Source organism: Magallana gigas, chromosome 1 (assembly GCF_963853765.1).
Source record: "Magallana gigas chromosome 1, xbMagGiga1.1, whole genome shotgun sequence".
Lineage (NCBI taxonomy): Eukaryota > Metazoa > Mollusca > Bivalvia > Ostreida > Ostreidae > Magallana > Magallana gigas.
The window spans coordinates 42,112,839-42,184,927 of record NC_088853.1 but is presented as its reverse complement, the minus strand read 5'-3'; the positions used below and the strand labels follow the sequence as shown (position 1 = coordinate 42,184,927).

At 32.7% G+C, this 72,089-nt stretch overlaps 2 protein-coding genes and 3 long non-coding RNA genes across 9 annotated transcripts; 3 read left to right on the top strand and 2 right to left on the bottom strand.

The window, feature by feature from the left end:
• The first annotated feature begins 3,647 nt into the window (after positions 1–3,647).
• LOC136273809 (uncharacterized) lies at positions 3,648–4,739 on the top strand. The gene is made up of 4 exons (XR_010712061.1): positions 3,648–3,672; positions 3,857–4,021; positions 4,434–4,490; positions 4,626–4,739. It is a non-coding gene; the product is annotated as an uncharacterized lncRNA (long non-coding RNA).
• A 19,056-nt stretch (positions 4,740–23,795) lies between these two features.
• LOC117690285 (uncharacterized) lies at positions 23,796–27,200 on the top strand. The gene is made up of 3 exons (XR_004602379.2): positions 23,796–23,931; positions 24,471–24,521; positions 26,198–27,200. It is a non-coding gene; the product is annotated as an uncharacterized lncRNA (long non-coding RNA).
• Positions 27,201–27,378: 178 nt separating this feature from the next.
• LOC117690286 (uncharacterized) lies at positions 27,379–32,769 on the bottom strand. Its single transcript, XR_004602381.2, has 4 exons — positions 32,607–32,769; positions 31,997–32,213; positions 31,536–31,615; positions 27,379–29,130 (listed from the first exon to the last, which is right to left on the bottom strand). It is a non-coding gene; the product is annotated as an uncharacterized lncRNA (long non-coding RNA).
• A 9,522-nt stretch (positions 32,770–42,291) lies between these two features.
• LOC105337990 (uncharacterized) lies at positions 42,292–61,318 on the top strand. 3 transcript variants are annotated; one of them, XM_066067529.1, is made up of 6 exons: positions 42,292–42,494; positions 43,649–43,706; positions 53,929–54,075; positions 56,237–58,208; positions 58,395–58,528; positions 60,418–61,318. In XM_066067529.1, exons 3-5 carry the CDS (start codon positions 54,025–54,027, stop codon positions 58,526–58,528), a joined length of 2,157 nt encoding a protein of 718 aa, XP_065923601.1. In that variant the 5' UTR covers positions 42,292–42,494; positions 43,649–43,706; positions 53,929–54,024; the 3' UTR covers positions 60,418–61,318. The 3 variants fall into 3 exon arrangements, with proteins under 3 accessions (XP_065923601.1, XP_034319269.2, XP_065923596.1); XM_034463378.2 differs by lacking the exons at positions 53,929–54,075; positions 60,418–61,318 and having other exon boundaries at positions 58,395–59,051; XM_066067524.1 differs by lacking the exons at positions 42,292–42,494; positions 43,649–43,706; positions 60,418–61,318 and having other exon boundaries at positions 53,767–54,075; positions 58,395–59,051.
• Positions 61,319–63,382: 2,064 nt separating this feature from the next.
• Positions 63,383–71,815, bottom strand: LOC105337989 (uncharacterized). Of its 3 annotated transcripts, none has more exons than XM_066067509.1 (3): positions 71,682–71,815; positions 64,430–66,326; positions 63,383–64,242 (listed from the first exon to the last, which is right to left on the bottom strand). In XM_066067509.1, the coding sequence occupies exons 1-3, from the start codon at positions 71,775–71,777 to the stop codon at positions 64,085–64,087; spliced, it is 2,151 nt and encodes a 716-aa protein (XP_065923581.1). In that variant the 5' UTR covers positions 71,778–71,815; the 3' UTR covers positions 63,383–64,084. The 3 variants fall into 3 exon arrangements, with proteins under 3 accessions (XP_065923581.1, XP_011441255.3, XP_011441253.3); XM_011442953.4 differs by having other exon boundaries at positions 71,585–71,723; XM_011442951.4 differs by lacking the exon at positions 71,682–71,815 and adding an exon at positions 70,012–70,154.
• Positions 71,816–72,089: the final 274 nt, after the last annotated feature.

Sequence of the window (72,089 nt, the reverse complement as noted above, 5' to 3'; positions counted from 1 at the left end):
ATTAAAACAATAAAACTACTTTTTGGGTTTTAAACCCTTTAACCCGTACAGACTATGTGCTCTGTATACAAATACTAAAATATTTTCATATAAGATCAATTTTTTTCCTAAAATGTTAGTGTATACGAAAGTGTATTTTGTGGGTGATTTTGTCTTTAGGCAGAACATCAAACTTAAATCAACTCTTCAATCAAATTTATGAATGCATGATTGAAGTTAATAAAAGAACAATAAATCTAGTTATCTGCGATAATTGTTCAGACAAATTTAATCTCATTTATGAACAATAAGATAACATGATTTTTTTTTTATATAAAACCCCCCACAAAAACTTAATAGTTCAGTCTTCGTCGCTTTTCTAACGCCCTAGTATTGTTGTCGTGTCGTTCCATGTCGTTTTTGGCATTCATGTTGAGTCTTCAACACTTCCGGTTGCATTGAACTTCCGGTCAAGTCTTAGAATAATTAAGTGGTGTCTGTAAAAAAAAAATAGCGATCTGTGATGAAAACTATGAACAAGAGAAAGCTGTTTTATTGTTTAGGACTTCATTTTTAAAGGTTAAAAATATAACAGCAAATATTGTGAAGGGAAACAAACAAACTGTGAACCGCGTTCTGTTTGGACCACTCTGACTGTCCATGAAGGTTCTTGGGCAGACATGCACTGCATTTTTCATAATTGTTTTTATGTTTTTAACAATCAGTTAAAGATAGAGAATCGATCTAATCGAGTCCTTTTGAAAAACGTATCCGAGAAACGTATCGAGCACGATTTTCAACAAAAACGGTCATGTTTGAGTAATTACTTACTTGATTACAATTTTTTGACCGGAACAGTTGAGCATTTTGAACAGCAGTCGATAGATGCAACGAATCAAAAATTGATTTGAATTTTTGTAAATAATAAACAAAATAAATAAAAGCAAGGCGTTAGAAATTTTGGCCAGTATATACAGGTTACAGATGAGGCAATTCTCCGCATGAGTAAACATAGAGTAAAGGTGAAAAACATTAGGCTTATTCCTCTTATCTGGCCATGGATTAAGATCAAATTAACTTGTGCTGTGAGTCGCAATTAAAAAGGTCATTTTGTTGTCAACCCATAACGCTGCACAATGTATAAAGTCAAGCGGATGAATTTTACAATCGTCTCAACAATACTTCGAAAATAAAATCAATAAAATTTACAGATTACATGTATTAAATCATAAACGGAAGGTTAGATGGTTGTTTGCAAAATATTTGACATCCATCTTAACTTTTTTCATTTCCTGATGTATTGATATGTACTACTTGTATTTTAAGATAAAATGTACATTTAAAAATAAGAAAATCTAAAGATATTATAAAGAAACGTTTATTGCTAAAATCCTAAATTTCTTAGGATTTAAAAACAGCAACAACAGATCGGACATAGAAATTAACAGAAAATAAAAAGTATACATGAACTTGTCTTTTAAATTCGCTCCATTTGCTTACCGCACGGAATACGCAAACAAGCAACTAGAGATCATCAAAATGAACGCTCATGGCTTTGAAATTTAGTACGTATAATATCATGCCTATTAATTATATAAACTTATAAGTCGAGGTGCTTTGATTGTGAATGTAAATTCAATAAATTAACAGGTAAATGTAAATAACAAGTAGTCTTAATCTCTAAACAAAAAGCACATTGGCTATTATGGGTTGTGTATTAAAACCTTAATCGATAGCGGACGCAATTTAAAACAGACACTTCTAATGGATAAACATAGCTTGATATATTTATAATTACCTTCACATCGAGCAAAAAGTGGTTGAAGCAGAAACTTGGGACAAAATACACTTACTCGTATGCATTTTGAGATAAACATTAAAAACAAATTGTTACCACTTTTTTAGCTCTAGAATTAATTTCAATGTAAAATTTATTATTTTTTTAAACATCTTTTTCCTTAATAAAATTGTATTATAAATTAATTGTATTATTATAAAAATAATAAATACCGGTCAATTCAGTTTGACAAATGAAATGCATTAGAATTAAACGGAAATTCCGTTAAGCTAATGATTTTTTTTAAAATTGAATATCTCTTTATATAATTTACTTTATTTACATAACAATAGCGAATAACCTTTTTGTTTATTTTCCTTTTATATTTTTCCAAACCCCGATTTGTAACATGTAATTCACTGCTTGTTTTAATTTCTTTAATATGAAACTTATTTCTTTAACTTTATTATTTGTTTTTAATTTTCCATAAAAATACATTCTTAGCAATTCACGCACCTTACAGTTATCAAGAAATAGACTTCATGGGAAATTTTATTTAGCTAATTATTTTCAATTTTTTTTTTTTTTTAGACTTTGCTTCTATTAACACAATAGTAACGAACAAACTTTGGCATCGGTAAACTTAGACTTTAAATTTCTTTGATGATATGCTACAAACATTCTATATTATTGTTTGTTTTTGGCAAAACGGGAGTAAAGGGGTTATATATAACTAGCAAATGTAGTTTAAACAGTATTTATGTAATTACTGATTTTCGTAAGTTTCCATTACATTAACACACAATGCTATCTTTTACAGTTTTCTAGTGCTAACCAATCAGAGACCGAATCGGCAGTAGGTCGACCAATCAGATTCAACAATTCATCAAATGTCGGTAAGAAGTGTAACTTTTCCTGTTTTCAGTTGATTGATAGCTAAAAAAAACTTGCAACTGTCAAAATGAAATTCCTACCTTGCCTTCTTTTTTGACATTTTTATTAAACACATATGAACTATACTTTTTATGGCAAATGGAAAAACAATAGAAGAAAATACGTTAAAACATTAAAATATTTGTGTTTTCTTAAATAGCAGTTGATTTAAATTCTTTTGATAAACAGTTTGTTTCCAGGATAAACTTTTAAATAATTATTGAGAATGGCGTTGTCTTGCACATATCATAAATACTTAAAATATTAATAACATAAATTGATTAATAACACGGATTCAGTTTAATATTAGATTCCCTTTAAACGGAAGTATGGATATAATGTGATTATTATTGATGAATAATTATGGCGCATTAGTATTTGCGTTCTTTGAAGAATCTCCATAAACATATAAAACAATAACAAGAAGGTCCGTTTATGTTAATCAGTAACAAGGATTTAGTTCTAAGCCTCAACAACCGCTATTTTTTTTCATATAAGGAAGTCTGCAATCCACAAACACACGTTAAACCTATTAATTATATATGCTCACTATATAAGAAACTCAAGACATGCAGTTTAAGTTACACATAATCTCCTGTGCACATAAGACATAAACTTCTTCAGACATGCATATGAACGCAGGGATCCGATTGATGTACTTTCTCGTTCTTTTTGTAAGTAATACTTAATATATTCTTGTCAACATAGATCAGGCATTACCATACTGTTTGTTCTGAAATAGATAAAGAAAATGGGGAATTTTATAGATAAAAAGGTAACTTTTACAAAAAAACCAAATCATTATAGCTATGCAGTTTTCAATATAATTGATTTGGGTAAGATTCGGTTCATAACGTGTATAATGCCACGATTTAAAATATTCCATTATTGCTTGTTAATGACTTACAAAATGAGAGTTATCCCTCTTTTTACGTTTGAATGTATTTTCCTGTTTTAGGTTATTACATCTGGTATCACTCCGCGTAAGTTCTAATTTGTTTTTCTCATACTCTATTGTTTCGTCTGAAACAAACACATATATATCTAGTTTCTCTTTAAAAAGCCATTTTATCCTCTTTAATCTATTTGTATTCTAGTATGAAAACAAAGTAAACTATAGTTTTAAAGGTGGACTGAGATAACAATATTGTACTTTTACATTCAAAGCTCGATGTCGGCTACCCACTAACCAAGGACCATGTGACTCTACCCTGACAAGGTGGGGGTTCAACAAAGACACATACAGCTGTGAAACCTTTATTTATGGGGGATGTGGGGGCACTGGCAATAACTTTCTTTCTCGACGTGATTGTCTCATCCATTGCAACGGAGGTAAACTTTCTGAATAGTATTTTCGCTTTTTAACAATTAGTTTTTTCATCGCATTTGATTGACTTAATTTTGCATGTATGTGTAGTAATGTAAATACAATTTTAGTGATCAGACTTATGACGATGATTTCACTTCTTTTGTTCTAAAATTCAACAAAATAAGTACCAAAAAATAAAGGAGAAATATAATACATACATGCACGATGAACGGAAAAATCTAAGTTTACTTTTAGAATAAACCATCTAAATGAGAAAACGAAAACTTTAAGTGACAAACATGTAAAATGAATGGAAAAATAAAGTTAGAAATTTTTTTTTAAATGCAAACACCAATTTGCAAGTAATTATAGGTAATTTATATTAGAAATAACATCTTGAAAAATCATTAAAACTATCTAAACTCCTTCGTACAGGCTGTCCAGATGGGACTGCTGGATCCTATTGCGGACCGCCATTTCTAGGATTAGATTGTACGCATAAATATAATCAACTTTTCACAAATATTTCATCTTAATTTTTTTTTTATATGAAATGGTAAACTAATATCTAATCATTTGAATTTTAATACCGCTTAACACTTACTTATCTTTCCTTTTTTCCCCCAGATTTGAACACAACTACAGAGGAAACACTATCTTCAAAGTAATAAGGATAATCTGCTTAAATTTATTTTTTTCATTTCTGAAATATATTTTACTCATTTTGATTGTATAAAGCTGATTTCATTGTTCGTTTCTTTTCTTGAAAATAGAAATCAAAATATATGTTTTTTGTTGTTTTTTGTGATTATTTAAGAAATAAACAACGCTATTTAGTAAACATGGCGTTATGAATAGCAATTGCTCTGCTGGCATATTTAATGGAAAATATGCCAGCAGAGCTGTTGCTATTCATAATGCCATGTTCACTAAATAATCGTTGTTTATTACTTATATTTGAATTTTACTACTCGCAAATACCCTGCATTCGCCCATAGTTTGACATTTAGCTATTGCATCAAAAATAAACATTCAGACTGTAATGTATCTTTTTAATTAGCATAGATTTGTTAACAGAATCAATGATATGTTATAACAGTAATTCCTACAAAATGTTATTATTAGAAATGTTTTAATATTAAATACATCAATTTCATGGAGTTGGAGAAAAACACATGATGTATCGTATAGTGGTTTAAATTTATAACGTCATGGAAAAGTATATGACGTCTCTCCTTTATGACGTCATAGTATACAGACAGAGCAATTGCGGTTATAGAAAGATAAATGCAGTTCCTTCTTATGGACTTACAGTGGGAAAGAACAATGGATATGCAAAAATTTGCAAATAACTTACTTTGTTTGTGTAAGTTTATGTCTTTGGATTTTTTTAAATTCAAAATTAGATTTTAATAAAAAAATATTAAACCTATTCCTGGCTTATTTGGACATTTTTTCAATATCTAAGTTATATAAATATATATATATATATATATATATATATATATATATATATATATATATATATATATATATATATATATATATATATATATATATATATATATAAATATATATAAATGTCGACTTTTTAAGACCATTTATGGGTAGGCCGGCCGATCAGAGCATTATCTTATGGTATTGCAAATATTAGACTTAAAGGAGTGAAGAAGAAAAGATGTTCTTTGTGACTTTTTACAAGCTATGTTGCACTTACGAACAGCACAGGGATGTGTAAACTGTGGTTCGTTGGGACGTAATGTTGTGTATTCTTGGGTACTTACAAAAGGAAATATGACTTTACAGTCCTAATTTCTTTATACGTGGAGAATGTAATTCGTGGGTTAGCGGTGCCCGTGAATTCCACAAAAATTGAGCCACTACGAAATATAATGATTCTATAGTAATGCTTTAAACCTTCCAAACCAAATTAGTATTGTAAAGCAAAATTAAATGACAATAGAAATTTAAAATTATAAAACTACAATTTTGAACTGGCTAGTTGAAAAGATTGATAATGAGTTGTCAAATATAAATGTCCTGGTGGCCTGTTCATGTATATAAAGTGGCTTATCATTTGCATGTAGTTTACAAGTCTGTGAGCAATATACCCTTCTTTTTTTTACATGTAAACTAAAAAATTAATAATACGTAAGACATGCTTATGATTATAAAAAACTCGGTTATCTGTAATACAGAAGAGAATCAAGCCGAAAATCGTACAAAGAGGACTATTGGCAAAAAGAAGCTCTGTAGATATTTAAGACGAAGTAAAAGGAAACAGAGAATAGCAAATATAAAGCAAAGATAATAAAATTAAATATTTTGAATGTGTTTTAAGTGTGACATACTTTCACCTTTCAGTGCAGCTTATTTTGATAAAAGAACACGATTGCATTTTTTACAATACGCATACTGGAATAAACTATTTATTGAACTTCGGCACATTTTATGCAATAAGATGTAGCTCACTATTTTGTAAAATATAGTAAACTTATGAATCAACAAACTAAATCATTAAATAACGATTTCTTTTATTTCGAGTTTTATTACTAAGAAGTAAACGTTAACGGATATATTCTTGAATATATCAAAACCAATCAGATTGAATAAATGATCATCAGAGAATAACTAAGAAACATATTGTAGCTAATCATAAAACAATTTTTGAAGAAATGTCAATAGGATTTCATCCTTTATCAATAATATTTCTTTTAACGATATGATTATAATTTTATAAAATGTATGGCTCAAAACTAGGATGTTTAGATTTAACAGTTTATAACAATTTGAATGAACTGGATAAACATTGATGGTCTAATATAATTATATAACAATTAATTCATATTTGAAAAAAAACATATTAGAAGAAGTGCTAAATTGTCGTTTTAAAAAAAAGGTGTACTGTCAATTTATAACATTCAACATAGTTAGTTCCCTTCCCCTATTCTTTCTTATGAATCCTTATAGCTAGTATAAATCTTCCAATGGTCAGAAAATTAAATCCAAATTCTGAACTTTTTATCATTTTTAACGTAGTTTGTGATTATATTATAAACACACACAGAAAGATTTACCTGATCCAAGACAAGGTTTTCGTACAATGTGATACTGTAAAAAAAAAAGAGAATTCTTCTTTTTAAATTAAATCATGCATTACAGAAATTTCTGTAAATTGCTGTACATTTGCTTCTTTAACGATAAAAAACAAATCAATGAAAAATTAACAATGCGATTTGTTATACGTTCATGTTAAATACTGAAATCTGATTGGTTAAGACGCAGTTCATAATCCGTTCTATTACCCTCAGGGTTAGCAACGCACTTAGCAAGGGGTAACATTACAAATTGTTACATGCGCGAAAATTATGCGCGTACGGTTCGCTGTAGAATTCACGTTATTCTTATATAAAAGCAGTAAAGTTTTCTTTAAAATTCAGACATTCAGTATAATAAAATAAATGGTGCCTGTTTGGGAGGATAACAGTTGGAATGGACACCCCTCGAAAACCATTGTCAAGCTCCGCCTCGCTTCGGTTTCTCGGGGTGTCAATTTCAACTGTTACCCTCCCAAACAGGCACTATTTATATAATGTCAGTCATTTAGTCCCCTCTTGGCTCGGCCAGTGTTCCAGTAAACAAAGATGAAGAACAGAGCTAGGGACTTGATCGTACAGATGATACGGTACTAATGCATTCAACACTGCAATTATTACCAGAAAAAACATTGAAATCTGAATGTATAGGCAACATGCACATTGAATTAAAAATACTATGTTTTACAAATTTCGTGCAATCGTTTAAGAAGAGTTATGTTTGCAAACGTCTCAATACTATTTTAAATACATGGCTAAAATAAAAGTTCAAAAGACCGAAAGTCCGAAAAAGATAATTGCATCAGAGTTCCTAATACATGTAACATTCACGATTTCCTTGAAACATTCACTTATACACCTTGTGTACTATATGCCTGCACAGATTCCCGAAATCCTTGCAGCGGTTTGAAAGGAATTGCGCTAACAATCTGTTCAATACTAAATTCAATATATAGTCAAAATTCAAAAGGTCCAAACTCTCCTATAAAACGAAATCGATAACAGCACTAAACGACTGAATTACTTATTATAACTGACGGACGCGTTAAAAAGTATACTCTTTGCAAAAAATAGCAGAGGAATCAATTGTTGCAGCTAATGTGTTGCTTGCGGATTCCTCTTTTGTGATGTATATTGAAGTGATCAAAACGGCTTTGATAAGTCAAAAGATGTACATTCTGAGTTTAAGGGCATTAACCTCGCGTTCGGTAAATGAGCACAAAAAACCTATTGTAAGCACATTGTTACCGCTTATGGTTAAAAGAAATGAACGTTTAAAACACCTGATTTTAATGTGATTTACATAAACATTCGAAATTACAAGTTCCTGAAAACAAGTTCTTTTGTTTTCAAATAAGATCTTTTATCGAAAACTTTGAACATTAAACTTACTACCTAAACACTTACTGGTCATATCACTTAGAGTTTTAAATTGCATGCATAGATATGATTAACATTTCAAATAAATAAAATTCTCAAAATTTTTATTACAATTTTCACAAAAATACATCATGTCAGTATACAATACATGGACATCAAACGACGTCAATATTTAAAGGAAGTTAGAAGTACTTTTCACACATTATAAAAAGGACACCCCATCTCTCGTTGTTTTTAAATCACAAAGGATACAGAGTAATATATTTATAATCATAATGAATATTCAATATACACTCAAACAGACAAAAAATTATGAGTAAAGAATGTGTGATATAATCTATCTAATAGATGGGAAAATATTTCTCTTTCTAATTTAATAATGCATAATGCAATCATTTTTTTAATCTGTAAAAACATCAAGTTAACCATTAAATCTTTCAACATATTGACGTGTAACTGTAATATAACTGTAACTATAACTGTGGTGCACACGTAAAACACACACACAAAAAACCACAAATTAATTTTAAAAAATGAACAAATTTGGATATTTCAAAATTTTCAAACATTGATATCGATAAAACGTCAACATAAATAAATATACAAACAAAACCCCAGAAATAATTCATTGTCAATGATCTTTTTCAACAGTTGACATGAAGTTTCTCAAACATTGTTCTTTTTGCATGACCACTCTTGTGAAATCATGATAGTTTCTTCCTTGACCCATCGTCGTTCAATATATTCTTTTGTAGAAATAAAGACACGCCAAAGGTTAAAGAGAGACATGGCATTTTTGGCGTCGTTTGGAACCACTTCATCAAAATAATTTGACACCGGAATGACATGAAGTAGATCTACACCGAAAGCCTCGGACACTTTTTTGCAATACTCGTAAACACGTGGATATCTGTATGCATTTTTCATGTCGCTATTAGGGACTCCTAATTTGTCAATGGATGTGACTACAACAAACTGTCTAACGCCATCTGAAAAAAAAAACCTCGATGTGTAAATTAGTCTGCTTAATGTGTTTCTCTCCTTAATATGGTTGTTTCACGAACTTCTTTGGAAGTAAACATGTAAATAAAACATACTTCAAAAAAGTAAAGGAAAAAGGGGTCAATATTTTTTCTCTCTGAGCTGTGGCGCATTTTGATTTGGCCTTTTTGCACATAAAATGCAATTTTAGCTAGTAAATATATGTTGCAAGTATTTAAGAATAAGTAACAGTATCATCACTTTTTTTTTTATGATCCATAGTGATCAGACTGAATAAAGAAATAAAAAACTAATGTAATTTAAGCTGCACACTTTTTTCGAGATCAATTGGCACTATAACTGATTTTTTTAGTTACTCATTTGTTTGAAAATTCAAGATTTCAAATATTACTCTAAAACGTTGTGGACTTTTAAAGCGAGTCCCCCCCCCAAAAAAAAAAAAAAATCGGTAATTGAAATGGTGATAATGGCGATAAATCGGGCAGGCGGATGGCAAAAGGGAACTCATGTTGTATGGATAACTCCTCCAAAAGTGTTCAAGATAAAAAGTTGTTGTTTTGCAGAGCAATTGTTCTTTACTCAGAAATTTACATTTTAATTTTTTTTTTTAAATCGATAAATAATATCGCCTTGATCTTCATCAATTTGGCAAACATATTACATAAAAATCCCCCATTCTTCTGGATAAAAAATGTTTCTCAATTCAGGAATGACAAATGGATTATGGATACTTTAAACTAAAAACAAAAACGATTTGCTGTCAAATTGACAGCTTTTCTCGTTTTTATATATTTGTATGATAGTTTTGCCACAAGTCTATCAAAGCCTTAAGATTTGATTTGGTAAATGTTAAACAAATTTATGCCAACAAATATGTTCCGAACCTAACATTCATAAAAGGTTTGTGTTTTAAGTATTTTGAGCTCTTCCGCTGACCTATTGCTAAATCGTCGTGCAGCTTCCGCTAATAATTTTAAAAGTATTGATATTAACATAATGGATGGATGAAACGTACATGTATATAAAAGTCGTGTATGTATTTAATAAAAGATTAAACAATTAGCATTGAGATCGAAAAAAGGTGTACATGCAAGTCTAAATATCGAGGTTTGGGCGAGTGGAAATCTTGTTATATATGTGCAAGACATTATAAACAATGTGTTTAAGGGGCATGGTCACGATTTTGGCCAAATTCTATCTGTCCGTTTTTATTATTTACAATACTTTAGGAATGTATTTCCAATAATCAAATGAAATTTGAGAGTCAGTCGTACAGTTATAACCTAGAAACAGGGCTTTAATTCTTTGTCATGTAAACAAGGCTCGTGCCCTGTTTTTGTTTACATAGGGTAAATATACCAGTTAAACATCTTTTCCAAGCTGATTTGTCAATCTTCTTATTCATTTTAAGCATACATAAACAGTTTGTAACGTTTAACACATTTATTTTAGGTATAAAACTGAAACTTATACTTCAACATTCAAAATATAAACAGAATTTTTGCTTTCATAGCAAAGAATTTTAAGCTCTATAACTCGCTAATAACTCAATAAATGACACTCAATTTTTGGTTGCCTAATAAAACTGCCCTACTGAAACATTGTAAGAATTAAGATCGAAAAAAAAAATTTTTTTTGACAAAAATCGTGACCACACCCCTTCAAAACTCAGACTTACTCAATAACCATCAACAACCCCTTAAACCAAAACAAGAGATGTTGTGAAACTTTGGAAACATCCACAAAGGAAATGAACGTAAACCGCACATATCCGGAATATTTCTAAGTCCAAGGGGAATAACTCTGTCGAAAATTGCTCTATCATATTGTCTAGATATTATTTAGATAAACCTGTATACTAAATTTCATTTCAAATATGTTCATCATCTGCGAAGAAAATTAACGGAAACTGTTGGTGGACAGACTGTGACCGACCGACAACAGCAAAGAAATATGCCCTCCCTTCTTCAAAGGGGGCATAATAAAGATTTCGGAATAAAAATCTCATTTTGTTTATCATTTTAAATGGATGACCACATTAATTATACACAATCACACGACAGAACACTAATAAATGTACCCCTGAAACACGACCCGTAAAGAGGTACAGGTAGCAAAGAGTGAGTGAACAACTAAATCTATAAATGAATGTATGTGTGAATGAACGACTGGCTAAATATTACATCATAATGATAAAAAAAAGTAACGTTATAACGATATAATTTTTATTTAGGTAAGGTAAACCTGTAGATTAGAAGAAAAAAGATACATTAGATTCATTTCCCATAATTCGAGCAAGGGAGTAGCACCCGCGCGTTATGATGACAAGCTGAGTTTTGCGTTTAACAACGACAACAACAGGGGGCTGTAAATGGTCTCAGAAGGAGCAGGAGTGTTTCTTCAGTGCAAAGTCTTTGAACATGCAGATGTTATGTTGTCAATGATTTGTCTATATTCATTGGAATAGAAAACCTGTTGATCTGGATTTCACTGGAATGGGAGAGTTTGTATATCCAAGTTTTCAGTGATCTAGGCATTAACAAACTTTTTTGATGGCATATAAGCAATCCGTCCGATGATATAGTTGCAAAAATGAAATATCACTTTTTAAAAAGTTTTGATGTTCGTGGCCATCTTTTGACTGTATTGATCTCCATTAAGAGAAGAGCTCTAGTATATAATTACATTACCGATCAGACCTAATCCAACAGAAATTAACCCCAACCTAACCCTTGGTTTACTTTAACGGCATGCACTAGGTTTAGTCCGTGTTTACTAGAGTGGACCCAAAGTAAACCCAGAGAGGACACAGAGAGTATCTCCCGATCAGAAGTATACCCCTGAAAGCAGAAGCTGCATGTACATGTGTATTCGGAAAATACAATTGGTAGGAATTACAGGCAGTAAGATGGTAACTAAAGATAAAAATACGGGTCTGCTTCACAATTCAGTGCGAACGGTTGACCCAAAAACGCATTCCCGAGTAAACCTCAAGCAACCCACCAGTAATCGCAAAGTAGACCCCGAGTGGACCCAACTTTTTAAAAAAATCAGACCCAGAGTAAACCACAAGTAAACCCTGAGGTAAAGTTGGGGTTCGATCTGGCGTAAAGTTGGGCCTGATCGGTACTGTGTATAAATAAATGTCCATATCAAAAAAAAGTAAAATATATGGATGGTTTCTTTACTAAATATGGCTAAACAAATTATATATTGAAAAATTGAATATATTTTGACCATCCAGCTTCTTTAATACTGTCAATGTTAGTTGCTTTTCGGAAGAAACGTTTACGGCGCACATGGAATATAGGAACAATCTCTCCTTAAAGAACTAACGCACTAGTTAAGTTGCCAGCGTTGCAAATTTTGTTAAAAAAAATGGCATGGACAATATCCGACACTGTTGTGGTGTGACCAACATATAACCAGTTGTTCTGACAGGTTGGTTCGTTTAGAATTATAACGGCTATAGAGACCTTGGGAAAGGATCATTCTTTCAGTTATCATAACAGGCGTCTGAACATGTAAGTAGATTTTAAAAGAAAGACACGAGTGATCTTTGGTAAAACATTCGGTGCTTTTAACATGTTGAGACACAAGTGCTCGAGTACAGTGTCATCCCGATCACTTAAAAAACGATATATATTACTTCATGGGATTGCACAGAAAACTTGTTAAGGCTTGCATGATAGAGGAAATCAGGGTGAATGTAAAAAATTGCCTATCCCGTTAGTATACGCGTCCTTGCTTACGGTTATTACTTTTAAAAATTCAATGAGCTGTATTTTATTTATTAAACCTCTTTTGTCCTTAATTCTGTAAATTCCCCATATTACGCGAGTTCTTTATTCTGCGATCCCGTTGTTAAATCGCAAGAATATAAAATTGCGAACGCAAAACTTATATCCCCATTTTAATACATGTAGTTTTCAACTCTCGAAAAAGAGTGCCGAGATTTTAAAATCAATTCAATGAGCTGTATTTTATTTATTAAATCTCTTTTGTCCTAAATTCTGTTAATTCCCCATATTACGCGAATACTTTATTCTGCGATCCCGTTGTCAAATAGCAAGAATATAAAATCGCGAACGCAAAACTTTTATCCCCATTTTTTATACATGTAGTTTTTAACTCTCGAAAAATAGTGGCGAGATTTAAAAATCCTCGAAAGATGACTCTCGCGATTTTTCGCGGATATTAGTTCCTCGCGTTTAATTAGGAATCTGCAGTATTCACGACGATGATACATGGTTGTATTGCACAAAAGCTTTCATTTATCAACAAATTTTTCATTCCCGGTGCACCGGTGCAGGTCCATACAAATACTGTTACAGTACAAAAACATTCCTTGCATTCTCCAGGTTATATATTCGTTCCTATTTATAAACATCGTTTATTATATACTGATTCTCGCTACTCAACACGTTTTCAAGCTGGATTTATATCGTAGCATGGATATTATCCACTGTTTTATTCAACTAAAATATAAATATGCATGGAGCGCAACTGAAGTTGCTCGCTAGATAGCGCCAACGCATCACCGAAGGTTGTGGAGAACAGAGTGTACCGAATATCCTTGGCTAGAAGAGTGCTTTTGTAAAGGTCTATCCAATTATTTTTTTCTATTACCCTGTCTCTTCACCGGAGAATGATCCCATCGCCTTTACTAAAGGGGGCGTTGTTATATATATATTTCGTAAGACGCTTGTTGTGACATTATTTAACCTTGATATATAAATAAGTTTGTATTATTCTTCATGGTCATATTTCATTATAACTGTTAGCACAAGCATTCATAACATTTCCATTTAAAACAAAAAAGGTAGAACAAACAACAACTGAGTCATTCACAGGTGTAGAAGACAGCGTTAGTCTGGTACTCGCCCCCGCCCACTGCCTTATCATTTCATTTTGGGGTCAGGTAAAAGCCAGTGCCATTTTCATAATAGCGACCTCCATGACTGGGATGAGTTAGGAATTTACCACACCGAAGAAAAAAATCGGGAATATCTTCTTATGACTATGAAAATTAATTCAGTTGTATCGAGAAATGGAATTTTTTTGAGTATGTCATAACCTTTGATTTAATTATTTCAGTTTTTTGCAATGTTTACATACCCCCTTCCTGTATGGAACCAATGATGTAACCAATGATGGGTTGACTTTCTAAATGAGTTGACAAGTTTTCCTAAGCTATAAACTAGTCTAATATAAATTGCCGAAAATTTTACATGACCCTAAAACGATGTAAAAACGAAGTGGTGGGGAGGAGAGGGGGGTGTAACCAGACTCAGACAACGAACGGTACGTTGAGTGTCTGCGTTGCACTGGGTGCAGGTTCTAGACTAGTTAGCGGGTAGGACCAGTCAACGACTTCGGCAGTTATTGGCTATATTTAATTGAAACACATAATTAAAAAAAAAATTGAGATCGAAAAAAGGTGTACATGCAAATCTAAATATCGAGGTTTGGGCGAGGGGAAATCTTGTTATATATGTGCAAGACATTATAAACAATGTGTTTAAGGGGCATGGTCACGATTTTGGCCAAATTCTATTTGTCCGTTTTTATTATTTACAATACTTTAGGAATGTATTTCCAATTATCAAATGAAATTTGAGAGTCAGTCGTACAGTTATAACCTAGAAACAGGGCTTTAATTCTTTGTCATGTAAACAAGGCTCGTGCCCTGTTTTTGTTTACATAGGGTAAATATATCAGTTAAACATCTTTTCCAAGCTGATTTGTCAATCTTCTTATTCATTTTAAGCATACATAAACAGTTTGTAACGTTTAACACATTTATTTTAGGTATAAAACTGAAACTTATACTTCAACATTCAAAATATAAACAGAATTTTTGCTTTCATAGCAAAGAATTTTAAGCTCTATAACTCGCTAATAACTCAACAAATGACACTCAATTTTTGGTTGCCTAATAAAACTGCCCTACTGAAACATTGTAAGAATTAAGATCGAAAAAAAATAATTTTTGACAAAAATCGTGACCACACCCCTTCAAAACTCAGACTTACTCAATAACCATCAACAACCCCTTAAACCAAAACAAGAGATGTTGTGAAACTTTGGAAACATCCACACAGGAAATGAACGTAAACCGCACATATCCGGAATATTTCTAAGTCCAAGGGGAATAACTCTGTCGAAAATTGCTCTATCATATTGTCTAGATATTATTTAGATAAACCTGTATACTAAATTTCATTTCAAATATGTTCATCATCTGCGAAGAAAATTAACGGAAACTGTTGGTGGACAGACTGACCGACCGACAACAGCAAAGAACTATGCCATCCCTTCTTCAAAGGGGGGCATAATAAAGATTTCGGAATAAAAATCTCATTTTGTTTATCATTTTAAATGGATGACCACATTAATTATACACAATCACACGACAGAACACTAATAAATGTACCCCTGAAACACGACCCGTAAAGAGGTACAGGTAGCAAAGAGTGAGTGAACAACTAAATCTATAAATGAATGTATGTGTGAATGAACGACTGGCTAAATATTACATCATAATGACAAAAAAAAGTAACGTTATAACGATATAATTTTTATTTAGGTTAAGTAAACCTGTAGATTAGAAGAAAAAAGATACATTAGATTCATTTCCCATAATTCGAGCAAGGGAGTAGCACCCGCGCGTTATGATGACAAGCTGAGTTTTGCGTTTAACAACGACAACAACAGGGGGCTGTAAATGGTCTCAGAAGGAGCAGGAGTGTTTCTTCAGTGCAAAGTCTTTGAACATGCAGATGTTATGTTGTCAATGATTTGTCTATATTCATTGGAATAGAAAACCTGTTGATCTGGATTTCACTGGAATGGGAGAGTTGTATATCCAAGTTTTCAGTGATCTAGGCATTAACAAACTTTTTTGATGGCATATAAGCAATCCGTCCGATGATATAGTTGCAAAAAGGAAATATCACTTTTTAAAAAGTTTTGATGTTCGTGGCCATCTTTTGACTGTATTGATCTCCATTAAGAGAAGAGCTCTAGTATATAATTACATTACCGATCAGACCTAATCCAACAGAAATCAACCCCAACCTAACCCTTGGTTTACTTTAACGGCATGCACTAGGTTTAGTCAGTGTTTACTAGAGTGGACCCAAAGTAAACCCAGAGAGGACACAGAGAGTATCTCCCGATCAGAAGTATACCCCTGAAAGCAGAAGCTGCATGTACATGTGTATTCGGAAAATACAATTGGTAGGAATTACAGGCAGTAAGATGGTAACTAAAGATAAAAATACGGGTCTGCTTCACAATTCAGTGCGAACAGTTGACCCAAAAACGCATTCCCGAGTAAACCTCAAGCAACCCACCAGTAATCGCAAAGTAGACCCCGAGTGGACCCAACTTTTTAAAAAAAAATCAGACCCAGAGTAAACCACAAGTAAACCCTGAGGTAAAGTTGGGGTTCGATCTGGCGTAAAGTTGGGCCTGATCGGTACTGTGTATAAATAAATGTCCATATCAAAAAAAGTAAAATATATGGATGGTTTCTTTACTAAATGTGGCTAAACAAATCATATATTGAAAAATTGAATATATTTTGACAATCCAGCTTCTTTAATATTGTCAATGTTAGTTGCTTTTCGGAAGAAACGTTTACGGCGCACATGGAATATAGGAACAATCTCTCCTTAAAGAACTAACGCACTAGTTAAGTTGCCAGCGTTGCAAATTTTGTTAAAAAAGATGGCATGGACAATATCCGACACTGTTGTAGTGTGACCAACATATAACCAGTTGTTCTGACAGGTTGGTTCGTTTAGAATTATAACGACTATAATGACCTTGGGAAAGGATCATTCTTTCAGTTATCTTAACAGGCGTCTGAACATGTAAGTAGATTTTAAAAGAAAGACACGTGTGATCTTTGGTAAACTATTCGGTGCTTTTCACATGTCGAGACACAAGTGCTCGAGTACAGTGTCATCCCGATCACTTAAAAAACGATATATATTACTTCATGGGATTGCACAGAAAACTTGTTAAGGCTTGCGTGATAGAGGAAATCAGGGTGAATGTAAAAAATTGCCTATCCCGTTAGTATACGCGTCCTTGCTTACGGTTATTACTTTTAAAAATTCAATGAGCTGTATTTTATTTATTAAACCTCTTTTGTCCTTAATTCTGTAAATTCCCCATATTACGCGAGTACTTTATTCTGCGATCCCGTTGTTAAATCGCAAGAATATAAAATCGCGAATGCAAAACTTTTATCCCCATTTTAATACATGTAGTTTTCAACTCTCGAAAAATAGTGCCGAGATTTTAAAATCAATTCAATGAGCTGTATTTTATTTATTAAATCTCTTTTGTCCTAAATTCTGTTAATTCCCCATATTACGCGAATACTTTATTCTGCGATCCCGTTGTCAAATAGCAAGAATATAAAATTGCGAACGCAAAACTTTTATCCCCATTTTTTATACATGTAGTTTTTAACTCTCGAAAAATAGTGGCGAGATTTAAAAATCCTCGAAAGATGTCTCTCGCGATTTTTCGCGGATATTAGTTCCTCGCGTTTAATTAGGAATCTGCAGTATTCACGACGATGATACATGGTTGTATGGCACAAAAGCTTTCATTTATTAACAAATGTTTCATTCCCGGTGCACCGGTGCAGGTCCATACAAATACTGTTACAGTACAAAAACATTCCTTGCATTCTCTAGGTTAAATATTCGTTCCTATTTATAAACATCGTTTATTATATACTGATTCTCGCTACTCAACACGTTTTCAAGTTGGATTTATATCGTAGCATGGATATTATCCACTGTTTTATTCGACTAAAATATAAATATGCATGGAGCGCAACTGAATTTGCTTGCTAGATAGCGCCACTGCATCACCGAAGGTTGTGGAGAACAGAGTGTACCGAATATCATTGGCTAGAAGAGTGCTTTTGTAAAGGTCTATCCAATTATTGTTTTCTATTACCCTGTCTCTTCACCGGAGAATGATCCCATCGCCTTAATACAGGGGGCGTTGTTATATATATATTTCGTAAGACGCTTGTTGTGACATTATTTAACCTTGATATATAAATACGTTTGTATTATTCTTCATGGTCATATTTCATTATAACTGTTAGCACAAGCATTCATAACATTTCCATTTAAAACAAAAAAGGTAGAACAAACAACAACTGAGTCATTCACAGGTGTAGAAGACAGCGTTAGTCTGGTACTCGCCCCCGCCCACTGCCTTATCATTTCATTTTGGGGTCAGGTAAAAGCCAGTGCCATTTTCATAATAGCGACCTCCATGACTGGGATAAGTTAGGAATTTACCACACCGAAGAAAAAAAATCGGGAATATCTTCTTATGACTATGAAAATTAATTCAATCAACCCATACCGAGTGTTAATAAAAATCAGTTGTATCGAGAAATGGAATTTTTTTTAGTATATCATAACATTTGATTTAATTATTTCAGTTTTTTGCAATGTTTACATACCCCGTTCCTGTATTAAATATCGATCTATAATTATCTAACCAATGATGGGTTGACTTTCTAAATGAGTTGACAAGTTTTCCTAAGCAATACACTAGTCTAGTATAAATTGCCGAAAATTTTACATAACCCTAAAACGATGTAAAAACGAAGTGGTGGGAAGGGGGTGGGGTGGGGGGGTGTAACCAGACTCAGACAACAAACGGTACGTTGAGTGTCTGCGTTGCACTGGGTGCAGGTTCTGGACTAGTTAGCGGGTAGGACCAGTCATCGACTTCGACAGTTAATGGCTGTATGAAATTGAAACACATAATTTAAAAAAAAATCCATTTATAATATATATACCCAGATGTATGTCATATAAGGAATCTGCTACAAATTAAAAAAAAATTTACAAAAAAGTTAACCAACACAACAAATATGACTGTAAACGGTATGTTAACCGTAAACCCATTATCAACTTATATGAAATGGTACATTTGTAGGCTTAAGATTATGTATTAGTTGACTGTGATCGAAAAATAAATTATTATTTTTTGACATAATATCAATATCAATATCAATATCCATATAATTCAAATACATGTGAGGGAAAAAATGGGAGATTCTACAACTTGGGATACAGGTAGAACTGTAGATGCGCATTATAGATACAATGAAGGTTGTAAGGCAGTGCTGTATTATTGGTTACGTAATTCGTAATTTACCTAATATGGTTTATACAGTAAATTCCATATGCTTGAGCCCCCATATGGAACTTACTGACCATGTATAAACCATATTAGGTCAACTCAGATCATGTAATGATTATTACATACTGACTGCCTTTGTTGTAATGATTAAAAGTAAAACAACAATTAAAATCCAGCTTTTTCAACAATATTACAGGTTTCAATTTGAGTTCGAAACCTGGCGTCATAATACTCTTAGAAGCACGTCATTATGCTCAAGGAGAGATATATTTCGTAATGAATACGTATGACCTTCACGTGACTGCTGGTGACCAATGATTTCCTTACAATTTAGCGGGAGCCAAGATATTGTTGTAAATTTGTCAGGATTGTATTTTGGCAGGTACACAATAAACTTTGTTTTCAAAATATATGCGATGACTTTCTTTTCGGGTTCATATTTAAAAACATATTAAACAATTAGCATTGAGATCGAAAAAGGTGTACATGCAAGTCTACATATTGAGGTTTTGGTGAGTGGAAATCTTGTTATATATGTGCAAGACATTATAAACAATGTGTTTAAGGGGCATGGTCACGATTTTGGTCAAATTCTATTTGTCGGTTTTTATTATTTACAATACTTTAAGATTGCATTTCCAATAATCAAATGAAATTTGAGAGTCAGTCGTACAGTTATAACCTAGAAACAGGGCTCTAATTCTTTGTCATGTAAACAAGGTTCGTGCCCTGTTTTTGTTTACATAGGGTTAATATACCAGTTAAACATCTTTTCCAAGCTGATTTGTCAATCTTCTTTATCATTTTAAGCATACATAAACAGTTTGTAACGTTTAACACATTTATTTTAAGTATAAAACTGAAACTTATACTTCAACACTCAAAATATAAACAAATTTTTTGCTTTCATAGCAAAAACTTTAAGCTCTATAACTCGCTAATAACTCAACAAATGACACTCAATTTTTGGTTGCCTAATAAAAATGCCCTACTGAAACATTGTAAGAATTAAAATCGGAAAAAATAATTTTTGACAAAAATCGTGACCATGCCCCTTCAAAACTCAGACTTACTCAATAACCATCAACAACTCCTTAAACCAAAACAAGAGATTTTGTGAAACACTTATTTCTCCTTTGGAAACATCTACAAAGAAAATGAACGTAAATCGCACATATCCGGAATATTTCTAAGTCCAAGGGGAATAACTCTGTCGAAAATTGCTCTATCATATATTGTCTAGATATTATTTAGATAAACCTGTATACTAAATTTCATTTCAAATATGTTCATCCTCTGCGAAGAAAATTAACGGAAATTGTTGGTGGACAGACTGACCGACCGACAGCAGCAAAGAAATATGCCCTCCCTTCTTCAAAGGGGGGCATAATAAAGATTTCGGAATAAAAATCGCATTTTGTTTATCATTTTAAATGGATGACCACATTAATTATACACAATCACACGACAGAACACTAATAAATGCACCCCTGAAACACGACCCGTAAAGAGGTACAGGTAGCAAAGAGTGAGTGAACAACTAAATCTATAAATGAATGAATGTGTGAATGAACGACTGGCTAAATATTACATCATATTGATAAAAAAAAGTAAGGTTATAACGATATAATTTTTATCTAGGTAAGGTAAACCTGTAGATTAGAAGAAAAAAGATACATTAGCTATCATTACAAAGCTAAATGCTGTCATTATCAAACAAAAGGGTGTGTCCCAGATTACACTTTTTTATGGGCACATGCAGTATCTGAGACATGGGTCAAATCATTACTATGATAACAGCTATAACAACTCAATAAGTCGGAAATGACATATAACTATAACATTTGTTATGGCTTTTCATACTCTCTCTCTCTCTCTCCTCTCTCCATGATCTTTCTCCATGATATCTCTCAACATCTTTGTCAGCAATATTCCTAGTGCAATGCAGCATTATATATATATATATATATATATATATATATATATATATATATATATATATATATATATATATATATATATATATATATATATATATATATATATATAGATATATATATATATATATATATATATATATAGTTCATGGAAGCAAGGCAATCAATAACATTTACATGTACACACACATACACACTCTCGTTCCTCCTCTCTCTCTCTCTGTCTCTCTCTCATACTCTCAATCGTATAATGTTATAATTTCATAACAAATGCAGACCCTTGATTCATAAACACTCTCATCGTTAATAGATAAATAAGACATAAAGTTAACAGTTTAAATGAGATACATGTATCAAAACTAAATGTACATTGTACGTGTCGAGGAAATTCTGTATGGAAATGACTGAAAGCATGATTGACACAAACTCAATATTCTAGGGAAAATATTTTTTTAACGTTTGCTAGGTACATGTACCAATATGTGTAAAAACTGACTAATATGTTTTACGGTGCGACCGTTGGGGCGAGCACAGCATGTGATCAAACAATTAATTATAATAAATTAATAAAATAAAATTAACAACGTGAAATTTGAATGCCAAAAAATAAAACATACCTATTTTTCAGTACATTTTCATTATTCATAGTTTATAAGATTTGTTATAATTTATTTATATGTAGAACAATAGTTTAATCTCAGATACAATGTTGTTAAATAATAAAGATTTTAATATATAAATATTCATTGCACTGCATCTCCTCTTTTAAAGTGATTGTGATTATGATTGATTGATTGATTTCCCCCTTTTTTTTTGCAGTAGACATTTTTTCTTAAACTTACATATAAAACTTGACTCATCATAGAGCTCCCCCCATGCTAAATTTTTTTTCATTTTTGTCAATTTATACATAGAAAATCGACTTACCATGGATTTGCCCCTCCACTTAAAAAAAAATAATTAATGTTTAATTTTATTTTTAATTTACGCTTAAAAATATTTGCTTATCATGTTAAAAGAACATGGTGTTGTCCCCCCCCCCCCCCCCCCCCCCCGCATGTAATAAATGGAAGTGAAAATAAAGAAACCATTGAACTGCTAAAGAGCTAAAGGATTAGAATTTTCATGATTTATATTTCTTTTTGCTTGCAAAGATTTTTTGGATGAGGCTGCCATCCACCCACCCACCCCCTTTAAAAAAAGGCGCTGCTACGTATAACGTTACGTTTCAGGAAATTACCGTAATTATAGTGAATAAAATATTTGTGAGCATTCATCCAAATTAGTGCAATTTACAACTGTTTCCTGTATCTGAAGAAATGTCCTTATTCGTCAGCTGTTCTTTATCTTAGCCTTTGCAAGATTTTAAGAGGATTTTGGTCATTTCAGCAGATTTACAATAACTTCAATTAGAGTGATTTCCCCTTATCAGTGCTTATTGTGACGTCAAAGCTGACGTTGGTTAAGTGTCGTCTTACTCTTTAAAACTCCCCTGAGAAATAAAAGTATGCGAAGTATACTGTTTTATTTACTTTAAAAACATGATGTTCTTAAAATTACACATCTTATAAGCTTTTCAAAGGTTTTACTTTGATTCTCGGGAGAACGTGATGTTGGAACGTGAGGTTGGAAACCATTGGTACTTTGAATTGTGGGTCAAAATTTACTGACTCCGAAAAAATATGAATGCGACTACTCGCAGCTATCGACCTACCCTTTACGCGCATGCGCGGAGTACGAAACCTTCCGATGATCACTCGGAATACGTCATCATACTCTACTTCTCCAATATGAAAGTAAACACGACAGCTCCGCTTCGGCGTGTTGTTTTTGTGTTGGTAAGCTATAAGAAAGGTAGTATGTAAAGTATGTGTATATCAACAAATAAATAGTGTATCAATAGTTATCTTTGAGTATATTTACGTTAAATTATGGACGGAATATGCTAATTTGGAAGATATGATCAAATTACATATATATATCAATACATATAATATGTACATAGGTATATACTCCATCTGAACAATAACACACACAATGAATCAAACGATTTCATTCATCATTCTTCTCATAAATGCTTTTAACAGTTTTACTCATAGTAAGATTTTATCTTATGTTTATCTCAATATGCAGTTGGTATCATGCACTCCTGTAATAAAATTTTGATATTACACTGTGTGTTTATACCCAACGTGACTAAATAAATATAGGTTTAAGTCCTCTCTTACAACTATATTCATTTTTTAACTTTTTTTTCAGTTTGCAAACCAAATCAGTGCTGGAATGATGAATGGGGATGCCCCAAGTGTTGATTCAGTGCAGCCTGTAAGTTACTATGTAATGAGGTGTTATATGTGTATACTGTAAATGTTGTTATTTACGTTGTGGTTATATACCCGGTACATACATTTTCTATGGTCAAACAATGCGCGTGGGTATCAAAAATGCTAAAGTTTAGTATTTTAACCATAATGGAGGGGTTATTTTACATGTACCACATAACAAGAGTAATATTTTCCAGTGTCTTTGTTATGATAACACAATTTTGTAATGGATGGCTGCTATGGCACAATACAATTAATCAATGATTAATTTAGTAACCGTGCAATTGCTGAAAATTATAATAAAATATAGTTATAAGGAATAATTTTTTGCGATAAAATCTATCAGGAAGCCCTTTGGGTTTTATTTGATTACCTAAGACCTTATTTGATCACCTCATAATACGGTGGAGGGGGTGTAACCCTATAGATGATTCCTTAATTTAAATACCGGTAATTTAATCACAAGTCATTAATTAATTTTCAATCACTAATAGAGGTGCATGATGTCACTAAATGATGATACTGTATTTTCTCAAATAGAGATTTAACATCCAATCTGTTCCGTTAAGTAATTTGCTGCATCCTGAATTGGTAAGTACGTGTACTTGGCTTATTTATATGTAAATTTGAATTTCTAAAACTTATTAAGGTGGTATGGGACATCTGTCGATATTAATGAGGAATATTAAAGTAGATTATAATTTAAATGATTTCACCAGTTTAGAATTTTCAAATTTCACAATATTAACCCATAAATAGCTTTTAAAAATATTTGGATAGGTAAAAATTGTATAACTTCCAGTGGGATTCGAACTCATGACCTATAAATCATAGTCAACCCACTGCGCTACGCTGTTAGGTGAAAATAGATGAAAAGAAACTACTTTTATAAGTACACTTAAGGAATGAATTCAATATTTATTTGTTTAATACAATATAAAAAGGTTTGGGGCAGTTTATGCTTTATAAACTGCGAAGCTGTTTCAAACCATTTTATATTGTATAAAACAAATAAATATTGAATTCCTTGCTTAAAATTAAATTTTTTTTACTCTTGTCATTTGACCCTTAAAGTAAAGTAAAATTGTACAAAATTTAAACGTAACGTCAGGTGTATTGATCGTTTTTGACATTAGTCTTACTTTGACGTAGGCAACATTCTTTATATGATATAAAATAATTTTTTAGCCAATCAGAAAGTGCGCTACAACCAGAATTAAATTATTTCATTTGATTGTTTATTTCCATAAACAATACGTCACAACATGGACATGTCCCATACCACCTTAAAGGGATATCAGTTTAATTTAAATTACCTCCCTATTAAATATTAATAATTAAACTACTAATAACTTGATACTGGTATTTGAAACAGAGATATTTTATTATTTATATTAAAATACATGTATCTCTGTTTCAAGGACCAGTATCAAGTAATTAGTAATTTAAAAAAAACTCAATAACTTCCTGAGATAAAGAAAAAATTGTCCAAATGCATACCCACGGTATTCATGGTATTCTTGTGAATGTTTTTTCCTTTATTAACTACTGATGAAAAATGTGTTAGAGAATCATGTTAGACTTTGCACTTAATTTATTTTAAACATAATTCAAAACACAGCAAGGTAATAGATAAAACTAGATGTTGTATCTTGCCAAAATACCTCCTGCTAATTTGTATGGAAATTATTGGTTAACAGAGTCTCGAGCCCCATATGAAATTTACTGACCATGCACATATAAACCATGTAACTAATACATGTAATACAGTTATTTGCATATGCACATGTATACATTTGATGATGGATTAATGTCTAACAAATCAAAGACATGGGATACTCAAAAGGAATTTGTCAAAAATGTCAAATACTTTACCAAAGATTCACCACATCAAAAAACCAAAGCCATCCTTATATAACTTTTAAACTTAATTTTTTTATTATGATATTTGAATTGAATTCAATGAAAAAATAAACATGAATAATTGAAGTATCAAAAAATATTTGGATATTTACTTTAGACCTAAATGATTTAAATTAAAAAAAAAACCCACAAAAGGAATTAAATTAATTTATGTGCATTCTTAGATATTGTGTATCCTATGAATTTAATTACTATTTACTTTGACTAAACATTAATCCCTGGATAGGTAGTGTATTGGCAGTCCATGACATGGGTTCAATTCCCATCACTACCAATAAGATGAATTTGTACTAATTGTAATTATTTAACAGCATACTAACTTTGTCTTTATCCATGATTTACAGACCAAAGACCAGGTTAATGATTTATTTGGTAGCATTCTCAACAATGAGGCACAATTGCTTGTGGTGGATCAGTTTGAAATGGAAATCAACAGACAAAATGACTATCTCATACAATAAGGTTTATATAGACAGCCAATTATTGGGGATAGGAATTGTTTATTTAGGGCTATAAGTAATGCTCTTTTTGGAAATCAGGATCACCACCTTGAATTAAGACTCTCAGCAGTAAATGAAATTGAACAAAATTTGGATCATTTTTGTATGTATTTTCACAATGACAACAATAATTTACCAATGAATGAGTTTGAAATACATAGGGAACTAAATCAATTAAGACAATTAGGCACTTTTGCAGGTCAAGAAAGTAGTTTAGCTCTGTCTTGGCTTTTCAACATAAACATTCTGGTAACTGTTGGTGGTGATGTTGAAAATCCAAATGTAGTGACTCTTGAACATAATTTTCGTAATTCCGAATCTTAAATTCATTTAGTATGGACAAGAGGAAGGGGAGGGCATTATGAAACTGTATCTGAAAATCCAATTATAAAGAAAAGTAGTAAACAAGACCTTCAAAATTCAACTTTCACCAAGAGTAAATGCATTTGGAAAGAAAATAGTTGTACCAGACAATCTGACTTAAACAACATACTAAATTCAAAGACCAGACAAACTGACAGTTACATAAAGGAGCACCATTCCTATGGGAAACGAGAAGAGTCTGACATAAAGCCTGCAAATAAAAGAAATTGTGTTTTTGCCTGGTAATAAAAATTCATACACTGAAGATCCTTGAGTTCAAGTTTATAGATAACCATGTGCTCAGACGGACTTGTGGTCACCTCCAGACTTTGTTGTTATCTCCTTTGTGGGCGGCAAGGTATGGAAGGTGGACCAAAACTTGATCGAAACTACCCTTTGCTCAGATGGACTATTTTAACTGATCCACTGAATAGTGATAACCATTGTTTGTTATGTTATTACAGTTATAATGTTTGTTTTGTAATTATATTCTCCAAAGTTAGTTTTTATTTGTTATTAATTTTTACTAACTCTCTGTTTTTGTTTATATTGTTAATTATTTAACAAAGAACTAGTAATTAGAATATTGATAACTTTATCTTAATATTTTTTATAACAAATTCACAATTTCAGAATCTAGTAACATTGACTTAACCCTGGTATGTTAAATTTGAATCAAAGTACTGAAGTACTGACGGGAGTTGATTTTATCGATTATCATTTATTTTAAAATCAACTTATTTTGCATGGCAATTAGTTTCTAGTCTGTATTTGAATTGCGCACTTTAATATAATATGAATTTTTAGACTTTTCAAACAAGAATTTCGAGAAACTTCATATGAATCATGTTGTGTAATATTTAAAGATAGATTTCAAAGTATGTCTTAGTAATCAAAACAATTTTAAAAATTGTATGGATCCAAGCACTATTGATATCGAACTCTAGTCTCGTTTAACAAGACGCATGGCTGTTTCCGTTAATCTCCGAAAAGCAAGAGAGCCTCTCTGCTTGTCGGAGATTTACAGAGACAGCCGAGCATTTGGTTAAACGAGACTATATTAAACTCTGGCGTAGGAATACATGAGACTACAAAAATATCTAAATTGTTCGTATTATATAAAATCTTACTATTTTCAAAGTATTTATAGATAAGTTTTCTTGAAAAACAATGCTTCAGCATACATTACATCGAAATTTTTCTATTATTTTCAAGAACTAAGTTTTGTCAGCGGTGATGATTTGTGCTTAGGTCCAAACACTGTTTCACTTTCAGTTTGCCAGAGTAACTGCATAGGAGAGTTGATTAAAATCAACTCCCAAAAATCAAATAACCTATTTGATATTTTTTAAGTTAAATGTTATGGTTACCAGAATCACTTGTAGAATTTTGTTACCTAATTTGTATTTTTTTCTTTTTTACAGGCCATATATTGTTGTTTATGTTTCAGATTTTTTCATTAGAATGATTTCATATATGGGCCGAAACCTTCCTGGTGGTACTGTGTATTACTGTTAAATTTAATTTATACATTTGGCGAAGGTAAACCCTTTTTTTCCCCAAAAATTAATTAATCTACTGGTATAAGGTATCATTCAGAAATATAATTATCAACATTAATATTCCTTTTTAAACACCAGGAAGGTATCAGGAGAATCAAATTGAGTAATTAAGTTGCATTTGCTAATCTCTTCCTGACTGATGAGGCCCAGGGAGGTAAGCAAATGCATGACAAATATATTTACATTATGTGTAATCACGGGTATACTCTTTTACTAAATTACTATTAAGGACAGAGAAACATTTCACAGGATCTTCGTTTATTTTCTCTTTATGGTCAAACTTTTTATTATATACAGGCATATTAATTTTTAGCTCACTGAGACGAAGTCAGGGGGAGCTTATGCTATATCCTCGGCGTCGGCGTCCGGACCTGGTTAAAGTTTTTGTTGCAGGTCCTGTATCTAAGCTATTACTTGTCCTATCTTCACCAAACTTGCATGGATGATGCATCTGGACCTACTTATGGACTTGAAAGACTTGGATGCTGAATCTGGGTCCTAAATTTCAGATGCTGGAGGAGGTTAAGGTTGTTGGATCAGGTTAAAGTTTTTGTTGCAGGTGCCCTTTGATAGCAATATCTAAGTTACTGCAGGTCCGTACTTCACCAAACTTGCATGGATGGTGTGTCTTATGATACTGATGCACCAGACAGGCTTGAATGCCGAATCTGAGCCATAGGTTTCGGATGCTGGATGAGGTTTAGTTTTTTTGGAACAGGTCACATGTTGTATGGATGATAGCTTGCATAGTTGATTTAACTATATTATAAATGAAACACAGAGGTTGCTTCAGATGCAGAGCCTGATCTCCATTATCAAGAATGCTTAAGAAATCTCCAACCTCACTCAAACCTGCTCGATAAATAGATGTGTTTTCTGATAAATGATATAACATGATTCCTTTGATATAGTATTGTATGGTATGAAACAATATTGTTTAATATGATACAATATAATACCATATGTAATATTATAAAAAGTTATATAATACGATATAATATTGTATCAATTTTTTTATATTTTATGTTATGATATTGTATCATGATAACGTTATGTATAGTATTGTATATTATGAAACAATATTGTATAATATTATATTGTATTATTATTTTATCACATGATACTAATACATAAGATATTGCAAAATATAATATTGTATCCTATGATACAATATTGTATATTCTATAATATTGTATCATACAATATTGTATAATACAATATTGTATAATATGATATCAGTTTCTGTAATATAGAATTATATCACATGAAATTGTATAATATGATACTGTAATATTATATAATATTGTATCATACGATATTGTATATGATTATATTGGTTTATAATATGATATATTATCACATCACATAAAATTCTATTGTATGATATTGTAAAATATATTATTGTATCATATGATACAATATGTATAATATATATAGATTATTACATGGCAATTTTTCGCATCCTATATTAGCCCGAGGTCGCTGTATATTAGCCCGAGAGCGTCAGGCTCGAGGGCTGATAAACTGCGACCGAGGGCTAATATAGGATGCAATATAAAAATTGCCATGTTATGATTTTTATATCATATACTTATAGAAAATATTAAAGACACAGTAAAAAACATCATGTGATGAATGATTATTGTTAACAAATCGCTCCGTGTCTATATATTCCATCTTTGAAAAACTTCCATGAAATTTTTGCGCCAGCTGTTTGTATACTAGGTTGACGTCGACGTAACTTTTTGACGTCATACTCGGAGATCGGAGTTGAACGACACACATCGAACTCTACGTCATAATAGCCGATGATTAACGGAAAGGGGTGTGATATAACATCCGAATATTGCCATAGAGGGGCGTGATATAAATCTTATATCACACCCCTGGGGTTTATATCACACCCCTAGGCGAATTTCTTACTTATATCGCACAGGGCGAAAAAGGGTATATTTTCTATAAGTATACGATATAATATTGTATTATTACTTTTTAGGTTAGTTACTGACTCACTACGGAAATATATTGGGTTGATCAATCTCATAGCTTGCGAGGCGAAGCGGAGCCGTCTATGAGATTGATCAACCCAATATATTTTCGTAGTGAGTCAGCAAATAACCTAATAAGTGTTTTGTTTTCCCGAGGACTATCAAGCGACATATTCATTCACAAATCTAGCGGTGATCTACGCAAAGCCATGTACAAGATGCCTTACATCTCGTCCAGTTAAACTCATTTAAACTCTTAAAAATTATCAATACCACCTTTCAAATACACTTAAAAAATCTTCGCTTCACCCATATTACTTACAATGTTTTGTTGCTATTCAATTTTAAACCTCTGCAGAGATTTGAGCAAATTTCGACGCTGCCATTTTGCTCTGCTCCAGACATAACAATGTGACGTCAATATTCAAAGGGCAACGACTCTAATTTAAAAATAATTCCAAAGGGCAACTACTCTAAATATTTTAAGGACTTACTGAACACGATTTCTGTGTTAAATAATATGATATATCGAGATGAGTAGGCGAGGCGGCGGCCAATGACGGCCATATTGCCTAATATAAATCCTCAAAGAACCTACAAAGTGATATATGAGGCAATCACTTGCTATGTTTAATCCAATGAAAGTGTGACATTTCAGTCCGAGGGAAAACAATATATAATATTTTACTTTATCACATAATATTATATCATTTGATATAATACAATGTTGTATCAAATTATATTGTATCGTATGATACAATATCATATGTATCAAAAATGATACAGTATTATACAATATCATACTATATTATACAATATATTATCATATGTTTCAATGTTATGATGTATTATGTAACATGATATTGTAATATAATACTATATTGTTTTATATATTATGACATTGTATTATGTGATCAAATACAATAAAATATAACAAAACACAATGTCATATCATACGTTACAATATCATATCTCATCATTGTTTATTATGGTATTTTATTGTATTATATATGTTGTAAATATGATAGGATGCAATATTTAATTTTATATTATTGTATTGATAACATATGAACATATGATTATCATACAATTTTTTAACCGATGATATACGATTTTTGTGTTAAAACAGAATCCATGAATATCCAAGATCATAAAGTATGATTTTCATTTAATATGATAAAGGTGGTCTCATAAAGGTGAAGTCTTATAAAGCTGATAAGACGCGAATAAGGGAGCATCTTTTGGATGAACCCCAATGGTAAACCATACCTTGGATGTGCAAGTTCATCCATTAATCTCCATGCTTTTGGAAAGGAAAAATTGGAGATAGCTCCCTTAAAGTGTGGAACCTGTACAATATTACATGTACATCATTATAGTTTTACATACAATCACATATCATAGCTTATACAATGATTATTTTTGTATATTTATAACATATTTGAGGAAATATAAAATATTCTCATGAATGACCAATAGTGATGAATTTTTAAGATTTTAAACATAAAGTGATGAATTTTTTAGATTTTAAAAATTATGTTTGTGAAGCAATATTTTTATTTTGGCAAAAGTTTTTGTAACATATCAATAGCTATTATATAGAAGTGAAAAAACTTATTTAAGCTACCAAATATATTAACTGTCTACAGACAAAAGTTAAGGATACAAAATGTTAAAATAAAGTATGATAAAATAAAATCACTGTCTGCTTTGAAAAATATCACTTGTACCTTATTTTTAATCCGGATTCATTACCGAGGAATGTTGGAAAAGGACAACTTGGGCTTCCAGGTCATCAACAGGTCCAGATGACAATGACTATCCATATATGGTACAGTTGGAGGTATGTGCGTGAACTTGCAGTCCATCCTAGCACATTCCGCAGTGTTAAGATAGTCATAACACACACCCTTGACCTTCAACTCTGTGTTTACTGGGGATGCCATGCTATGAAATCCAAAAATAAAAATTTAATAGAACCTATTGTTACTCATCTAAAGGAATAAATGTACATGTAGTATGTAACATTAATGCAATCAATAATGTTCAAATGTCTTGCTCATTATATCAAAGAATATTAATCTGTAAACTGTGTGGGTGGGTGGGTGTGTGTGGTGGGGGGGGGGGGGGTGGGGGATGGGTGGGATGTGATGTCTATGTGAGTGTGTAAAATGGAGGGGGGGGGGTCTAAGCGGTGACGATGTCCTTGCATGATATATTCTCATTTATCTAAGTAAACATTATGAACTTTATAAAATTGTATGCAGAATAAAGCATTTAAAGCATAAGAGTTTGCGAATAATTTGTTTGAAAATAAATATGATTAATAAATTTACTTACGTTTGCTGAAATAAAAGAATTTTGCAGACAGGTTTAAGTAAAATGAAAGTGTAAGTGCGCATGCGCAGAAATCTACAGAAAGATTCCGAGTGATCATCGGAAGGTTTCGTATTCCGCGCATGCGCTTAAAGGGTAGGTCGATAGCTGCGAGTAGTCGCATTCAAAAAATATATCGGATCAATGTGTAAACGTTTGTGACGTCACACGATTATTTTTAATTGAAAGTGTACTGAGGTGAACTTTAGAGGTAACATTGACTGTATGTCGCTTACATCGTTATTGTTTTGTCTTGCTGATTCTCGTGAGAGTGTGAAGTGATAAAAATTGCCATGATTACAGGGAACTACTGGGACGATTAAAACGATGCATTACTGGTCCGATTTACTGACGCCAAAAAAATCCGTTGAATGAATGTGCAACTAGTCCGAATTTTCTATTCACACACGCCTTGCCGGTAGAGCTCGCTTCGCGCCGGCGCTGCGCGCCGGCGAGCTGCGCTCGCTATAATACCTCTGCATACACATTTCATAATAAAGTATGTCTTTCAAGTCACATTTCACAACGACCATTATTTATTAAATTAACATTTCGGTAACACATGCAGTGAGATTATTGCATTGCGGGTTTTTAAAAAGGTATTTATCTAGTTTAACATTGTAAGTGAGTATGTTCTTACCGATACATGACTACCCCCTCGTACGTTTCAGACTGTTGACAAAATCGAAAACTGCTGTTCAGACGGTTTCATGCTGAACAATATTTAACGAGATAAGGCTAATCACCCCAAACTTCGAATTCACATTAATAAATAATTGTTCTGCAACTTTAAATAATTTAAAACGCTTGCTGATAGAATAAACATAAACTTTTACTTACTTTTTCGATCTTAACTCCTCTCTCGATTTGCAAGAGTCTCGAACTAGTCTCGTTAAAATCCCGTGAATGACGTGTTTAGGCGTTCTCGGTTTTTTTAAGCTTTTCGTTAATATAAAAATCAGAAAGGCTCCGATTGTGTTAATAAGGCTGTATAGTTAGTGTATAGTTTCGTCAAATACTGTTAAAAAATATCCAATGCTTATTAAAGGTAGTTACATATATGTCGTTTGAAATAAAAATTTTATTAGAAAGAAGAGTTTCAATTAAGTTACAAAAGTTATAAACTTTTTGCAAATTATACAGTTCAAATAAAACGTATCTAAAATTATTAAATATCAATTTTAAGTGTAGAACGTACACTAGATGTCACGCAGAAATCTGATCGGTCTGTTAGCAGTGGAATAACGCTTTCGGAGAAAAAAGAAAGAATAAAACAGTTTGATAGAGAACTAAACGTCGAAGAAGGCGAATCTATATTGGAGACCAATTTTTGCGGTATACAGGTCTTAGAAACTGCATGTTTAACTATTAACTTGCCAGATTCCTGCTACAGACAGGTAAGTCAAACAGGCAGGGTTTCTTTGTGTAATAAAATATTTACTCATATAGGAAAAGAAGCTTATGTCCATGATACGATTTTTTTCATTCTCTGAATATACTAAAACTTTGAAAATGATTTTCTCTGATAGATATTGTTAGCATCAACAACTTTGCTTCTATAATGAATTACACAATTTTATTCGTTTTTAAGTTATTTGAAATAGAGTTTACGAGTGCCTTGGCCCCTAGTTAAAGGGGCCAGCCCCCTTTTTTTTATTTCTTTGAAAATGTCTTAAGAATACTAACATTTTTTGTTCTCACACCAATCTAAAATTGTTGTACATTTTTTGAGATACAAATGATTGAATATTTTAGGGGCCAGCCCTCTGGATTCTTAATGGGGACAACCATTGGTCTTTTGATTAAAGGAATCGATTAGAATTATAAATGCAAACATTTTCTCTTCTACATTGCCTAACAAAATATGTTTCCTTCTCTAGATATATTGCGTCAAAGTTTAAGTACTTTGGCCCCTAAAATCCCTAATTAATTAATAAATGGGCGTGGCAATGATTTTTTTCTGATAGATATTGCTACGATCAACAACTTTGCTTCTATAATGCATAACAAAATCATTATCATGTTCAAGTTATTCGTAATAGAGTTTACGAGTGTCTTGGTCCCTAAATAAAGGGGCCAGTCCCTTTTTCTTGATTTTATTGGATAGAACGTTTGATTCTCTACCACTTTTGTTCCAAAATATCAACTGATACGAAGATACAGATCAAAACGTATGCAAATTTTGAATGAAAATTCGTACACAATTTTCGTGCCTAAGCGACCTGCAAGAAATGTCGCCACAACATAATAGTGCACAACTTCAAACTATAGACTACCTATCCTGAAAATTTCGTATTCATATCTCTGATAGCTTCTGAGATCAGCTCTGCACAAAATAGGTTGTAAAAAATAGAAAATCGGCCCTAACTCGGTACCGGAAGCGACGATTTTGAAATTTCAAAAAAAGTATAAAACTATGACCTTTGGCAATCATCTGTGAAAAAAATGGTCAAATCCAGCCAAATAGTTTCTGAGAAATCGCGTGCACAAAATTTGTGGAAAAAAATAATAAGAAACAGTACGAAAACAATAAGGAAACGGAAGACCTTAAAACTGATTGAAGTTTGGCGGAATAGTACAACTTCTATTAAAGTCGCAGAGCATTTAGAAATTTGAAAACAAAGCGATTGTAAGTTCAGTTAGAGTCTACTTAGGCATTTTCATGGGAAACTCTATCGCAGAATCAGATTCAAAAGCATAATGATATCCTCCGACATTATAGAGAAAAGCAATTTTAACTTCGAAGTTCTTTTTACGGAATAAAACGGACAGAGAAGCCCAAGGAGTTAAATTTGAGCGTGATCCGTGAATGGACTAAACATGAAAGGACTGTGATATTGCGTTTGCGATTTTGATCGAGGCTTGTAATAAAGTCAGAAATAAATTTTAACTATCATCTCCTTTGACAAATTGCGATTGTAATTTTCAAAAACGCCTCGTTACGATGGCGATCCATAAACATTATTCTGTTTACAGGCCTAACGTATCCAACATGAATCATTCATTCCCCGCAATTAATGTTACATTTTTAAAGAAAATAAATGAATAAAACTTAATGTAACAAAATACAGTTACGTTTATTTTGTTGTATGCCTAAATTATGTTTTCATTAGGAAATTTCATAGGTGTGTTTCAGCACAAGTCGGTTTGTTTGAGCACATAGAAAAAGTAGTGACCTAGATTATTCATGCGCTACTTTGACCTTTTGACCCCTAATGATGTTATGCAAGAATAACAGCGGATTGCATAAATAGTGTTATATAAGGGGAAACATTTGCAAGTGTAAATATTCGTTTATGAATATGCATAGGTAAATTACGTTAACGGTTATTCATTTTTAAATTATGGCTTGTACATATGTACCTCGTTCATATTTATTAATAAATGTCCATATGTATAAAAAAGGCAGACTGGGATGGCTTTAGACACCATCTTGCTCAGTATAAAGACCATGTTCTCATGAATGAACCTTTATACACAAATTCTGATTTTATGGAATGAGGTCAAACAAAAACTCTAAGAGGGTGTATCAACCTTTGTACCATCAATAAGGACCAGAGGAAAAACCAAGCTACCCTTATTTGATATTCATATCAAGCATTTAATAAGAAAACGCGATAAACTCTTTTATAGACAGATAAGAACAAAAACATTAGAGGATAAACAGCGTTATAAAAACATCAAACATCTTGTACAGCGGCAAATAAGACTATCGTATGACAGGTATGTGAACAACATTTTAGGTATACTGGAGGACCAGGCCTCTGACTCGGAAACAGGCCCAAAACAAACCAATGCCCCTAAAAACTCTTTACCTTCTTAAAGCATGCTAAGAGGGTCTCCTGTGGCGTGTCACCGCTCAAGGAGGGCGGAACCCTCAAATCAACACCAGTAGAGAAGGCCAACATTTTAAACCGCCAATTTCAGTCGGTTTTTAGCCCTAAATCTCCTCTATCCCTCTCCCAGCTATGTGACATGAAGGTGAGTGACCATAACAGTACCCCTTTCCCAGCTAATTATGCAAGTACCCCCATTACTGATGAATCCTCTCCATCAAGAATCCTGATGCCTGACGTACAGATGTGTACAAAGGGTATAGAGAAAATATGAAAAAATCTGAAAACAGACAAAGCAGCTGGCCCTGACCAAATCTCTCTTATCTTACTGAAGGTAATGCACAATGAGGTTAGCCCAATAATTCAAATCCTATTTCATCTCTCATAGGACTCAGGTGTACTAGACAGAGAGTGGTGTACAGCAAGTAAGTCCTTTATTTAAGAAGGGGGACAGATCAAAACCGGCCAACTACCGACCAATATCCCTTACCTGTATACTGTGCAAAATTATGGAGCATATCATCGCCTACAACTTAGTAAGGTACTTTACACAGAACAACATCTTGTATGATCTCCAACATGGTTTTAGGGAGCGACGCAATTGTGAAACCCAGCTGGTGATGCTGGTAGATGAACTTGCTCGGAACATCCAAAATGGTAAACAAACCGACCTGATCCTGCTAGACTTCAGCAAAGCTTTTGATAAGGTCTCACACAATAAATTAGTTTTTAAACTACATCAGTTTGGTGTTCGAGGTGAAAACCTAGCATGGATAAAGGGGTTCCTCAATAATCGTTCCCAGAGGGTAGTTGTATACAGCGAGTTCTCTACATCCATCCCTGTTACATCTGGGGTCCCCCAAGGTTCAGTCCTTGGTCCCATTCTTTTCCTTGCATATATAAATGACTTACCAGAGCAAGTGAAATCACAAATCAGACTCTTCGCTGATGACACTGTCATCTTTATTACTTTAGATGGCAAGGGACGTCAGTCAGTGCTCCAAGAGGACCCAAGAAAACTTGAGCACTGGGAGATTCTGTGGGACATGGAATTCAACCCAAGTAAGTGCCAGGTTTTCCATGTAACAACATCCAGAAACCCCATCCGTACCAAATATATACTACATGGACAGGTGTAAGAAAATACCTCATCAGCTCGGTATCTGGGTGTTGATATATCGGATGACCTAAATTGGAGTATGCACATCAGCCGGGTTACAAATAAAGCCAACAGCAACCTTGGCTTTCTACGTAGAAACATTCCAACCAAAAACCAGCAGCTTCGGTCAGCAGCATACAAGGCTGTGGTACACCCACAGCTTGAGTATGCTGCCAGCCATTGGGACCCTCACTAGGCTACATACTAACCAAATTGAGACAGTACAGCGCAGAGCAGCGAGGTGGGTGATGTCTGACTATAGCAGGACATCCAGTTTAACAAGTATGCTACATACCCTAGGTTGGAGAAGCCTAAAGTTAAGGAGGACCGATGCCAAACTTGTAGTTAGGTAGAAGATCATTCATGGCGTGGTAGCCATTCCCTCGGTTCAACTCGTCTGCACTGGTAGGATTACTCGCTCAACTCACTCCTTTACTTTTCGGCAGATTCAAACTGCAAAAAATGTTTACAAATATTCTTTCTTCCCTCTTACCATAGTCCAATGGAACAAACTGGCAGACAGTGTTGTCGCACTTCCAGATGTTGATCATTTCAAACTGGAAGTGGGCAAATTGAACCACCCCAGGCCTGAACTTTGCAAAAGTGCTTTTATGTCTTTTAATTGTTAATACTATTTATCTTATCTTTTATCTTCACTAAAATGTAATAATATGACTATCCCCTGTTCACTCTGTTGAAATCTTACTTTACTCACTTCTCTTTATCTTTTAACAAGCAGTGCACCCTACTCAGAGTACTCAGAATTGTGGGCGAGTAGTATCGGGAGATAGATAGATAAATAGTAATATTTTATATAAACTTCTTTTTCATATATCTAATCATGCTGACAAAATTTGGGCATGGTTTTCACCATCACAAAAATGCGTTAAAAACAGCATGAATACCTGTAATTTTTAGTTAGAACCCATTGATATCTTATACACATATAGATGACATATACTTTTGTAAACTTGGTATATATAAATTCAAAGGCTGTCGCCATTTTTTTCCATATGTCGGTGTGATGAATTTTTATGTTATGCAATGATGCAATCCAAGTAAATTACACTGTACTCATGTTTTTGTTAAAAAAAAAATGGCTCGCAGCCATTTCACGACGATTGCATCAATTTGCCTTTTGAATTGTTTTGATGTACACATCAAATTCAAACTGCTTAATACTCATGTACTGTACTATATTTCCTACTGCAAAAAATCATTGCTTATTTTTTTCAGCATTTTAAATGTTTTTCTAATCAAAACGAATCTTGCGTCTTCCCACGTACACTTCACGTATTGTTATTTGTTGATTGTTTAATATAATTAACAAGTATAGTCGCTAAAAAGCAAACTTCGAGGATTAAGCAGATGAAACGAACAAGAATATAAATAAATGACGTTATTGTCCAAAAGCAAGAGCAAACTAGTGGTGGGTTTAATAATAGACGTTTCCTACAGTACCAAAAAAGGAAATTTCAATTTATCGTGACAATGCATTTTTGCGTTAATGGCTATCAAGTTTGTCTTATTAAAGGGGCCAGTCATATTCAATAAAAGGGGGATTAAGTTAAGAATAATTATACGATAATTTTGTAAATTTTTCCAAAACAAAATAATTCAAGAACCAAATAGCTTGCAATATCCTTTAGGTAAGCTTCTTTATATATGTTTATGATTATACCCTTAGTGGTCAGAAATGGGTGTTAGTGTCAACTTGGTTAACAAGATATATTCGAGCCAATGCGTACTACTTCAGTTGTAATACCCCCGCTATGATGTGTTATACAAGATAAGCAAAACCGATATTAAACAAAAACATGACGTTCGATTGGTACAAAAAAAATATCTCAATGTATCGCATGCTTAAAACAATCTTTCACGAAAACAATCTTTCACGAAAATTCAGGCTAAAAATAAACAATCTTTCACGAAAATTCAGGCTAAAAATAAACAAAGGCGTCATTTAACAGGAGGTTCACGTTAGTAGGTACAAAAATATATTACACCATATGGCATGCCAAAAAATTCTAAGCATCTGGGGCTCGTTTCATAAAGAGGTCTAAAAAGGTATAACGCACATATACGATTTTATAGCCTTATGCAAACATCAAACATTTTCAATATTATACAATATTTAGTTTAAATATATTCAAAGAAACGCAAATTACACAATCACCATGATCTAAAAGTCTTAATTATCTTACACGAAATTATTAAAACATTTAGGTTTTGTTAGGGATATATAGGAAAGTAGTTAGTTTACGATACAAAATTGGATATTTGACTATTTGAACCACCCTAAACCAAAGACATCTGATTAAAATTATGTTCTACAGATATTGTAGTACACGTTTACATTGAATTAATTTTGGTTTAACGTGGTCTTCGTACTTAAAATTAGACAAATATTTCAATTAGTGTCTTTTCTAATACAATCATGTTAACAGCCATATATATTGAAAATGCATCTGTTGAAAATGTTAGATGCGTTGCTTAGTGGAAACACAGAGGTCTGTCTGATTTTGTGGTCGCTGGATCGAATCCACTAAGTAGTAATTTTTTTTTCACTTAAATTGTAACATGAACAGAATAGAGAGGTTAAGTTACATGTATCTATTCTTCTGTTATTTGTTTTTAATTATCTTGTTTAATTCAGTCTGAGTATGAGCACACCCAATATATACATGATCTTTTCATTAACACTGTATATGTACTCTATTAACACTTAGATCCATTGCACTTTGCTTGAACTAATCACGGTTTAGAATATCAGACACTGTTATACACAGAGTTTCCCGAATTTATGACCAATCAGTTGTTACATTTATTATATTTATTTATTATTACACCATTATAAAATCAGTACCGTGTATCCAGGTTTCGAAAATCATATTGCGACAGCTAAGTACCTGAAGCTATTTTTAGTAACAGGTACTTTCCGTCCAAACACAGGTGTAGGCGAAATAATGGGAAAAGGCGCTATACCTCAAATTTTGGGCTTAACTTTAGTGTAGTCCGATCGAGGACTTACACCGAAAGTTAGTCGGGCGTATTTTGCATTTCACAAAGCGGCGTAACTAGAGGCATAGACTTTAGACATAAATCCTTTTCAACGCAGCACTGCACATTCATAAAATTGTTTCTATTACTCTGTTATATTAGGTGTAAGTAGCATGTGGAAATATAAAACAATTTTAGAGGAACTAGCAATTGTAATTATTTTTATTTAAAAATATTTAAGATTTGATAAATTCTTGTTTTCACACAAAGGTTAAAATTTTAAGTTACAATTCATGTTATTTTCCCTTTCCTTTAACATTTTACCGAACAAAAAACAAATAAAATCAAAATGAAACTAAACAAATAGATAAAACATTAATTAAACGGAAACCAAAATATTATGAAGTGTATATAGTTTTCTGGAATACCAGCACAGGAGTATTATTTAGTGTCAAAACACATGGAACTCGTAAATGAATCATCCCTATAATACATGTATACTGTTTAATTTAAAGCGGGTCCTTACTCGATATGGGTTTGGTTGAAGTACATGAGTTGTAAAATGTGCTCAATAGAATTATCAATTTTATCATTTTAAGTAATTAGGTAGTCCAAAATATATTATATTTTATTACTTTTATCATATTGAAAATTTTGAATTTACTGATTCGGTGTGAATTTACAAGTTGTCATATTGATGTTTACATCCATTTTTTTTTTTACCTTTATCATTGCGCATTTCAATTGAAATGAATTTCAGGGGTTTTAAAACAAAATTAATGCCTTTTTGTTTTCATTCATTTCGCGATGATTTGTATCTTAGCAAAATATAATGTATTTTATACATTTACATGTATTATGATAATTTGCACTTTTTGTATCAAGTATTTAGAAATAATAGTTTGTATTTATCGAATCAGTTTGAATTGTAGACTTCTAAACTCTAATGCTGCATCATTTTTGTACATGTAGATAAAAATCATGTATCAATAACATATCTTAACTTTAAATAGAGAATCACAAATGAAGTTTATGATTGTGCATACATGTAAGTACCAGGGAGTTTAATCGGCCTTCATTTTCAGTATTATTTGCATTCAATATTAATGCATCTACAGGTACATACATCGCATGTTATAAGAATATACTGTTCATATATAAATTCCCCCCAAAAATATTAGCTTTTTCCTGGGAAAGCAATTTTAATGAAGGATTTTTAAAAGGTAAAGCTATTACTAAATGTGATGTAAACTTGTTCATGGTAAATGTTGTAGAAAGAAAAAAAAAATGGTTTTAAAAAAATATAATGTAAGTTTATAAAATGCAACACAAATCAAAATTTGGGTAGGTTTTTTTTATACAAATTAAGATCTCTCTCTCTCTCTCTCTCTCTCTCTCTCTCTCTCTCTCTCTCTCTCTCTCTCTCATATCTATTCGGGAGAAACCCCCGTGTGCACATTAATTCCGGAGAAACTCCCGTGGCAATCAGGTCAGAATTAAGAGTATAAGTCGTTCTTTCTCAGTATCTGAATGTGACAATGAATTAAATTGCATAAGTGATAAAATACAATCGGCGTTTCATAATAAATATGCTTACTTCTGAAATTACACCTACCTGTGAGTGGACGTAAAAGTTTGGCTTAATGTTAGTCGAACGTAAAAAGGCACTCTTTAATGAAACGCAAATATTCAAACTAGTCCCGTATTTACACATGCGCAGCGCTTAGTCTGGACGTACGACCCTTTATGAAACGAGCTCCTGCAATGAATAGTTGCTGAATAAATGCGTCTGAATTTTTTTCTGCGGAAAGACAGACAGAAAGACGGATAGACAGGCAGACAGACAGACACACAAAGGTAAAACTGTATACTCCCTTCTCCAATATAGAAACAATAAATCGAAAGAAATATTTTTAAGAAATTGTTGAAATTGAAATTGTTGTTATCCGGGGACGCGGTAGTGTACTCTGATTTGACAATTTATGGACGACTACTTATTATCCGGTATTTTAGGCATTGATGATGTTTTCCTTATCCCCCCTATAGTAGTTAAAGTATGGCTCAACCAGGCCATGTTATACATGATTTTAATAAATGTAATTAAAATTGTCACACTTCAGTCGTTTAGTTGTTCATGTAAAGACAAATCAGTTCTAGAAGACTGAAGACAGTGACCTAACATAAAGATGCTGTTTTCCTTTATATTTTAGCATGTTAAATTTTTCTTTTGCATTTCTTTTTTCTTTGTTTTAAAGGAGCTCATTAAGAGGATTGTATGAAAGATCTATATCGAAATACTTGGTATATCTATTATCATATTCTGAAATTTTACTAAAATTTTAGCAATATCCTTGCATCAAGTAAACTAACCATCTTTGTATATTAAATGTGTGTATCTTTTGAACAAGAAGGATTTGTCCTCTTTTGTTTTCGTTGCCTATGCAATTAAGTGATGGATTAGAAGGCGTGATTTACAAACCTGGGCAAATGTTGTCCAGTTTCCCATGGATCTAAATAAAATCTTACGATTATTTCTTATCGTAAGTAAAAACAAGTTTTTGTTCATTTTTAAAACAAATCATCTAACTAGATTTGTTCGTGTAAAATTCATCTGCCATTTACATGTGTTAAAATTTGACCTTTTTGTAAAACGTTTTTGGAGATTTGAATAATGTGAACTTGTTTTTGTTACTTTGTCTTATATTACTCTAACTCAATTGAAGGAATCTCTTGATCTAACCTTTGCAAGCTTTTAAAAAGAGACGATGTTAAGATTTATATTCCGTGTTTTATATTAATGACCTCGTTTTTATTCTGGATCAGGAAGGATAAAATCTGAAACTTTGTTATGGGTTCTTTTATAATGTATTTTTCTTTTAAGGGATATTTTTTGTTTTATTGTTTATTTACTTTCATGTTGAAGTGACAAACAAATATAGCTGATAAAAGGTAGACATATTCATAAGATATGTATCAGAATTTTACAAATCGGAGAGCTGTGAATTTTTAAGGTGACACATAACAGAAATCAAGCCGAGGGATATGGACCTGTTTCACAGTGGCAAGTTGGTAAACCAGTATTTTTTTTTTTATCAAATTTCATATTTCTATGGGAAATTCTAATTACTGTTATCTTGAACCTTTTACCCTTTTTTTTTTTTACCTTAGATCGTACTTTCGTTTATACCTTTGTACATATTTCTTTATGAGTACGCATAAAAAAAAATTAAGTTTGAATATATATTAGATGTGTACACGTTTGATGACCAAACTATCTACCGTTATATCCCCGTGCAAACAAAACTAGACATCACATGTTTATGTACAATTCAAGTACCCAAAAGGGCAACTAAACTTATCATTTAAATTCGCAGGTCATGAGAAGGGCAGATTAACACATTACAACAGAACAGAAATGCTAGATAAATTAAAACCTTAATAAAAAAAAATATGGTTTAAACTTTTGTTTAGACGTGCACTAAGGAAACACCTGCATCCATTTCTAACGTGTATTCCAGAACAAGTTTAGCTTTTTTAAAAAAGCTTACCGTCTTTAGAACAAACCCTAAACAGCAATTAGTTATCAAAGACAGTTTAATTCTTTTTATATAAATGTCACCTTCCTCTACATAGCATGGCGAGTGGAACATTTTATGGTTTGTCGTTTAAGCCTTCGTGTCTAAAATTGAGAACGACCATAGGGTAAAAGAGATCTTTGGCAGGGCCGTAGACTCGTATTATTTTTTATAAAATCAAAGTTATCCCACTGCATTTATCTATCTAAGGTGCAAATAACTTTACCAATATTAGGCATATCGTATCAATTTTTTTATTTTGTATAAATATTTGAATAAACAATGCTAAAAAACAAAACAAATAATTTCAATAGATAATATTATAGAATGTTACTTTCAACTAGTTGGACCTGAAAACCAAAGGCTGAATTTCATTCATAGCAATTTTGTATTGCTTTTTCTTTTTCTCACTTTTTAAGATTTGAAATCTACGAAATTTGTTAAGTCGTACATGAAAAAGATCATCAGAAAATTATCTTCCTTGCGCCTAACAGTATATCAACCAATGAAATAGATGTAATTTTTCATATCATATATTTTCTACCAATCACAAAGGAAAGGAAGTGCACAACCCGGAGACTGTAAATTATTTCAACTCTTTATACCGTCTTCCTTGGAAGACGGTAACAACAGAAAACGTGACGTCATACACAGAAGTACACATAAAGGTCACATGATATACAAACAGCTGATTTAACATAGGAAGTGAATGAAAAATGAACCACCTTTAAAAGGGATTATTAGCAAGATCATTTGACCATTTGACCTCTGATAATTGTGTCGATCTACTGTTCGTCCAGAGTACACAGGTTAGTAAGTCTTATTGTAATGCCTAATAAAAGCAAGACCATTGCTTACCTCTAATCGCAACTTATCAGTAGAACTCGGAACAACTTTCCGAAACTACCAGCGTTACTGGATGTGAAATTGATATACACATTGCAGTCGTTCAACATGAATTCAAGTATTAGCTAGACACATTTGATATTCTGTGTATTGAACAATTTCCTTAATATTAAAATTAAGCTCTTCTAACTTTTATGGCTCTAGGCTCCTTAAAAACCACCCAAAAGTGATGACTCTGTTCTCTGGAACTGTACATGATAATGAAATTCCATTTATGTGATCAAGGTTACAAAGCCCACACAGTACGAAAGGCATTTTCTAAGATAGGTAATTACAAAAACCCAGGAAAACCCCTTTGCAATACAAAGATAAAACATTAGACCTCCATCCAAGAAATAAGAAACAATCTTTCCAATCTTTATAGTAACATAATGTTGTGCAAGATCAGCTCTGGCACGAACAGACTTGGACCAGTTCCACTCTAAGAATTTCGGGAAATTTTGCCCAATACCTGGCTACTTGTTTCAATAAAAACTAGACTTTGACCCGTGCGTGCACGGGTTGACATTGCATATGATATCGGGCATTTACAAAATAGATACATCGAAACACCGTATATATTGTTGACACTTGCATAACCAAACTTCAAGCCTACAATAATGCTATCAATTTCACTACACTCTGCTGAGTTGGAATAATCTTACTGTGTCTCGGAAAATGCCTTCATCACACTTAAAATGACTCCCATATACCCGTAATGTTGCAGAAAATTGCAGAATCGCTCCAAAACGATTTTGAAGAAAATTAATAAATTTGCATTGAAAATAACAGTCAAATTGTTCAAAACAAAACATTTTGAAGCTTGATATACCTTTTTTCGAAAAGTTTAATTCTAAAATTGCAGATTTCAACATATTTCAATAACGTTTTTTACACACCATGTTGACATTCGAAACTCTCGGGAATATTCAAATTAAATGCACTGTCTTTGAGTTATCTCCCGTATTTTCTTTGATGAACAGAAAAAAATTCCAATGAAAATTAGCACACATTTGTTTTATTGTTTCAAAGTTTATTCATGCAAATGTGATATTGTGGAAACATAAAATAAAGAGCCTCCCGTGTTTAAGCGTGAATTTAATGCGCATGCGCAAGATTGTAAAATCCAAAAAATTCAGATGATTTCCGGAATTCTTTGAGGAATTTTCGTTGATTATTAATTAACGAAGTTTGATTGAAAAAAAACAAAAACAAATTGGTAATCTTCAAGTACCAATGATGTTTAAAATATATAAAACAAAAGACAGTACTCTTCCGATTTATCGGAATTTAAGCTAAAACATTCGAGTCTATTATTTTAATATAGTAGTATAGATGTGATTAACCTAATCTCCTGTCCGCATCAACTTTTCACTGTGTACGTTTTTTTATAACTTGCATTAGTTTTTCTTACCAATGCGAGGTCGAAACTAAACAAAAATATCAAAATATTGCTTTTAAATATTTACATTCACTGTATGTACCATAAAATTGGTATTGCCAATTCGTTCATAACCCCCCCCCCCCCTTTTTTTTTAAATAAATAGTTAACCTCCTTTTAATAAATAGTCAACCAATTGAATCGATAATGCATTGGGTCTGTCCTTTTACCATACTAAAGTAGATCACAAAGCTTAATAATGAATTTTGTTTTCCCTTGGACTGAAATGTCACACTTTCATTGGTTTAAATATAGCACGTGATTGCCTCATATATCTCTATATTTGTTCGGTTAGAATTAATATTAAGCAATATGGCCGTTATTGGCCGACGCTTCGCTTACTCATTTCGACATTTCATAGTATTTAATAAATATACCGCACGCTGTGAGTTCTTAAAGTTTTGGAGTAGTTGCCCTTTGGAATTCTCTAAAATTAGAGTAGTTGCCCTTAGAATATTGACGTCACATTGTTTTGTCTAGAGCAAAACAAAATGGCAGCGTCGAAATTTGCTCAAATCTCTGCAGAGGAAAGTGAGAAAACATTTAAAATTGAATAGCAACAAAACATTGTAAGTAAACATGGGTGAAGCAAAGATTTTTAAAGAGTATTTAAAAGGTGAGATTGAATATTTTGAAGAGTTTAATTGAGTTAAATTGTACGAGATGTTAGCCATCTTGTACATAGCTTTGCGTGAATCATCGCTATTTGTGAATAAATATGTCGCTTGATAGTCCTGGGGAAAACAAACGATTTATCCTATGATTATTTTTCAGGTGACTTTCATTTTATTGAGCATAAAGAAAATGTTTTGCTTGTTGGATAATTTATTTCCCGCTATATTTTATGTAAAACTGGCGTGAAAGAAAGTTTCATTCAGTTTAATTGTATCCTGAATTTGACATAATTTGAGATTTTTTTTAAAATACAAATTGTAGTTGTTCAACATCAATTCCAGTATTAGCTAAAAAAACCCTTACATTTCTCCTCTGGGGTATAATCTTTTACTTGATCATTGAAAGTTTAGCTCTCATCTCATCAGATAAGGCATTGCCCTGTATTTATAGGAAGTTTTATATTAAAAAAAGTTGCCATGGAGACCTAGGTAATGTACATGTATGCGAGTATGATATTCCTAAGGCCTGACTTTAAGGCCCTTACTTCTTTTTATCTAAAATAGAACTACTTTCTAGAACTTCTGTACTTTCGGTTGAAACTACATGATCCAATTCATACATGTATTAGTCCACCTAAATAAGAAAACCTACCATCACATTTTTATACAACCTGAACTGTAGGATGAATTTGTGTGCTTTGTTGAAATCGCTTGAAGATGTTTACGGAAATATAAATAGTTGTGTTCACTGACAAGTAAACGGGAAAATTTGCCCCCGTTTTATTTTTGCCCTGTTCCCCTAGTTTTCAGGGGGCGGATTTTAGACTGGAAGAACAGTTTTATCTATTTCCACGACTATGTTTGGCGTATTTAAGACGGGCAAAATCGTTTTAGTTCAGCTGAGCTAAAAGCTCAAGTGTGCTTTCCTGATCACTTTTTGTCTGTCAGGCTGTCCCTCGTCCGTCTATCCGTCAGTCTGTAAACTTTTCACACTTTTCGATTTCTTCTCTGGAACCACAGGGTCAATTTCAAGAAAACTTGGCACAATACATCCTTAGGCAAAGGAGATTCAAACTTGTGACAATTAAGGATCTTGCCTTATTTGAAGGGGAGATAATTATTAATTATTGAAAAATTATGAGGAATTTTCAACTTCTCAAAAACCATTTGGCCAGGAAAGCCGAAACTTGTGTGGAAGCATCTTCAGGTAGTGTAGATTCAACGTTGTGTAAATCATGACCCCTGGGGGTAGGTTGAGGCCACAATCGGCGGTCGAATTTGTACAAAGTAATACAGAGAGTAAAACTTCAAAAATCTTCTTCTCAGACACTAACCAGAAGGAAAGCTGAAACTTATATGTGTAAGCATCTTTAGCTAGTAGATTCAAAGTCATCAAAACCATGATCCCTTGGGTTAGGGTGGGGCCACAATGGGGGCCCATTTTTTTTTTTTTACATAAGAATATATAGCGTAAATCTTTAAAAAAAAATTTTCAGAAACTAATTAGCCAGGCAAGCTGAAAATTACGTGTGGAAGCATCTCCAGATAGTGTACATTCAGAGTTGTCAAACTATGGTAGGGACATACTGGGGGGGGGGGGGGGGTCAAATATTTACATAGGAATATACAATGTATAGAGTAAATTTTTAAAAATTTTCTTGTCAGAAACTTATCAACCAAGCAAGCCGAAACGTATGTGGAAGCATTCTCAGATAATGTAGATTCAAATTTGTGAAATTTTTACATAGGAATATATAGAGTTAATCTTTAAAAGTCTTCTATTCAGAAACTTATCAGGCAGAAAAAATAAAACTTGGGTAGAAGCATCTTTTGACAGGGTAGGTTCCAGTTTATTCAAATAATAATCCTAGGGGTAGGGTGAAATCAAACGGGGGGGGGGGGGGGGGTTTGGGTGGGGGCAAATCTTCACTGTAGGAATATATAAAGGAAAGGCTTGTCAAAAACCATTTGTCTACAAAAGCTGTGACTTTAGTGAAAGCGACCTTTGATAGTTTAGATTCAAATTCGTTAAAATCAAAATCTTGAGAAGTACGATTGGACCACATTGGGGATCAACTTTTACAAAGGAAAACAATTTACATAAATTGAAAAGTTGTAATATATTGTTTTTAACATATGCAAGCATTTTGACAATTTGTTGATTCTTTAAAATTGTTTAGACCTTGGCCCAAGGACAATTCTAAGGCCTCACAAGGGATTCAGAGTTTCAATCCCATATATAAACAATTGTTTAGAATCTTTTTAAGAATTACAATGCTTAACATGTGAGGTGACTATAAAATCATCCTGTTTGATTATAAACATAAGAATATCCAAGGGGAAAATGGATTTTTATTTATACAGGATCTACATGTGTCATACTTTATTGACCAGGTATTTTGTTTTATGTCTCTATTAAGCTGATTTTATCATGCCTTTTGTTGCTCTGGGGCTCTTGTTCAAGTGTTAGGTCGAACATAACACGGGGCAAAAATAATCCTGTCATCAGTATTGAAACAAAAGATTTAAATCTATTTTTTTTTTCATTATATGTTTCTTCTACTAGATTTTGCTTTCAATCTATTTAACACTGTCAACATAATGCATTACGCATTTCAAACTTTTCTACTGTCAGATAATTTTCAAACAATTTGTTTGTTTCGAAAAAAAAATGTAAAATTGATTACAATTATTGTTATATTTAAACCTTAAATCTAAACATTTACATGAATAATAAAAAAAACCCATACGGGATTAGAAAACAAGTATTTAATCTGCTTGATATGTACTTTTGAAAATTCTCGTTCAAAGTTCTGGTACATCATTTTTGTACCCATTGAAGCACGCTAATCAGTATGTTATATAACTGTTTCATCTTGTTCTCATATTCTGGCAAATGACCACATATCATTGTGTTCATAAGAATAAACAAATTAAAGCTAATCGATAATTTGTCCAAACAGGCTGGTCTGTTGTAGGATCGACGAATCAAAACTAAATTTAGAAAACATTTTATTGTATAAAAGAAACCCCAAAGCGCTACCAAACTGAGCCTACTCTTGCGACTTGAAGTAAAAAGTTGAATATTCAATTATTTACAGAATAAGGAATCATTCTTTGAGTTAGGTGATAATTATGGTTGGGGTGCCGTTAATTCCATGAAAGCCCGAAGGGCGTTATGATATAAAGCCCGATGAGCTTCATGATAGAATTAATCACGCATCGACTGAAAGTATCACCTCCTAATGCAGATGCTACTAAAAGAAACGAAAAAAAGAACTGCGAACGCTTACGCCCGTTTCCCGCCTCATTTCACATCCAAATATTTCGGAATTTCTGTCAGATATTCAAAAACTAAGTTTTCTACTAAAAAGTATAATCAAATCCTAATCAATTTATATCAAAATAACATTTTTAATCAAAATATTTATTTTTAAACAAAAGTTTTGCTAACGCGGGGTCTAAAAATAATTCATTGAAATCGGTCTCTATGAGTGAGGAAAATATTATTTAGCGGCCAATATGTGCATAAAAACTTAATAATAACATATTTACGACATATATTAAAACAAAATTTCGTTTTAATTCATATCTGTTAATTAGTTTTCGAAAATTTACAAAGCAAAATTCTTTTTTTGGAATGTATTTCGGTCTGTAGACATATGTCCCCCCCCCCCGTGAAACAACAAACCCTGTAGTAATATTATGCTAAATAACAATAATTAAAACCCCTCAAAAGGAATTTTTGTTTCACGGGGGGGGGGGGGGGGAAAGATGTTTTAAAAAACATTTTCGTTTTCCGTTATTTTCTATTATGAAATGAGCTATTTTAACCCAACATACAAAGTTATCTCTCTTTGTTTGACCAAATCATTTATTTTTAATGAAATAATAAATAAATGTTTACATTATTGTAAAAAATTAACTTTGATTAGACAACTTTCAAAACATGTTAGGCGGCTAGACAATGCTATCGTTCGCAGTCCTTTCCAATCACTGTCAGAACCAATTTTGAATGGAGATATTGAATTAAATACTATCTGACCGACTACTAATGATGTGTTGACTTATATTTCATTTATCATGACAATCTTAGTATCTCTGGTTTCAGGATGGCTATTTTTCAAACAGAGAAAACTTTTATTAATTATTTCGCTTTTAAAACAATCTCCTTATGCCAAAGCTGTTGAAAATGAATATGTTTTTCTACAAAATACAACTGAAAACCCTTAACACATTTTAGACGTTATCAAGGATACTTTGAAATGGGATTATATCTTATTTGCTCTCTCTATTCTTATTCAATTCACATGGGTACTTAGAAAGTTAACAAGTTGTGGAAACGTCATGGAAACCGGTTCTGGGGTATAAAATGGCAATGCGAGCCCTGACAACCTCAGTTGCAGTTTCTCGTTAATAAAATTATAAAGACATACAACTTGTTTTCTTTTAAGGTACGTATGTGTAGTTCAAATCATCTTAGCGTTACAAAATAACATTCATAAGTAAACGCAACTGAGATGTAATAACTTGGAATTTAAAATGTTATTAATTAATTATTTATTTTTCAAGATATTTTGTTAAATTAATTGAATCATTGTTATTTATTAATTTATTTTCTTCTATTATGTTAAGTTGCGGTTTCTCGTTAATAAAATTATAAAGACATACAACTTGTTTTCTTTTAAGGCCAAGCAATAGAGGCTGAAAGCAAGCATTTTGATCCATTGCCCTCGCTGTCCAAGCATCCCCACAAATAACATTGAAAACCAATACAACAATCTGGAACAATGCCATTTTCTAATAGCTCTTGAACTTGTCGATCAATTTCTTTTTGTAAATGAGCGGGTTGACGATAGAAAGGCATTCGAATGGGGGGAGCTTCGTATGTTTCTATTTTGTGTGAAAATCTCCCAACCGTTTTTCCCATTTCTGATAAATCCACTGAAAAGATATCCCTGTAATCTCTTAAAAATGTTTGCAGTTCCGACTTTTGAGCGTCATTAAAATCAGAGTTTTTCAAGTCAAAGGTCATTGGAGATTTTTTGCTGTCTTTTTGAGTTTAATGCAGTTTCTATGTCATTAGTTTGAACACATTCTGGGGAATAAAAGGGAATAATTTTATGTGTGTCTACACATTCAACTGAGGCAACAATAGCGTTATTGTTAAGCATGATATCCTCCTCGGTCGGATTGCAGATTTTTAAAACACCGCGTTGGTTTTGAATACGCGTGTTTGTTTTCGCTGCTTATAAATTCATAGGATGTGAATTCTCAGTTGGTTCCAAATAAACAGTTTGTTTACAATTTAGCCTGGAGATTTTGACAGGAACTAGCATTTCATGATTTGCTGAGATGGTTATTATTTTCTGAGCTGTTCTAGCAAAATGATGTTTGGCAAAAATTGGTAAAGAATTGTTTGACTCTGCAATTTGAATAGTTTTAGAACCTAAATTTAGAGAAACAGTATGCTTTTCCATGAAATCCATGCCAATAATCAAAGATTGATTCAGACCTCTAACAACATAAACTTTATCGAAATTCAACATTTTTATCTTTATTCAAACAGTGATCACGTACATGAAATATTAGATGAATCAATTAATAACCCTAGTGCTTGGTCCCAATGTTGACCGTCTTTTTAATACTGACCATCTAGAATACACAATTTGTAAACAAGGATCAAGAATATTCCAATATTGACCTATAAGTTACGTAACTGTTGACCTTGCACTAGATATAAGAAATAAAACCTTTAAAATCAATGAATGCTATAAATATACAGTCAAATATGAAAATAATATAAAAATTCTATATAACAATACAAAAGATTTCGTATTGTTACCACAGACAAAGACATTGAAAAATGTAAATATTAAAAGATACATGTGATTGAGAACAAAATCTTTTGTGTGAAATCAGTTCATATATTATGCATATATTCATAAGATTATAATCTGAGTAAATTTGACCTTTTGCCCAAACTCTTGATTTTACAAAGAAATCCCTGAACACGGGGGGGGGGAGTTGACGTGGCTATGCAGGTCCCCCATTCTATTGGAGACAAACCACATAGATGTTAAACTTCAGTATATACACTTCAGTATTGTTATCAACACTAAGCATTAAATTTGACAATTCGAGTCAGCACATATATGTTTCACAATGAAACATAGCTTAAGATCTGTAGTCTACATTGTTGGAAAATCCTGGTTGATAAGTCCTAAATGAATATAAAGGTCTACAGATATTCATTAATATGAAACGAAATACACATGATTTATATAAGTGAGTTAGTTTCGTCAAAGTCAAAGTTCATTGCGCCCCCCCCCCCCCACACACGCATATACATGGCAGCGAGTTCATGTCTCCTTCGCAGGCAAGGAGATATAATAAAAACACCCAAAACAAAAAAATTATCTTTAATCGTGTTCTTTTTAATTCGTCGTTGGATGCAGGGCAAATGAACATCTATTTGTTTAACAAAGGCGAAGTATAATACAAACCGGTTAATGTATGTTATTATCAGAAGTCTTTTTTTTTGTATCGAATTTTTTGCTTGCTCTTCGTTTCATGCATATTCAGCACACATCATAAGGTGATTTTTATGACCTGAAAGCAATCGACTGTAACGGAAGAGAGGTTGAAATATATGTAGGGGACATATTTTCAGTTATTTAACTTTCCCAAGGTTTCAAAACACTTGTGTTTAAGATTAGTTTGATAGGTGTGTGTCTTTTGTTTCGTAATTAAGTGATGTCTTACAAACGTTACAGTCTGGTATATACTTGCTGAGGGAATCCTTTGAAAATAGTGTTTAAAACTGTATCTGCAAATACTCGGGAACAATTACTGCACCATAAGGCTAATGAATGCTGATTAAAAACTGCCTGCCTCCAAGATATCAAAGGAGATCCAAAATGGTAAGCATCATGATTCATTGCACTATAAACCTCATTTTCACGGAGTAAAAAACCACTTTTGAAATAATTTGTTTTGAAAAGGTTAAAAACTTTTGATTTCTTATCCGTAATGCCAGACAACATCTATAACATGATTAGAGAAGGTAATTTATTTCGTTGATCGGTTATTTATTGTAATTATTGATTCAAAATGTAGTAGTCAATCATTAATTCAAAATAAAAATAATTTTTACTTTTAACTCATCGAAAGGCGTGCTTGATATCTTAATGTCGACAAACAAATGAAATATAATGTAAATCACATTGCTTTTTGCAGTTAGATTACAATGTTTAAATCATTAACGATTTGTCTTTTCAATGCAGTTTTTCAAACATCCTTTTTATATGTCATTAGAAACCTAGTTTAAGTTTCTATAGGAATCATATTAAGTTTTATTGATGTATTTCTCAATATTATTAGATCTTGTTTAATAAATTAACGTCAAATTATCAAAAAATGATTGTTTCCTGTTTTTGTAGTTATCGAAATCATATTGGTTTAATTTGTGTTTTACACAATGTTATATTGAAGTTAAAAAAAGTCAGAGTTCTGAAATGACACCTGCAAAGTCATTGAAGTGAACCCTTTAAAAAATCTCAGACTACAGGACTAAAAATAGATTTTGGTTTGATTAAGTTCACGATAATATAATGCATACCCGTGAAATCAAAATTGGTCCGTATGCACTCTGCCTAAAATTGGTGTGGTTTTTTTTTTTTTAATGTTTGAATCTGAACATCAACTTTTTTTTATTGCAACGATTAATGAACAAGTTCTACAGCTTATCTAAATAAATCTCGTGTACGTATTTAGGTGATGATATCAGGTTGTATTATTATTTGATAATACATCTGGGCTAATTTATGACTTTGGCTGAAAATCTACAGAAAACATTACACATGAATGCGATTTATGTAAGAGGTTTTGGCAATGATCGCTATGGTCTGAAATTTTTAGAAATATATTTTTTTCTGTTTATATTTACAACTTTTTCTGAACCATTTATTCAAATATTGTAAAAAAAAGTAGTAAGAATATGAAAATTGTTATTTTTTAGATCCATAAATTGCACAGAATGCACATATTTCAAGGTAACAATGGTTAATAAAACTAAAAAGATGTATATGGATATATACATTCAAACATAATTTAATGTCTCATTAGATGTGACTAGTAAATTAAACCGAGGAAAAATTTAAAATATTTCGATTATCCTCAACCACTTTTTTTAAATCTACCAATTGTTTGATAAAAAATTGCACTAACACAAAAATCATAATTGATAAAAGCTTAAAAACATTTAATAGGTCTGTTTCAGCACAAGTCGGTTTGTTTGAGCACAGAGAAAAAAGTAGTGACCTAGATTATTCATGCGCCACTTTGACCTTTTGACCCATAATGATGTTATGCAAGAAAAACAGCGGATTGCGTAAACAGTGTTATATAAGGGGAACATTTGCAAGTGTAAATATTCGTTTATGAATATGCATAGGTAAATTACCGGAACGGTTATTCATTTTTGAATTATGGCTAGTACCTCGTTCATGTCTACAACTACATGTACATAGTACTATAAATATTTTTTTTCTTATGTTGGGATATTAAAAATGAGTTATGTCAATGATCATTTTTTGAGATATATTGAGAGTTCTTCTTGCATTTTTTCATAATGATAGATTTTATTGATTTGAATGACTGGTCTAACTGAGATTTAATATAAACATGAGGCCTATTGGCCAATAGCAATAATCCTAATAAAACCAGAGTTTTGAAGTCATATACAAAATATCTGGGCAATGTAGAAGAAAAAAGATAGAAACAGATTTTCAATTTTTTCCCAAATACCTCATTGCCTTAGAATGCTTTCATTTTAGTTATAGCTTTTTTGCTCAGGTTTTTGAGAAAAAAAAGAAGATTTTTTCTCTTTAGATTCCAGTGTAAAAGTCGAACCCCATTGTGGCCCCAACCTCCCACTGAGAGTCAACAAAATTGTATTCTTCTGTATATTCGTTTAATAATCATGTTATATAGCTTGACCATGTAAAAGGAAAAATGAACCTATCTTATATGTAATTTTTCGACTACCAAGTCCTTTATATTTTCTAAATCTTTTTCTTTCAGTTCATTGTCCCTGCCTCCGTTCTTCTTTTACTGGGAGTAATGCCCATTTCTGTGTGTTTTCAATGCGAGAAAAATGTTCCGCATTGTGTGACGTCTTTGATCGTAGACAACTCATTCACAATGATAGACAAGGAAAAGGGTCCACTTTACACTGAAAACAGAAAGGTTTTGAGTGCCCGTTACGGACAAGAAGTCGATATTAACAGTGTCATCACTGCAGACGGATGGAACATGACCCGGAAGTTGATCACTGCCAACGGAACAATGCCTGGACCGGATATCATCGTTCATCAAAATCAGAAGATCACTATCGTAGTCTATAATCACCTGCTTAGTGAGGAAGTTTCCATACACTGGCATGGAATCGAACAATTTGGAACACCCGCTATGGACGGTGTTCCATTTGTGACGCAATGCCCGATACTTCCGGGCCAGTCTTTTAACTACACATTCACTCCTCACATTGGAGGGACCTACTTTTACCACTCTCATTCTGGCGTTCAGTCTGATATGGGATTATTTGGAGCATTTGTCGTGTTAAGAGAACGTGATCCAACACCTTTGGAACGTCAAAACATTGTACAACTTCAGGAGTGGAATCATCTGCACGACCCCGAAACAATACTAAAATCTCTTAACCATGTTGACACAATGGCCGATCCTATCAATTATTTTACAGGTTCCCATTCGGTTTTGATAAATGGCAGAGGGGAGTATGACAACAACATGGCGCCCCTTACTGTTTTCCGATTTGATGTGAGCGAGACCTACCTTCTTCGTGTGATATCGGCAGCATCTAACAGATTCTTTCTCTTTTCAATACCTGGAATCAAGCTAACTGTCAAAGAAACAGACGGCGATGAAATCTCCCCCATAACAGTAGATAAAATAATCATTTATCCCGGGGAAAGGTACGACATAGAATTGAATCTCCAGTCTGTTCCCGAGGGTCTCTACAATATTACCGTTAATTTATTAGTTGGTCGTACTTTAGTAGTCAATAGAGAGAAGAACGTTGGGATTGCCATGGTGCACGTAACGAATTCAATTAATTCTTCTGCGACGGTATTGAACGATTCAGATACCTCTGAAGTTGTTTTGAATTGTCCTTTTCTAATCTACCCAAACGAACCAAATTTTACTTGTGTTCCTGTCTCTCAGTTAAAGTCGATGAATCTAGAAAATGATATCCATGTTAATAAGAAAGCCAATAGAACAGCATCGCATTTTCTTAACTTTTCTTATAGAGGAACAAAGCAATCAGCTGTGAATGGACGAATATTCCGAAATCCTTCGGTTGCAGCATTGATACAACCTGAAGAAGTAGATGTATCGTGTCCCAGGTGTGACGCCGAAAACTATTGCACCTGTTCCTACTCAGTAAACTTGGAAACAGGTGCAAAAATAATATTAGTTATGTCCAACTTGGGCAAGGAGTTTTTAGATACACATCCGATTCATATTCACGGTCATAAGTTCCAAATTTTACGAATGGGTCTTTTGTCTATTACATCAACTGGTGATGTAATACCTACCAATGACCTAAGATGCAGTGAAACCTTATCCAATGAGGAAAGTTTGTGTTACAGCGCGAAATGGGACAACCAAACATGGAACAATCTCAGCAATATTCCAGATATAAATTTCCAAAACGGTGTGCGCAAAGACACTATAATTTTACCAGCTGGCGGTTACGTCGTGGCAAGAATCTGGGCCACAAACCCAGGGGTGTGGTTATTGCATTGTCATATGACTCGTCATTTGTTTGAAGGTATGGCTGTTATGCTTAATGAATCGTTTGAGCATGTTGTAAACCTACCATCAGATATCCCTATTTGCAAAAGTTTCTACAATAAGAAGAAATATTTGCCACAAAATACCGAAACCACTACTCCAAGCAGCCAAACCATAACTAAATCAAAGCAATCAGTGCATAACACGTTTACAACCAGGTCAAGAACCTCGATGTTTGGTAAATTACTTTTACTATATATAAAAATATTTAAAATTAAGAATATTTTTAACCGTAACATTGATGTACACTCAAACTACATTGATGTAAGCACGTTTCGTTGTAAGCTTCAATTAATCTTTTTTATCATTTTTTTACTTATTTCCTTTCGAAAGGTAATGTGTTGTAAATAATTTTCAATTTTAGGTGAAAATGAAGATTCCGTGGTTTTAGGAATTATCATCACGTTGGCGGTACTTGCCTGTTTGTTGGTAATCTCCAATTTGTACACAATACATGTGCTCCGGAGTCAAGGCAAAGCAAGCATAACTGGACATTAGGTATTCCTGACCCGATTACACGGATATGCATGTTCCGATCTGGTGGTTTTTAATCGCCATTAAAAAGTGTAAAAAGTTGACTTGTTTGCAAGAAGGCTTTGTAAGCTTGAAAAAACGTGTGCATATAAACCTTGACTGTTTTGAAGTAACATTATCCAGTAGAACACTTTTGTGGTTTTTTTTATTGTTTTGGGTATTCTAAACCAATTCCCTATGGTTTTGATTAACGTTCTTTTCCAGTTCCCCTTTTTCTTGATTTTAGGTAACATTGTCCTGGGCCCGTTTCATAAAGCATACTTAGGACTAAGTTGTATCTTAGAAAAGAACCTTTTACTAAGTTCATTACTTATCCGTTTCACTATTCCAGTCTTTTCTTATGAAATTCCTAAGTTATGTCTTAACTTTAAGACAGGTAAATCGATGTCTTAGGAACAAACTTAACATGGCGACTGTTTATTTTATAATGAAATGAATTACATGCATATTTAAGTTGAACAGAAATACAAAAAAAAAAAACAAAAAAAAAAAAAAAAAAAAAACAACAAAACGAATCATTAGGACTTGTTTACTTTATTTCTTAACTAAAAACTTAAGAGCTATCAAAATAAATATATATTTCTTCAATTTATTTCTTTTGTGTAGACTTTTGATTTTAACATTTTTTTTAAAGATTATCGCACGCGCAGATGAAAATCGGGTATTGCTATAGCTAGTGCACTGATGATAATGGAATGTCATGCCCGAGAATCACTGACATCTTAGATAGTTTGATAATAATAGGAATAAATTCTAAATAAAACTCAATTACAGAATGACTGGATAATTTGTCCTTTCCCTGCACCAAATAAGCTGTTCTTTTACGAAAGAAATTTTAGGTGTTTTCTTTTCGGTGGGGTGAGGCGTTTATTTCAGTTTTTGTTGGGAGGGGTAGGAGTGACCGGCAAGTGGTAGGTGAAGGTAAAATGTTATACAAAATTTCAGTACATGCACGTAGGCACAACACTATTTGCACTCTATTTACACGTTTTAACTTTTTTTCTAATTTGTTTCTATGTGAATAAGGGAATGTTTCTTTACGTTTACTTAGAAAGTTTACATCAACGCCATATTAGAAAGAATTTACATGATCGATATAAGTTTGATGATATTAACAAAATGATTTAAAAGGGGCTTACAATATATCTTAGGATAAGATTAAGTCAACTGCGTTACGCTAAGAAAGTTTTGTGAAACAGCTATTACAAATCTTAGGAACTTCCTAAGTTATAACTAAGGCATATCTTAAGTTCTATCCTAGGAAACATCTTAGGAAATCTTTGTGAAACGGGCACCTGTAGAATACTTCTGTTTTCTATTGTTTTGGGTAATATAACACAATTTCTCAACATTGTGTTTACTGAGGTTTTGATTAGCATTGAAAAAACACGTTTCTGTTCAGTTCATGACTGGATGATTTTTTACATAGGAATATAAAGAGAAAATCTTAAAAAATAATCTGGGAAAATTTTCAGTCCAAAAAGCAGTAACTTGTGTGAAAGCACAGGTTGTGCAGATTAAAGTTTGATGAAACCATGATTCTCTAGAGAAAAGTGGGGCCACAAAATGAAGGGTTAGGGTTATAGGAATAGAGAAAAGTCTTCTTACAGAAAGGCTTGGTATTTACCCCAAAAAATATGTGGGTGTTAAGAATTTAAAATTTGCAGATTTTATTTTTTTAAGCAAGATCTACTGTACTTAGTTGTCAAGATAGTGTGATTTTGATACTGTACTGCTATTTTGATCAGAGTTAAGGCAATTGTTGCTCAGATGAGCGATGTGGCCCCTGTGCCTCTTAACTTAGATATTATAGGTAGATGAAGATATTTATTTTTCTTTTATTTTGTAACTAGGTATGGACTAATCTATAAAGTGGAGTATTATACCACGAATCGGTGTCCAATTAACAGCCTACTACAATTAACAGCCTCCTACAACTCTAAAAAGGATATCATGTGGTCTTAGCTGTCGTTGCTATGAGTTGATAGCTAGCAAACGGAAAGTTGTTAACATTGCCAAATTATGATTTAAAAAGAAACTGACATGAGATATCAAATCTGATGTGATGGAACATTGCTCAAACGAAAAAGAAAATCAAGTAAAACATATAGAAGTGAGAACAAATTTTCTTAAAAATGACTAATTTTAAACTAATTTTGAAGCTGTGTAAAACAAACTTGTTCATAACTGATACACAATTTGCTGAGATGCATAATGAAATATTATATGACTGTTTACATGATAAAAAATTATGTAACTGTAAAAAAATTAAATTATTAAGAAAAATGCATAAAAATATGAAATTAAAAATTTACACTAATTTGTCACTCCATAGTTAACAAAGAAGTGCGAGTTGTAATGTTTCGTAATGCGCAATTTGTAGATTTGCTACATAAGTACCATACATATAACATTTATATTATCATTATTAATGTAATTATTATTATTATTATGTTAAAAGTATGTATTCTTAATTAATATGTCATAATTTATGTAAGATATATGAATTCTTTAAATTTTGTTAAAGGGACTAAGACACGATTTGACTCAAAATTTTAAAATTTTATTTTTCCATTTTCAATGTTTATAATGATAAATATAGAAGTTGATAATGCATTGTCAAAATTTGAAAGTCAAATATCAAGTTATTAGCAAGTAGTTCATAATTTTTTGTTTTGTAAACAAAGCCTGAATATTGTCATTTTTACAAATGTGTGTAATTGGTGTAAGTTTTAATCAAATGTACCTTTCTTTTGTTGATAATAGTATATATAAAAGATATTGAATTAGTTTAAATTGTTTTTTACATGTTATTTTGTCTAAGAAATGGCAAATCTCAACATTACATGTTTTATAACCATAATTGTCACAATTTTAATGTAACGAAGTTCCGTTGTTGATAAAGTGATATTAATTTTATTCTTATTCTTTCGTTCGTAACACATTGATACCCTATCTGTGAACGAAACGACTGTGCACTTCGACCGTTAGTTGGCACGTACCGCCATGATGAGTTCCCCTTTATCTGTCAGTCGTGAACTGTAGTATTGATATTTGACTACCATCAGTTTCATCCAATAAAAAATGCATAAAATTTCTTTTCTGTAAGCGAAAATATTTAGAACCATTGACGCTATTTGTGAGCGTATAGTACAAGATCTTGGTCTCCCTGGACCAGGCTATGGATGAAACCGAGCATTGTCTCAATTAGGTGTCTTAGACCCGTGTCCCAAACCAATGTCTCAAACCAAGTGCCCTTGCACAAGGTATTCGTTCTACCTGGTGACTCTTTACCAGGTTACTTCTCAGTAACAATGGTATCTGCACTACTACTGGGTCTATAACTACAGAGGTTCAAACGCCTCGTATACCTCAGTTCCTTATAGAGGATACCAACACCCCTTGTAGCCAACCGAGAATACCAACACCTCGAAGAGCCCGATACCCTAGAGAAGATGCCAACACTTCTCTTTAGTTCTCTGCCAAGCTGTAGCCAACGATTGAGGATGCCAACACCCCTATCACTGTCGAGAACGTAAGTTAAATAAGTGACCAACACTTTAACTTGCAGAGGGTACTCACACTCAAGAGATTCAAAGAGACGTACACAGGCTATAACCACGTAGCCAATCTTTCCCAACCCCCTCGGAAGAGCATTATATGAATAAACCCCTCTAAACAATAAATTGGTGTTAAGTTTCATCCAAGCCATATTTTAAATAAATAATACTGCCTGTATTATACAGAAACCTCTGTTATCTCTAAATCTACTTATTTATAAACGATTATTATTATGGTAAAGAATATCAAATAATTTACTAAAGATTCGAGATAATTAACAAGCGTTTTAATTATGTAAATCAATACAACTAAATGAGGTAACTCTATCAACAAAAATGCGTGCCTCGCTACAAAGGTAAACATAAAATCACACAATTATGAAGGTTCTATTTATCTCAAACAGTTTCATACAAAACATTTATTGTAAATCTTTTGAGACAGCCCCTTGAGTGATACGAATTGATATGCAACTTTGTGTTAAGGTGTCCAATGAGGACCTTAAAATTTCATCTTTGAGTATCAATCATGTATTAAAACTTTCTATATAAATTCCAGGAATCTAGAGTAGAAAAAAAATAAACGAGAGAAATTCTCAAAAACTATTATTAACTAAGCAGTAATTAATTGATGAAGATTGCAACAGGAAAAGGTCAATTATTAGGACACTCTCTCTCTTAAATACTGATAATTAAACATAAAAAGTATATCCAAGTATGTTGAGTATAAAGCCCATACATATGCCATGCATCCCGATTCATTGAACATGGTCTATTTGGATCGGATAACGTAAAATACTGAATGTGACTATGCGCAGAGCAATATAGTTTATTATACTTTCATGTTAAATACTGAAATCTGACTGGTTAAGACGCAGTTGATAATCCGTTCTATTACCCTTAGCATTAGCAACACACTTACCAACTGGTAACACAACGAATTGTTACATGCGCGTAAATTATGCGCATACGGTTCGCCGTAGAATTCGCATAAAGCCGTAAAATATTCTCTAAAATTAAGACATTCAGTATAATAAAATAAATAGTGCCTGTTTGGGAGGATAACAGTTGAAATTGACACCCCTCGAAAACCATTGTCAACCTCCGCTTCGCGTCGGTTGACAATGGTTTCCTTGGGTATCAATTTCAACTGTTACCCTCCCAAACAGGCACTATTTATATAATGTCACTTTGGAGATAAATATTTTGTTGTCATTGGGAGAATACAAAAATAAGCTGTGTAAAGATATCACGAACTGGATCTACATGAAAAAGTTTAATTTCTTTATAATTGAATGTTACAGATCAAGGCACTTCTATTAACTGTATAAAAATCAGGTAATATATTAAATACATACTAGTATCGAATACCGGATTGTAATTAAACATAAGTTCCAAACAGACACGTTATTAAGTAATTCAACAATTGACAAGTTTCAAATGTCCGGATGATTTACATATCTAGACAAGTGCCTTGTAACAAAGACGTCCGAATTCACTGTAATAACAATTTCATCTAAATGGAAATGCATCTTCAATCAATAGCATCAAAAAGAAATAAATACAATGAGGCTTAAAGTCTTTATAAATATATATATATATATATATATATATATATATATATATATATATATATATAATCGAACAGGATATATAGCACTGGTATTTTTTTTAAAAAGGCAGTCATTTTTGTTGTGGTGGAGCAGTTATCTGATAGTATTTCAAACAAATGTGTTGAAGTTATTTATTTTATGTTAATATACTTTATACATTCTACGACAATATCCATTTCTGTCTTTCATTTTACTTTCATTCTAAATTCATAAGAAATTGAGCGAGTAATGTCAAATGAATGCAATCATCATGGAATTAGCCATCAGAACCATTGCAGATCATATCTCCATGTTCGATGCAAAACATTGTCTGTCGCTTAAATCTTCTTGCGTGTCGTTAGATTGGAAATTTACTCCCTACCAGGTACACTGCTCATTGGCATGTCCATGCTTTGCCCTGGTTCTCCCAATTTTCGACAAGTTTTCAGTAGAATGAGACTTAGGATGACGAGCGCTAGAAACAAAATCACTGACGTCACAATCAAGCCAATTGTTGTAGACGACATTTCTGAAATTGCAATTTAGAAAATACTGTGAAAAGATATCGAATAAATGTAACTGATTAAAAATGTGTGTCATAGAACTCATTGTCAATAACTTCCCTTGCAAAACTAGGAACACAAAATGTAAAAACTTTTTTTCATTTTATCGCAATACGTAAAATTAAGCAACACGAAAAAACTATTAATACAAACCACTTATATTCTCCTCTGAAGCCTGAAAGAAACTTTTTGGAGCTGAAGGCTGGTTTTTAAAGTTATGGCATGTTTGCAACCCTATTGGCAAATCTCCTATATTCTCAAAGGACTCGTTCAGCATTAGAGCCATTCCTTCTACCATATGTCGATCGATGTGGCAATGCATAAACCAGACTCCAGGGTTTGTTGCCCAGATCCTTATTATGGAATAGCCCCCGTACGGAACAACGATTGTGTCTTTTCGCACTGGATCCTCGACATTTATATTTGGAATGCTCCGATAATCGTTCCAGGTTGCGTTTCTCCATGTTGCGTTGTTGCACTGACTTTTATTATTTGCGAGTGTCGGGCTACATTGTATGTCGTTGTTTGGAATAAGAAATCCAGTTTCATTGACGGAAGGAAATCCCATCTTGAGTACTTCGAATGTATGACCATGCATGTGTATTGGATGGGTGATAGAAGCACCGGTTCCAATGTTTGACAGGACCATAATGATTTCGGAGCCCGACTTTAAATTGAGTGCATGAGTACATTCGCATGAGGTTTCGGCATCACAATTTGCACAGGAAGTGTTTAGTTCTGAAGGTTGCGTGAGAGCAGATACAGTCGGCCAAATAAACTTTTTACCATTAATAGAACTATAGTTCGTTTCTTTAGGAAACCCAAAATTTAAAAAGTGAGTAAAAGTTTCCTGAGTGGGAGGTATTATATCAAACTCTAGTCTAAAGGAGGGTCGAGATTTCAAAAAGGAAACCGGTATGCATTCGATTTTTGTTTCATTGGGGAACACTTCAAATGGGCAATTCAGAACAGTTTTAATATTGCTTGTGGAAGCTGATGAATTAACTGGAAGTGATAAAGAATTGGTAATGTTTATCAAACCAAGACCAAAAACGTTTTGTCTTTTCTCAAGGTATTTCCTCTCTAATATATGTACAGTCATATTGTAAACTCCTTCTCTAATATTCTTCAAGTCAAGTTCGAAGTCGTATCGCTCTGCTGGATAAATGATGATTTCATCAACTGTTTTTGGAACGAATGGGTATCCGTCAGTTTCCTTGACAATAAGAGGTATCCCTGGAACTGAGAAAAGAAGAACATCTGCAGACCCAACACCTATCATCCGAAACAAATGGCTGTTACTTTTATCTAATTGGAAAACCTCATGTGGCGCTTCGTTATTTTCAAATTCGCCCTTTCCGTTAATCAGAATAGATTCGGAGGAACTAGACGTGTTATTCAAATTTGCTTTCAGTAACGTAATTGGCCCGAACTTGTGGTTCCATTCCTGCAAATGAATAATGTGCTGGTTGTTGATTGGAACTTCTCCCTCGCGTTTTAGAACAATGAACGCTCCATACAGGCCCATATCTCGTTGATTTCCGACATGGGAATGATACCAATAAGTACCACTAAAACGAGGCTGAAACGTATAGTTGAAGAATTGGCCAGGTAAAATCGGACATTGGGTAACAAATGCCACTCCGTCCATTGCTGGCCATCCCAGTTGGTCTATTCCATGCCAGTGGATTGTGACAGCTTCATTTATCAAATTATTCTGGACAATGATCGTTATAGTCTGGTTTTGGTAAAGAAAAATTGGAGGTCCTGGCATAGACTTATTAGCCGTTAACAATGGCAATGTGGTGTTCCAGCCATCTGCAGTGATAACGTTTTCAATTGAAACTTCTTTGTCAGGCTGTGATATTGGGCGAAGAGTGCCTTCATCTACGAAAAGCGGTCCGTTTATCGGATCAATCATTGTAAAAGCATTGTCTATTATAAGCGAGGTGTGACAGTGAATAGCGTCTTTTTCACAAACGAATCCATCAGATGAACTCTGCATGGTCAGAAGAATTAGAACCACTCTTACAAGTATACCTAATAGTGTCTGAAAATAGAAATAAAAATCTCATAAAATGATAGGTGAATTTTTTTCTTCAGATTTATTAAATTATGAAATATAGTGATTTACACTGGCGTAGTTCTAGAAGCTGGATAATATCAGGAACCTACGTCAAGGTATGGACGCATTTGCATTTCGTGTTATGATTATTGGTACGCAATTATTATGAACTTTCGATCTTTTTTTTTTAAATAACTTCATTATTTTGAAAGAAATGTGCTTTAAGATAATGTAGAATAATTAGATTTCGCGTTGCTTAATATTCAAGATATTTGTCGGTAGCCCTCCCCAACGAATTTACATCCTCGACGAAAACAAATTTGGAAAGAGTTATCTTTCATACTTAAACTAAAAACCGATTCATCCACAAAAATGCATCCCCACGAATAAGCAAAAGCCCACAACACACGAAAATTGGCCTCCACAAAGTTAAGTGATTCCACAGTATAATTAGTTTACATGTCTAAAAAGTGATGTTACATGTAAATCAAAGTAAGAGAATAGCCGGTTCTGTGTTTGTGGATGCCATAAATAACATATATATATATATATATATATATATATATATATATATATATATATATATATATATATATATATATATATATATCGTTCAAAGTTATTCGTACAACAGGTTCTCGCTTTGAATTTTATGTTCAAAATATGTTCAAACATAACCTTTATAATTCTATAAGGCTATTGTCATTCCAATTTGCGATCCAAAACAATAAAAAAAAAGCCTTCGGCGAAATTCAACTAAACTGGAAATGCATATGATATCTAGCAAAAATCAAGGTTTCGGGTCTAAACCATGCAGAGGTCAAGATCAGTACATTGTTCTTTACCACTTCAAAGTTACATGTATATAGAAATTAGTCACCACAACAGCAAGATACCTTGTGGTCATTTATGCGTTGGGTTTCGTGGGTAACCACAATTTGGCCTGGTTCGTGAGACGTAATTTCGCTGGTAGTGTAATCGGGATGATTTTCATAAGTATTAAACAAATGATTGTGTATAGCTTTGTGGGGATATAACTTTGTGGGGAAGGATTATCCACGTAAGCCACGAACATTGGTCCCCCACGCACAATCATTATGAAGATTCCACAGTAAATAAATAATTCTATTTCATATAATAAAAAATTAATATCGAAGGAACACATAACTTTGGTTTAGTTGAAATGTACTGATTTTAATATTGAATTTTACAAAGACAGTAGGATAGAAGTAATGGTTTTTACAACATTTTTTCTTGTGGTTCATAATTAAGATAAAATGAAAACAAGAAATTTATACTTTTAAGACGTATTGGTCAAATTGAATGCCGTCAGCCACATATGATTCTTCAATCATTTGTAAAATCTGGCACTTCTAATGTAAAATAACGAATTATTAAAGTCAATTTTTTTTTTCAATTCAAGCTCGGAATTCAGGTTGGTTTATATTCAGTCTTTAAGTGTCTTCAAAATGATCCATAAAAAAACCCTACCCACTTGAGAAATACAATGATAGTTATTTAGTGTCATTGCTTTTTGTAGCGTAACAATCATCCAATCAGGTGTTGGTTTACATTTATCTATTGTTATACTTTAAACCCCAAGGTATCCTCTGACAACTATGTTAAAGGTATTAACAACCTATTATACGGGAAATCTTAAAAAAAAAATAACTGATGATTTAAAGGGCTTTTTCCTGAGAAAAATGAATCGTCATCTCTAGATTATGCATTCTCTTTTAAAAGGGCATGGTCACGATTTCGGTCAAAAATTATTTTTCCGATTTTAATGTTTACATTACATTAAACGTCGAGTTATAAGCGAGTTACAGAGCTTACAATTCTTTTCTTTGTAAACAAAGCCTTTGTTTTTTGAATATTAAAGTGAAACTTTTAAATTTTAGACTTGAAATGAATGTTTTCAAACGTTAGGAATTGTTTATATATGCTGAAAATGTAGCAGAAGGTAGACAAATCCGATCAAGAGAGATTTGTATAGCTTTCTTGAAGCTATGTAGACAAAAACAGGACGCGAGCCCTTTTTATATGACAAAGAACTGTGAGCCCTGTGTCTTGCTTGTAACTAAACTACTGACAGTCAAATTTCATTCGATCATGCAAAATGCATTTCTTAAGCAGTGTGAATGATAAAAAAATTAGAATTTGACCAAAATCGTGAGTATGCCCCTTTACATTACCAATTAATGAACAATTCTGTATTTTTGAAACAAATGTCATGGATATTCCTTTGTCACGTGCATCTTATAAAATCAATAGATTATATTAACACGTACATTCAATACAATACATTTAGATATCTCCTTGACTCTGGTTGTCATGAGATTTACATACACACGTATGAATAATAATGCGCACCTCTAGATTATGCATCCTCTTGTAAATTACAAATAAATGAACAATTATATTCAATCGACAATGTCCTAAAAACAAATACCATGGGCAATCCTTTAAATTATTTACACGTGTTCAATACCTTAAGTTATATTCTTTAATCTGGTCTTCAAAAGATTTATTTAAACACGTAAATGCATAGTGTTCACTGCATTTTTACTGATGTAATCTTGTAATGAAACCTTGGAATTTTTTTCATACTTTTGAATGGACATCGTTTGAACCCTGAGGTATTTATAAATATCAAGCAATTAAGCCAAATGTGAATCCAGGATATCTTGGGACAGAGTATAATACATTAATCAATGTGTAAAGGTAACGTTAAGATTATGTAAATTTGTGATTCATTTAGACAGATATTTAGCTTGACTTTAAATACATGAAATTTGATGAATTTCTACCGGCATGCATAATTAACCCCACAATCAGCGCTGGGTTTTCCTCGTAATTAATACATTAATGTGATAGATTTACGAAACTTTTATCTATGCAAGACGTGCTTTTTTTGACACATGAATGCAATTATTTTATAACCAATATGAACATAATTTTCAACTATCAAGCATCTAAACAACCTGAAAAGATTACATTGGTGTGTAGCAGTTCAACAGTTTTTATGTGATTTTTTTAATCCTTTAAATAGGCTGTGTAATCAACAAACTATGCATCAGATCTGCAATAATCTGTTTTAACACTGTAAACCAACTTTTATCCGCCTGCGAAAAATTTCGCGAGGTTAGCGAGAGCCTTGTCGTCGCAAATATTTCTCCACGCTTACAAATCCTTTGTCTATTGTTTTTATAACAATACAGGTCTGGATAAGGCTTGGTCGCGACCACTACTTGTCGCAAACCAGTTTTTTTGGCAGTTCATCGCAAAGTAAAGTCGCCGCGAACAAAAATTGTTTTACAGTATTTCTTTCAGACATAGACAGTATAAAAGTAAAGCGAAATTCAATAAAGCTTACTTGGCAATTACAATTTACACTTTCTTTTATCTTTATACAGAATTCTTCATCTCAAGGAGGTAAAATTGGCCTTATGTTGACCATGACCATCCAACACTCTAATAAACATATAGATACTAAAACACAGCATTTACCCAGAGGTTAAAACATCTTCCAGTTTACATATATACTGGTTGTAATTTACAACTCTACATGCCCATTCTTTCATTTTGCCAAACCTTTCCTTCCCTATGATTATCCTTTAGTTATTTCATTTGCTGTGTCTAAACACGAAATAAGATTTAAAGGAATTACCTTTAAGATTCTAGATTCTTGGAACCAGATAGATGCGTAATCGGAAACCAACAACACTCCCATCTAGACTACAAGCACGTATACAAACCCTATTTTAATTCATTGAGCTTTTTAAAAAATGTAAGGCAGAGTACACTAGTGTAAAAATGATATATGATCCAGTGTGCTCGGTTTATAAATGAAAGTCCTGGTCGACATATCTGCAATACAGGCCCATATGGAGCAAGGGGTTGCTTGCTTGGCATGTTACGGATTTTCCAATTGCAGTAAGCAAAAAAGAAACTAGTTCATTAGAATAAAAAGACAAATGTGAGTCAGTACATAGAGATATACAAGAAGCCTCGGACATTTGAAATAATTATGCAAGCCAAGTCGATTCGGTTTATTGGTATCATAATTATTATTATATTTCATTTGTCATGCTGCTGATTAAAAGTAGAAAGAAGAAATGTGTATATAAATCATATATTGCTCATCTTTGAAAATTATTAAGAACATCAATTTAAATGTTATTTCTTTCATACAAAAAGAACATACAAAAAGAACACAGCTTGAATGTGTCTTTTAAAGGGGCATGGTCACGACTTTGGTCAAAAATTAATTTTCCGATTTTAGTGTTAACAATGCTTTAGTAAGGCAATTTTAAAAAACAACTAAAATTTGAGTGTCATTCGATGAGTTATAAGGGAGTTACAGAGCTTGCAATTCTTTGCCATGGAAACAAAGCTTTTGTTTACATTTTGAATTTTGAAGTGAATTTTCCAGTTTTAGACCTTGAATGAACGTGTAAAACGTATGGAACTGTATATTTATGCTAAAAATGAATAAGAAGATAAAGAAATCAGCTTGAAAAAGATTTTTACGAGTATATTGAACCTATGTAAACAAAAAACAGGTTGTTTACATGACAAAGAATTGTGAACCCTGTATCTTGCTTATAACTCTACGAGTGACTCTCAAATTTCATTTGAACATTAGAAATGCATTTCTAAAGTATTGTAAATAATAAAAACAGAAAAATAAAATTTGACCAAAATCGTGACCATGCGCTTTTAATTTTTATATTTAGGTACCTGTACCTCTTCCGACAAAATGATGTACAAGTTTACAAATTTGACCAAAATCGTGATCAATACGCTTTTAATTTATATATTTAGGTACCTGTACCTCTTCCGACAAAATGATGTACAAGTTTGTAGTGGACAATACACAGGCTTCTCAACACTACGACCGAGTTCGATCCCCATGACTGACCTTTTTGATGTTAAAGAGTATGGTGGTCGCCTGCTTGGACAGGGAGGGTTTTCTCCGGGAACTCCGACTCCCCCCAACTCAAATACCCACCCCCCTTTCCAACTCCGCGCTAGCATCCGTTGGAACAAATTGATAACATATGTTATGACTTTTTAAATCAATATTTTAAAAACATATAAAATTCAGTTTTAGCCTTATGTTGATCATGACCATCCAACACTCTAATAAACATATAGAAACTAAATCACAGCATTAATCAAGAGGTTAAAACATCGTCCAGTTTACATAGATACTGGTTGTAATTTACAACTCTACATACCCATTCTTTCATTTTGCAAAACCTTTCCTTTCCTGTGATTATCCTTTAGTTATTTCATATGCTGTGTCTAAACACAAAATAAGTTTAAAGGAATTACCTTTAAGATTCTAGATTCTTGGAACCAGAACTTTTTTCTCAGATAGATGAGTAATCGGAAACCAGCAACACTCCCATCTAGATTACAAACACGCATACCCCATAGTAATGGATTGAACTTTTAAAAAATGTAAGGCAGAGTACACTAGTGTAAAAGTGATTTATGATCAAGTGCGCTCGGTTTATAAGTGAACTTGAATGATGTTAACTTTTTTTATGTTAAAAAGTATGGTGGTCGCCTGCTTGGACAGGGAGGGTTTTCTCCTGGAACTCCGACTTTCCCCCACTCCAATACCCCCTCCCCCAGCCCCCCTCCCCCCCCCCCCCGCGCTGGAATCCGTTGGAACAATATATATTGAATAAGAGTTCTTATCACTTTTTAAATCAATATTTTTTAAAGATATAAAGT

What these genes read in the sequence shown, in the direction of transcription:
- LOC105337990 (XM_066067529.1), top strand. Translation starts at nt 54,025, where the DNA reads ATGCTGATTAAAAACTGCCTGCCTCCAAGATATCAAAGGAGATCCAAA. An exon ending in ATCAAAGGAGATCCAAAATG is followed by an intron (nt 54,076 to 56,236) that starts GTAAGCATCATG and finishes TTTTTCTTTCAG; the next exon opens with TTCATTGTCCCTGCCTCCGT. An exon ending in GTCAAGAACCTCGATGTTTG is followed by an intron (nt 58,209 to 58,394) that starts GTAAATTACTTT and finishes TTTCAATTTTAG; the next exon opens with GTGAAAATGAAGATTCCGTG.
- LOC105337989 (XM_066067509.1), bottom strand. Translation starts at nt 71,777, where the DNA reads ATGCGTGTTTGTAATCTAGATGGGAGTGTTGCTGGTTTCCGATTACTC. An exon ending in AAGAATCTAGAATCTTAAAG is followed by an intron (nt 66,327 to 71,681) that starts GTAATTCCTTTA and finishes TTCTATTTTCAG; the next exon opens with ACACTATTAGGTATACTTGT. An exon ending in TTCAGAGGAGAATATAAGTG is followed by an intron (nt 64,243 to 64,429) that starts GTTTGTATTAAT and finishes TTGCAATTTCAG; the next exon opens with AAATGTCGTCTACAACAATT.